Source organism: Geotrypetes seraphini, chromosome 1 (assembly GCF_902459505.1).
Source record: "Geotrypetes seraphini chromosome 1, aGeoSer1.1, whole genome shotgun sequence".
Taxonomy (NCBI): domain Eukaryota; kingdom Metazoa; phylum Chordata; class Amphibia; order Gymnophiona; family Dermophiidae; genus Geotrypetes; species Geotrypetes seraphini.
The window spans coordinates 451,223,804-451,295,892 of NC_047084.1; the positions used below are offsets into that span (position 1 = coordinate 451,223,804).

The window sequence follows — 72,089 nt, forward strand, 5'->3', positions numbered from 1 at the left end:
TTCAATTGGGTCCACTTATATTATGTGCCAATTATCGGCACTGATTAAGCCTATTAACCAATTAAGTTAGGCACCTACATCAGTTAGGTTCACAGATGTAGGTGCCTAACTTTAGGCGTACTTTATAGAATTTAAGAGTAATAATTGTCTTGTTTAATGAACATGGGAGTTATACTGAGGTTTTAAGATTATACATGCAGAAGCACCTGCAAGAGGTGAAAGCTTCTTGCACATATGGCAAAGTCAACCTAATAAAAGCTGAAAAAAAAATTAGAACTAGATTTACTAAAGTACGTCACTTTATTATTGCACATAAATGGAACCTAGGTATGCTGACCTGGTGCCCAGGATTTGTTGAGCCCTGGGTCAATGCATGTTGGTACACAGTAGCCCGTTTTAATAAATTTAGCTCAAAATGCGTTGATTGTGAAGAGTAAGACAGGTCCTACTTGTTACCTAAAATGGGGTAAAAATTAAAAGTGTCTGGTCGACCCACTGATGAAGCCCTTCTACATAAACTGCTGGAAGAGAAGTCCTTTGCATATGAACATCAGCTTCTACGTGCCTGCAGGTATAAAAAAAGATTTTCAAATGGATTTGTAGTGAGGAATATAATAAATGAACCTCTCTTGGAAAAAGAGTTCTGAAAGAAGGATATATAACCTCAACATTATCTCTAGATTGTAAACAATTTTTATTGACTGAAAACAAGTAGAACCATAGAAAAACAGTTGTATAGAAAAGATATCAAACAGAGGCGAGATATCCACTAGAACAAAGCAGAACTTTACAAAGTCGTATGTCATTTAGAGCCACCCACTTACCTCAAAAATCCCAGACCTCTCTCCCTCCCCCACCCCTGCAAACATGGAGAGGGATACAAAGGTATCTCCTGAGCACAAGGGAGGCTGAAGACTCCTGTAACAAGAAAAGCCCAAAAAAGGATCATGCGTGCCAGTCACAGGAACAAAAACAAAAGAACACACATGGTTCCCCCAGGGTCTGGACTCTGATGACCCCAGGGCATTCAGCAGGGCTAGGCACCCCCCTCCAAAAGACAGACACCCCTCACCCCACCATCCAGACCTGACTAGGGTACACCCAACAGTTAGGGTATTGAGTATAAGGCTGCGCCCCCTAGGAGACATGGAGCGCAAATATGGGTCCCACAGAAGCCGAAAATGGTGACATTTAAGAGCTCCCCACCTGCCTTGCCTTCCAAAGAACTAATGCATGGAGGTGAGCTCTCCACTGCCAAAAAGATGGGGGTTCGGAGAGGTACATTGTTGCATTATACATCAAAAGGCCTGACGGTACCAGCACTCCCACAGGGCATGCGAAAAGGTATTTAGGACTTTATCACATTTGATACACAAAGGCGAGGCAATACCTTCAATTTTATGAAGCTGAACCTGCGTGAAATAGCCTCTATATAAGACACAAGCATAGCATTCCTGCAACACGGATTAAACGCAGACCCACAAGATTCCTGGGGATATTCCAGGAGGCCAAATCCATGTGAAGTTCCGTTGCCCAACCCTCCCTAATCTGCTGATAGTCTCGGAGGGAAGCAAGGCCTTATACAAGGCAGACACAGAGGTCTGAAAAAGCTCAACTTGGGCGAAAAGGTCCCGAAGATGAACACCCAATGGCTGGTGGAGGGCCACCTGGGGAAGCGAAAGGATATAATGCTTAGCCTGACAACAGGCAAAACCAACACCCCAAACAATCCTGGAGAGCAGCCAAAGACCACAGCCCCCCCACCCCCTCGGCTAGCAAACGATGTTCCACCCAAAATATACCCAACGCTTTCCAGTGATGAAAACTAGAGTTGTCCATCCCGGGCACAAAACGAGGATTGCCCATAAGGGGCAACAAATTAGTCACCCTCGGATTCCCCCCCAGATGCAGTACCAGCCCCTCCCACGCCACCCTCATAGCAGCCAAAAGCATGGTGCCGTGGACCTCCCGAGGCAGAGCCCCATATGGTAGATGAAGCAAAGGAAGAAGAGAGTATGGGGCATACAGGGCAGCTTCAAGAGAAGTAGGGGTATATTGAAATTCCCCAAACAACCAGTCCTTAAGGTGGCACAAAAGGCTAGCTAAATTGTATAACCCAAAATTTGGAAGGCCGAGACCCCCCTGCTGCCACCCACCCACCAGGAAATCATAACGCATCCTAGGTTTCCGCCCCTGCCAACAAAACCGGGACAATACTTGATTTAAAGCCTGCAAGTCTTTCTTGAGAAAGTGCAATGGAAGAATCTGGAACACATAGAGCCATTGGGGAAAGATGACCATGCAAATCAACACTATCTGACCAAGCAATGTGAGCAGCAAATCTCTCCAGCGGTCCAGTTGTCGGGTTGTACGATCAAGGAGCTCTTGAATATTAATCGAATAAAGTTGACCGGGAGAAGCCGGATCCCAAGATAACAAAAGGAATCAGTCACCCAGTGAAGTGGGAACAAAGCCTCTGATTTGCCCAAATTTAAACAGAAGCCCGCAAAATCCCCATATTCATGTATCATTTCCAGCAAAGCCGCCAAGGAACTGTGCGGATCCATTAGATAAATGAGAAGGTCATCAACAAAAGCCGCTATCTCGAAACAAAAAGCATCTATGGACACCCCGTTCACCTCAGGATTCTGGTAGATGGTATGAAGCAGGGGATCTAGCGACAAGATAAACAGGAATGGAGACAGAGGCATCCCTGCCTCGTTCCATGAAAAATTTCAAACTGCAAAGACCTGCAGCCATTCACCATAAGAAACACTGCCGGGGATGCATATAATGCCCACATGGCTGAGACAAAACGCCCCAAAAACCCATACTTGCTCAAAGTCACACATAAGAAATCCCAGTTTACCCTGTCAAACGCTTTTTCTGCATCAAAGCTGATAAGAAATGAAGATGTACAATGGTGTGCAAAATTCCAAGGAGGCAAGAATCCGCCGAAGATTCTTCTCAACCGAGCGGCCCTTATCAAACCCGACCCGGGCCTCATGGAGGAGCTCGGGGAGAACACCAGGCAAACGATTGGCCAATAACTTCACCTCACAATTAAGTAATGAAATTGGACGATAGGATTCCAGCTTAGTATGGTCACACCCCAGCTTGGGAAGATTTGGGCCAAATTGAGATAGGCCTCCGCATCAACCATCACATTAAACATGGCTGTAAGGGGTGATTCAATTTCCAGTCTCATCAACTTATAAAATTCAGCCTGAAAGCCATCAGGACCTGGTGTCTTCAAGGTAGGGCTTTTACGAATAGCCAAGTCCACCTCCACTTCTGATAACGGGGCATTCAACAATGTCAAATGAGCAGGGGTCAGCCGAGGCAAGTCCAAAGGTGTTCAAATACAGCGCCGCTGGCAGGCCTTCATCGAAGGCTCAACATACATAATAGTCCCAAAATGCCCGACAAATGGCCTCATCAGTGAGAGGCCTTGAATTGCATGAGGTGATAGAAACAATTTTCTGCCTGCTTTCCCGATGAGAAATCAAATGGGCTAAAAGGCGACCACATTTGTTACCATACGCATACAGTTTATAGTAAGCCAAACTTTTTGTCGCACGCTGGTGAAGCCACTCATTCAAAGTGACTTGCACATCTAGCAAGGCCTGGCTAGCTGCAGTGGCAGACACCAGGCGTGATTCCATTTTTTTTAACTGGTTACGGAAGGATGGAGAGGAAGGGATGTGGTCATGCTAAAGAAAGATGGGAGAGAAAAATGGGTCCCTGGATGGAAGGATGGGGGAAAAGAGAAGAAGAATGTGCTAAATGGAAAGGTGAGAGAAAAAGGCAACCGACATACTGGATAGAAAAGGGGCAGAGAGAAGATGGTGAATGGCAGGATAGAGAGAGAATAAGGGCATGTGCTGGATGGAAAAGGCATAGAGAAATGCTGTATTAAAGGATGGGGGGGAGGAAACCTGAGTGAGGGGTGCCATACTGAATGGAAGTGGGAAGAGAGAGAAGGATTTACTGGATGGAAGGGGGTAGAACTTTATTAAGAATGAATGAAGAGAGAAAAATATATTGAGGATCACAAAGAGGGAAAAGTCAATATTAGAGATGGATGTAGTAGTGGAGGAGATGACAGGAGGTGAGAGAAAAATGACAAATGGACACAAAAACCTGGCATGAACATTAAGAGAAGACAAAGAAAAGCAGAGATTGGGACCAACATGATTAGACGACAAAGGTAGAAACAAGAATTATATTGCTGAAGGGTTAGAAGGAAAAGTGTGCCTTTTTGCAGATGATACCAAGATTTGTAACAGAGTAGACACCGAAGAGGGAGTGGAAAATATGAAAAAGGATCTGCAAAAGTTAGAGGAATGGTCTAATGCCTGGCAACTAAAATTCAATGCAAAGAAATGCAGAGTAATGCATTTCTTATTATTATTGGGGATTAATAATAGGAAGGAACCATATATGCTGGGAGGAGAGAAGCTGATATGCACGGACGGGGAGAGGGACCTTGGGGTGATAGTGTCCGAAGATCTAAAGGCGAAAAAACAGTGTGACAAGACAGTGGCTGCTGCCAGAAGGATGCTGGGCTGTATAAAGAGAGGCGTAGTCAGTAGAAGGAAGATGCCCCTGTACAGGTCATTGGTAAGGCCCCACTTGGGGTATTGTGTTCAGTTTTGGAGACCATATCTGGCAAAGGACGTAAGAAGACTTGAGGCGGTCCAGAGGAGGGCGATGAAAATGATAGGAGGCTTGCACCAGAAGATGTATGAGGAGAGACTGGAAGCCCTGAATATGTATACCCTAGAGGAAAGGAGAGACAGGGGAGATATGATTCAGACGTTCAAATACTTGAAGGGTATTAACGTAGAACAAAATCTTTTCCAGAGAAAGGAAAATGGTAAAACCAGAGGACATAATTTGAGGTTGAGGGATGGTAGATTCAGGGGCAATGTTAGGAAATTCTACTTTACGGAGAGGGTAGTGGATGCCTGGAATGCACTCCAGAGAGAGGTGGTGGAGAGTAAAACTGTGACTGAGTTCAAAGAAGCGTGGGATGAACACAGAGGATTTAGAATCAGAAAATAATATTAAATATTGAACCAAGGCCAGTACTGGGCAGACTTGCAAGGTCTGTGTCTGTATATGGCCGTTTGATGGAGGATGGGCTGGGGAGGGCTTCAATGGCTTGGAGGGTGTAGTTGGGCCGGAGTAAGTCTTAACAGAGATTTCAGCAGTTGGAACCCAAGCACAGTACCGGGTAAAGCTTTGGATTCTTGCCCAGAAATAGCTAAGAAGAAAACATTAAAAAATTTAAATTGAATCAGGTTGGGCAGACTGGATGGACCATTCGGGTCTTTATCTGCTGTCATCTACTATGTTACTATGTTTAACTTTGAATAAAGTATAAAACACAACTGAAAGTCCGGTATATCATGGAGGGAAGGGAGGGGGAAGCGCCATGGAGGGTAAGTTGCACAGATCTATAGCTTACTACTGTCCTGACTACATGCAGCTGGGGAGAGGGCCGGGACCCATGTGTCCTCTGTTTTTGTCTTCACAAACATGGTAACCCTATTCCAGAGCGAGAACATACAGTGGGGAAGGGGTAAAACGCAGACCTCTCCATTTATTGACAGCTGAGGTTTCATATTTCATGTGTAGATGTAGAGAATGACACGGGGAAAAAATTTGTCACCGCCCCGTCCCCAGCCGACTATCCTCTGCACCGCCCCGTCACCGCCATTCCCTTCACCGCCCCGTCACCGCCACTGCCATCCCATTCACCGCCCTGTCACCGTCACCGCAGCATGCATAAAAGCCTCAAACAGGTATGATTTTATATACTTATCTTTATTAACGTATAAAGGAAACATACTTTACAACTTAGTTAACTATACAAAAACAAAACACAACCTGTACTTTTAATTGTCCTTATTTTTTAACCCATGGATGAACAACAAATCATCCACAATCTCTGGATTCAATCTAGTTCTCCTTTCTTCCACAGTCCTTCCTGCAATAGAGAATGCCCTCTCTGAAGATGTGCTGGTAGCTGGAATGCACACCCTGACCCCCATCCCCATCATAATAGTAAATAGTACTAATTGTAATGCAATTTCTTCCATTCATTTTTCATGTACACTACTGTATATAATATTAATTCATTATGGTAACCACAAAATTAAAAGAAACACAAAGCACACCGTATGCAGAAAAAATATTAATTAATATTTGTTTCATTTTTCAAAGAGGTCAAGACAGATGACTAAAATATGCAATGTCACTTCAGAAACAACTATAGAAAAATAGACAAATATAATGCAAAATATAGATAACTGATATAAATTCTCAAAACTGACACATTTTGATCACTACATTGAAAATAGTCATTTTTCATACAATTTTTCTATCACTAATCTTCCCCCACCCCATATATATTCCGCAGGTTTTCAAAGAGGTCAAGGCAGATGATTTTATGCAATGTCACCTCAGGAACAACTATACAAAAATAGACAAATATACCCCCTCCCCTTTTACTAAATCGCAATAGCGGTTTTTAGCGCAGGGAGATGCGGTGAATGCCCTGCACTGCTTTCGATGCTCATAGGCTCCCTGTGCTAAAAACCGCTATGGTGATTTAGTAAAAGGGGGCCATCGTGCAAAATATAGACAGCAGATATAAATTCTCAAAACAGACACATTTTGATCACTAAACTGAAAATAAAATCATTTCTCCCACAAGTGGACATGCTTAGTTACGTCAGCTCTATGGCTGCTTTAACGGTAAGGTGCCTGAATCTAAGGCTATATGCTACCATTCTGTAAAGGAACCTGGGAGCCCATTCACTGCTATAGAATAGCGTTCCCTGTACAGTCTCAGGGTGCCTACGAGGAAGAACCCACTTGGAGAATTGCCCCTTATTTTTTTTAAGGATTATAAAAACAGAAGCAATAATGTGAAAAACAAAACCCAGCCTTAAAACAGGCTGAATTAATTTGTGAACCATTATTTAAAGCACAGTTCTTCAACCGCCGGTCCGCGGACTGGTGTCGGTCCGCAAAAAAATCTTGCCGGTCCGCAAAGAATTCAGGACCCCGCGGCAGCTGACGTGCAACTTCCTGTTGCCGTCGCTATGCCGGCACTCCTGCCTTCCACCACCGACTCCTGCCGCGTCTATCTCCTGCTCCAGCCTTTGTCTCTGCACCCCCAGAAAAGCAGCGGCAGGTCTGTGTGTTTTTAACTTCGGCACACAGCTGCCCCTAGGCAGTATTTTAGCGCGGTTTCATGAGGCAGCCTCCATATGCCGGTCCATAGGTGTAAAAAGGTTGAAGAACACTGATTTAAAGGATACTCAGAAAAAATATTGTTTTCCCTTAACTTAAATGAAATAAACATATTCCTATCCATCATTTGACTGTAGCTAAGGGCAAAAGAACCTCATAGAGCTGCAGTGAAATAGAAAAGTGATTTTGTTTTACTGTAATCTCTGCATTAAGTAGATTTGCACACCCCAAGCTCCTTAAATCCTGATGCACTTCTAGCTTTTCCTGTATCAGACTTTGCAAGATTAATAAATGGAGCATTCTTCTGCCTGCCAGTTAAAGGATGAAAAAAAAAAAAAAAGCCTATAAAGTTCAAATCACAGCTTGACTAAACTCGAACTTTTTTGATTTCATTCTTCCTGGCTGACCACAATAAGCACCAAGGTTGGGGAAGGGGTAAAACGCAGACCTGGCGGACCTGGCGGATCTAAACCTGTACCGCCTTAAAAATCTGAGGTCCGTGTCGGTCCGTGTCCGTGGCGAGAGCAAGCAGAATCAGGTCCAATGTCCGTGCGTTTTTTTTTTTCTCAAATTGTATACCACTACACTTGCTGCTTTTACTTGCTTCGGGCCTTCCTCGTTGCTGGGACCTGCCTACTTTCTGTTTCCGCGAAGCCAGGACCCGGCAGTGAGGAAGGCCCGAAGCAAGTAAAAGCAGCAAGTTGTAAGCTTCCCTCCGGGGCTCTATTGTGTGCGTGCTGGCTTCCCTTCTCTTCCCTCCGAAACCAGAAGTAGCGTCCTGGGGGGAAGAGAAGGGAAGCCGGCACGCACACGATAGAGCCCCGGAGGGAAGCTTACAACTTTCTGCTTTTACTTGCTTCGGGCCTTCCTCGCTGCCGGGTCCTGCCTTCGCGGAAACAGAAAGTAGGCAGGTCCCGGCAATGAGGAAGGCCTGAAGCAAGTAAAAGCATGCAAGGCAGGCGTCAAAATTTTCGACGCGAGTCAGCCCGGGAATGAGCAGGATTAGCTGGGCGGTCACCTAAATCAGCCGGGGAGAACACTTACTTGTACCTGATGAAGTTTTCAGGCTTTCAGCTCCTCCCAGTGAAATGAGTGAAAAGTGAATCCAATCGAGCAAAAAGAACTGACCAATGAAGAGACTGTATATTAGGGGGCGGAGTCAATGCGGCAACGTGCAAGTCGGGTAGAGAGTTGGAGGAGACAGACCACATGGCGGAGACAAACATGGCCGCCGGAAAAAAATCTGACACCCGGTCCCGAACCAAAGACACACGGTGAAGACAAGGTAAATAGCGGTACATAGAAGGGGATACATTTGCCTGTGGGGACAAATCTTTTCACCGTTTTTGCTGGCGGTGAAAACTTTTGTCCACGTGTCTGTGGCGATTTGGCTATGGAGTCTCCATAACCCGCAGCCACGCCGCGGTACCCTGCGGGGAATCGCTCCCCGTGTCATTCTCTATGTAGATGTCTGCATTTTAGCCCCTCATTCCACCGCTGCAACTGTTGTTGTTTCTAACCCCACGGATCAGTGCCGACAATCTTTTATTAATAATAATTAATCTGAGGAAACACTTCAGCTAAGGGAGTTCTGCGTTTTACCCCAGATCAAATATATATGGGGAAAACCAAAAAACTGGTACTATACTAAGAAGAGTGATTAAAGGGAACCAAATGCAAGCACTCAGCAAAGCTCTCAAAAAATGGTGGTGTCTCAAAAATTCAAGTTTCAATCATATATATGAGCCTCCTCCACTGATTTCTCCAAGCTTGTATATATGAATGAAACTTGAATTTTTGAGACGCCACCATTTTTTGAGAGCTTTGCAGAGTTCTCTATTTGGTTCCCTGATGCAGGATCGAAACGGTCCCGTGGGAATCTTTGATCAAGCTAAGTGATTGTTCGAAGTATAAGAACTTTTTCTATGCTAATTTGCAATAATTTTGTTTTCCACTGGAATTTACAATATGCAATGATTGGGTGGTGAGGCAATTTTCTCTTGGGGCTGTGGCTCCATGTTGTTGCCTTCATTTCTCTTGTGCATATTTTTGAATTTTAAGTGTGTGTTCTAGAAGTATTAATTTCACTTTTACACCTATTGAGTGATATTTTTTTTGACTTCTGTATTTTACCCTCGATCAGCAGGGCCCAAGACAGCTGCCCTAACCGGCTACTTTGGTAGCTTGTGAAATAGCAAAGTTTTCCCCCTTTTAGTCTCAGCATAGGTTGTGGCTCCATGACACTTTAGCTCTGCCGGACCCTAATGCTTCTCCCTCCTTAGGCTGAGACTAAAAGTGGCACGGACCTTTTGGCAAAAGTTTTAGTCCCCCTCCGGTATCTCTCTCTCAAGCCCAAAGTCCCAGCCTTGGGCCGCAACTTTCCCTCACTCTCCACCTCTCCAGATTCCACCTTCCGAACCAAGAGATCGCCCGCGACACGCCCACGCGTCTTCCTTCTTCCAGTGTCCCGCCCCCTCCCCCTCGGACCCGCCTTTTCTCCCTCGGTCGAGATCGGGCTTTGCCGGAAACAGGAAGTGCGTCAAGGGCGGGGCGCTGGAGAAAGAACTCGGCGGGATTTTGGAAGGTAGGATGGGAGAAGGAGTTTGAGGTTCAGAGAGAGAGAGGTACGCTGGTTTGGGGAAAGTGAAATAGAGGGCAGACCATGAGAGAGAGGACGTGTGAAGAAGAGGGGTGCTCGGCGTGTGACAGCTGTGGTTGCTGCCTTATGCCTTGGATTGGGAAGGGAAGGGGGGGGGGTCTGTTTGTTGAGCTCAAGTGGTATGTGGCAGAGTTGTTACTATTGCAGCTAGAGCAAAGCTCGTGCTATCCAACTTTCTGATCTAGGTAGAGAAGTGCTCTGCCACTAATGTCAAACGGGGAATGAGGTGTAGGGAGAGAGGGAAGAAGTTGGGCGAAGGGAAAACAAATAGAAAAATAACAACTTCGTTGTGTGGCAACTTGGTGTTTTTTTTTTAATGCAAAGAAATGTTATTTTGGAAAATATATGATTTTAGAATTGTTGCAGGGTCAGGTCCACCTTTTCGCCCCAGCTGCTTTATCCTGGTTTAGAACAACATTATCTCCATTAAAGAGTGGTATTAGTCAAAACGTTTCAGCAATTCTGTTTGTTGCCAATGTTTTTGAGCAAATACAGTGGCTGGATAATGCTAATGAAGAAAGACTAACCAAATGTGGTTTTAGTTTCAAATTTGGTTTTTATTGTGTTTTGTGATTGCTTTATTCTGGTATGTTATGGTTTTGTTTTGGATTTTTTTTTATATAAACTGCTTTGACACTGAAATGTATTTAGTGGTATATTATGCAGCCCTCCACTTCAATCTCTTCCATCTCTATGCCTGTTTGCAATTAATATCTTTTCATTTTTATTATCTATTAATATATATTTTTAGTCACTGTGAATTGAGGTTTTCATGTAATAATTTTGTATTTCAGATCTGGTGAAGCCAACTGAAACAGTGCAGAAGTGAAGATGGCAGGCACTCTGAGTTTGGCAATTTCTGTGTACCAAAGGTTAAAGGTTAGCAGCGGTTGCTATGGGAAGAGCTTGTACTAGAATAGGAGGGATGACACTGAATGGCCAATTATACTAAAAAAGAAAAAAAAGAACCCATGAGCTTCTCTCCTCTGTATGAACAGATCTGGCTGTTAGTATGCAGGGAGCTGTGCTGCTTTGGCAGTAGGGGGCTCTGGAACATCATGGGACTCATGGCAGCAACATATTCTGTTCACCCACCAATTCTTAAAAGTTGTTGCATTTCACTATACTTTAGTAATCAGATGTAGTATTGGGAACGGGATATTTTTTATTTTTAAGCCTTCTTTTCAGTTAGTAAGCTCTTCAGTCATATTTGTGTGTATCTCTTTAATAATAACTTTTGTTTAGTGTCTGATTTATGCCAAATGTTTCAGCACAAATTAATTTCCTTTAGTAATTTCAGGGATACTAAGATATAAGGACAAGGTCAGAAAGAAGTTTATAATTAATATAGAACACAACTGACCTCTTTAAAGATAACTAGCCTATAGAGAGTGATCAAAAAATGTGTATAAAAATGCTCAGAGATGTAAAACTCTGAAGGGAAGGTTCAAAAACATTTAGAATTGACTTCACCAACTTTACAGCAGCGATGCGCTTTGCAAGTCACGAAGTTAGATAACATCATCATGATTAACATTCAGGAACTCTTTTGAACACGTACCACTCGGGTCTCCTGAAGCAGGAATCAAAATGGGACCCCATAAATCCTGTCTATGAGCTAAGTGAAAATTTTCATCAACCTTAAAGTGCAGTGACAGTTGCATGATATAAGAAGGAGAAAATATTGAATAACTGAAATGCTTCAAGAATTAGATTGCATTTAATTAATAGCCTTTGAGTATGTGATCAAAGATCTTTTATGAAATGACAATGACTGAAAGGTAAACTCTTCACCCAAGGGAGGTTTTTCAGCCTTCCCTTCAGAGTTTTACATCTCTGAGCATTTTTATACACATTTTTTTTATCACTCTCTATAGGCTAGTTACCTTTAAAGAGGTCAGTTGTGTTCTATATTAAATGTTTCAGCATGTCAGAGAGTCCAGGGGGATTAAATAAATGACTGGGTATATAACAACAATTTGGCTCATGAGGGATCTATGGTAGAGCTGTAAAATGATCATGCAACACATATGCAGCATGATAAATATTCTTTTCAAGTTTCATAATAATGGTACTTTGAAATGTAATGTGAACAAACAAAAATAATTGTGTACACATCCATTTTTAGACTCTCCAATAATCTACATTTTATTATAATTAAGAGCAATCTCTCATGTACCTTTCTGCCTTTAAGTCTATTGTGCTTATCTATTAGTATTTACTTTTAAGCCTGCTATTAGAGCAGTGTTTCTAAACCCAGTCCTTGGGACACACTCGGCAACTGGGTTTTCAGGATACCCACAGTGAATATGTATGAGATAAGGTATGCACGCATTGTCTCCTTGATATGCAAATCTCTCTCATGCATATTCATTTTGAAAATCTGAGAAGTATTATTTTAGGGGACCCATGTTAATCTGTATGCATGGTGAGAGAATTGAAGTGTATTTTGGCCACTGACCTTAACTAAAGTATTTGTGCATTGGCCTCGGAGGGGGAGGGGGTTATACCTCAGCTGCAGTATCTGAGAGGTCCACTCTATAGGGTTAGGGTGGGGTTCACTGTTGCCAACAGGCAGCTTTACAGCCCTTAAACAGCTGTGATGAACTGCACAATGAGGTGGCTGCCACAGAAATAGTTATTAGTTGGAGGTCTTCAGAAGAGAGCAACAAGTCAGAGTAAGGGAGATGTTGTAGATTCAGTTTACATATCAATTGTGCAACTGATGAGAAAAACTCATCCAAACCAAAAAGACCTCAACGACTTGATCACAGTTCTTGGTCTCATCAAATCCAGTGCCAAGCTTTTGACATCTAGGCCCAAACAGTGGAACTTGGATGAAAGTGTTCAAGTCACAGATCAGAGGAAGTGTCACCAAGCTTTTTCCACCTTCTTTACCCATCAAGATGGGCTCTGCTTCTGCCACAACGTGATCAGTCTGAGACAATTGGAATTGCTTGTAACCCAAAAGAGTGGCATCTCTTCATTGACAGCTCATCCAGGAGCATCAATTAAAGTCGTGTTGCTCCATAACAGGAACAAATGCCCATTTTTTCCTCTGGCTCAATCAATGCACCACAAAGAGGATTTCAACAGCATTAAGACTTTACAAAGTGCCTTGAAGTATTACATTACATTCTGACTTATTAGCCAATCGAAGCCCTTACAAGTTCATTGCGGATAACAATATATTTCTATTACTAGAAACAAACCCAGTTAAACGTAACCCAATGACGATATTCAAATAGAATATTAACAGTTGAAGATTATACATTTCAAGATAAAAATTTTTAAACAAGAATGTCTTTAATAGTTTTCTAAAAATAGTATATTGACCTATCGATCTTATTAAAATAAGACTTTGAGGTCATCTGAAACTTCATAATGGTGGCACTTTTACCAAGTTTCCTTGCTATCTCTGCCTTTGGAACAGCAGGGACACAAAGATGCACTACCAAAGGCAGGACTGGCCACAAAGGATCAAGTTCCCTGAAGAGAGAAACAACGTCAAATGTGAACTACTCATGTACCCCCAGAAGGTGCTGATGCCACCATAGCATATCAAATTAAGCTTAATAAAACAATTTGTCAGAGCTCTAGATAAGGAGCAGCCTTCAAGCTGGTATCTTCGTTGGACCACAGATAAAGAAGATCCTAGAGTGCAAAGAATTCACCCAAGAAGATAACTAGGAAGAAGAAAGCAGCTTGGAACAGCTTAGTTGCAGTGGTTCAAGGCTTCCTGGGCAGTCACGAAGTCAAAAACTACAAGGAGTTGGTTGAGAATCTGGTGAAGAATTATAGTAAAATAGGCTGTAGATGTCTCTCAAAGTTCATGTCCTTGATGCTCATCTTGAGACATTCATGGAGAATATGGGAGCAGAACTCAGAGGAGCAAGGTGAGCACTTCCACCAGGATATACTGGATTTTGAACATTGCTACCAAGGATATATGAGAACATGATGGGAGACTGCGCTTTATGAAAGTGACTTACAATATAATTGCAAATCGGGAAAAACTACTCACTTCTAAATTTTCTGTGGTCATCTTTGTATAAAGTCAATATAAATATATGTTAATTGTGATTCATATGTTGCTTTTTATGACTATAAGAATGAAAAGATGAAAATTCAGCATTTTTACATTTAAATAGGTAAATTGCACAATTTTACTATCCTGGTCACAAAAGTAAAATTTTTTATGGAAATAACAGACATTTTCTATACTTTTTAGGAATGAGCAATTAGGAAATTACACTTATTGCCCAGGAACAAACATTGTGTTACATAGAGCTTCTTTTACTAAGGTGCACTAGCATTTTTAGCGCACGCAGGAAATTACTGCGCACTACGCAGCTAGAACTAATACCAGCTCAATGCTGGCTTTAAGGTCTAGCGCACACAGCAATGTAGCGCGCGCTATTCCATGCGTTAAAGCCCTAACGCAGTTTAGTAAAAGGAGCCCATAGTGTAAATACACTAACTTCATATAAAAACAATGATAAGACTAAAAGGCATCCTTTCTCATAAAATGCCATATTATTCCTCCTAATCCTTCCCCCCATACTATAATACTACAGTAGACTCTCCACTATCCAGCACCCATGGGGACTGGTGGATGCTGGATAACTGTAATTTTTGGTTGCTTGAGAATTACTGTAAAAATAGTTTTGTCTTCCCACCTCACTCTATCATCCTCCCCTCCCCCCCACACACACACACTTGTAGGTTCAGCATCTGTTCTTCTTTCTGAGTCACTTTCTCTCCCCCCTCCCTTCTATTCCACTTCCTTTCCCCACTCCCTCCCTTACCCGAAGCAACAGAGCTGGTGCTGACAACCCCCTCCCTCCATTCCCAATTCAGCAGAGCCAGTCCTGACAACCCCCTGTCAGTCAAGCAGTAATCTCACCTGGCAAGCAGAGGAAACACCGGTAAACAGGCAACTTTTGGCCAGCCCCAGCAGGGCCTTTCCTCTGCTGCTGATGCCTCTGGGGAGGGAGGGAGGGAGGGGAGTGTTGGGTCAGGAGCATGACTTCAGACATTGTCTGAGGTGCGCGGGAGACAAATTATTTTTCTGGTTAGTTGAGTGCCAGCTAACTGAGAGTCTACTGTATTTCATATTAGCACCAACCATTGCAAATGCAATAATTGAAGGAACAGACCTTGATGTTGTTATGACACCTCTGACACAGGCTTCCCAGTGATCCATAGAATATTCCTGCTTAATCCTTACACCGAGCCCTTCAACTCATCCCTCTCCCCCATCTGGATTACTAGATGCATTATTCACAATATCCTAGATTTACTGACCGTTGATTTGACCACCAAGCTTCTTGCTCTCAGGAACAATGAATGAACATATGGTTCCCACACTTGTAAAAACTGTGTTTTCTTTCTAGGAATATTTAGCTTCCTGAATCTCCATGAGATTTAACTCATGCACTTTATTTCTCCACTTCCAAAAGGAGGGGGCAGTGTTCTTTTACTATACTTATTTCTATAGTGCTGCTAGGCATACACATCGCTGTACATCGGTGTTCTCTGTCCATGATACCAAGATACATGTGCCTTTGTTCTGACAGATTTAAAAACTATTGAAAATGCAGTTATTTGTATCTGCTTTCATGTAAGGTAATAGATGCAAGTGGGCAAGACTCAGTTTTTTGTAATATGGAAACCATCTAGATTTAGATGATATATAAATTTTTAAAATAAATAATATAATCTCTAGATATAACAGAACTCCAAAATCTATGAACCTTGGTATTCTTTGATCTTTATTTAAACCGCACATTCATATATTTCCCCTGAAGTGCTTTTGTGAAAAGGCTGAAATATGGGCTTCTGTGGTGAAACATTTAGATTCACTGTAGCAGTCGATGATGACGACAACCAAAATGGCTCCCTATAGTTTTACATATCTTGAAAATGTGTTGGCATTTATATGGTTGTCAAAATACTGATACTACCTTTTACTTCTGATATTTTTTCTTTTTTTAAAGGAGCTGAAATGTCCATCCTTGGAAGGCCTCTTTCTGACAGATCCAGAAACCATGCAGGAGCTACTCTGCATTCCTTCCATTCACCGCTTGGACATTTTAGAGTGGATGTGCACTCAGTACGGTCAACTTATTGTACAAATGTTATCAGGTCTCCAAAAGCTTGCTATAAGACGGTCCATTTTGGGGAACATCTGTAATATTTGTCTCTCTTTAAGTTTGCTAAAACAAAAATGGGATGATAGAGCTTTATAATGTGTTTTGAAGGTTAAACCCCAAGGTTCCCTAAAACTAAATTACAACAGACATATTATTCATTTCCAGAGAACTCTGGGAGATTTATAAATCTGTAGAGTTCTTACTGTATAGAATTGATTGTCTTCCTCTATAACTGATTTTTTTTTCTCCTCCTTTACGGTTTCATTTCCTCTTTTATCTGTTTCTTTCTGTCCTTCTTTGCTGCCCATTTCAGTTCCTTTATATGTTTACCAAGCTTTTGTCCAGTACTGTCATGTTTTATCTCTTTACAGGGTATACCCATCCCTTCGAGACCACTTTTCTTCCCTGAGAGAATCCCAGTCAGAAATGAAAGTTAAAGGTGAGAGTTCATCTTTATTCTGCAGTCAGTGTATTTCTGGTCATCTGTCATTAAAAAATGTGCAGAGGTCATCTGCTCCCCCTCCCCCCCCATACTGCTGATTGTGTCACTATTGGACAAAAATAAAATCCACTTTCTTATTTTTACACTTTGGTCTTTACAGCTATGCCAGATCATCTCTTTTTTAAAAAAAATCTTTATTCATTTTCAATCTTACATCAAGTGTACAAACATCAAAACAATAAAATTAAACATATCACTTGACAATCTTTCTACTTTATCTTATAATACATAAAATTACCACCCTCCCCTCCCATCATTCCCTCTATTATTTTCCCAATATGAAAACTAATATATAAAACCTCCCCCTTCTTATCATTATACGGTGTATATTTCATTAGAAAATGGATATATAATTTGCTTATCTATAACATGAGTTCTCTAGCATTCAATGTATTCTTGCCATGCTGCTGCTACCTTGGGAGGCCCGGAGGTATGTCAGATCTCATGGTAGGAGGTTTAGTGGGGTGCTACTGCACAGGGGGATGGGAGGGAGGGATGGAAAGCTGCTAGATATTCAAGCCATAGAACCAGTCTCTCTAGAACAGTGGTTCCCAACCCTGTCCTGGAGGACCAACAGTCCAATCGGGTTTTCAAGCTAGCCCTAATAAATATGCATGAGAGAGATTTGCATATAATGGAAGTGACAGGCATGCAAATCTGCTCCATGCATATTCATTAGGGCTATCCTGAAAACCTGACCTGCCTGTGGCTCTTGAGGACCGGAATTGCCTACCCCTATCCTAGAAGATCTGGGACGCTTTGGTCTTACGGCATGGCTCTTGAGCGTGCAGCACTAGTCCAATAAGCATACTCAGAAGTATTCATTGCTATTTTCCTTAGAGCCAAAAAGCCAACAATTGTTTCAATGGTTGCTTAGGCATGGGAGACGTTTCAGTTCTGGTGCAGCAAAGAAACATTAGAGCCGGGCAATGCCCTCATCTCATTGGTACTAGTGTTCCTCCAAGAGAATCTTGACAAGGGCTTCTGGGGCCAAGAGAGCTTTGCTAGTGGTCCTCCCAGACATAGTCTGGTTACTGAAAGGCACCCTAAGACTACAACCCCCAATTTGAGACCTGTTTCCATTCTGGAACCTTAATATAGTTTTAGAGGGACTCAGCAGAGCCCCATATGAGCCCTTACAAGAGGCCTCCCTCGTGGATCTGACAAAGCAGTCTCCTTGGCGGCAATTACTTCTGCCAGGAATATCTCAAAATTACAGGCCCTGTTGTGTAAAGAGTCGTTCTTCAGGTTCACGGAAGCAGGAGTAACCTTATTTATGGTTCCCTCTTTTCTACCGAAGGTCATTACAGTGTTTCCTGTTAGGTTACCAGTATTTCACCCCCACAGGGTCCAAGAAGAAAGATGAGGCCTTAAAGTTTGACATCAGGAGAGTCCTATTGCATTACCTGGAGGTGATCAATATGTTTTGTCTCGCAGATCTTCTTTTCATGTTAACCAATCAGGCAAGACGAAGCAGACCCACTTCTAAGGCCTCCATCTCTAGATGGATTCATAGAACTATATTTGTATACATTGGTTGCGGCAATCAGCCGCTGTTCTCATTAAAGGAGCATTCAACAAGTGGCATGGCCTCCTCTTAGGCAGAAGCAAGGGCAATTCCTCCTGAGGAGATTTGTAGATCAGTGACCTGGTCCTCCCTTCATACTTTCACAAAATTCTACAGGGTGGACATAGCATAGGAGGAAGATGCTTTTGGGTCCTTGCGGCAACTCGTGGTACTACAGGAAATTCCACGAACAGCTGTGAGAGTTTGCAGCAGCTATTTAGAAGGCAGCTGCAAGGAGCAAGAAGACTGCGCTCCTGCCACAAAGACCCCTGCTGGACTACAAGGTACATCGGTAGGCCCTGAGGGGGGAGGGGGAGGATCGTGGGGTTGGGAAGGAGATTAAAGGGTTGGGCCCTGTAGAGCGATTCAATAGGGCAGCCTCTGGGCCTTTGCTAGGCTGACCCGCCTCCGATGATACAATTTCCTCTGAGGTGGCCGGCCTAGCGAAGGTCCCAAAGCTGCCTGATGGAATTGATAAAGTAACACTAGCGGCAGGTGTGTGGGAAAGTTAAATGCACAGTGAGCTGCTGCTGCTGCAAGTCTGGGAGGGCTGGGGAGAGAAGACGGTGGCAAAATGCGACGGCAGAAGGAGGGTGGGAGACTTACAGCACCGTGCCACATACCTCCTGACAATGTTGTGCGTATCCCCTGGGGTACACATACCACATGTAGAGAACCTCAGCTGTACATCACTAAGCAAATAAAAGAATAGTATAGTCTTCCTGAGAGCATTCTCAAAAAATAGGATAGAAAATGTATCCAGGCAGGAACTGATAATGTAATATGTATTTCCCCACAAGTCTTTACATCAGGATCAAGCTAGGCTGAGAGACTTGAACAGAGGGATTAGTAAGAATTACCAGAATGGGCTCTTTCTCCCAATATGATTTGGATTAGCAATTCTCCACTGCAACTTGAAAGAAAACCCATAACTGAGTATTAAAGCCTAAAATGAATCAACATAATTTGACTTTCTCTGGACTCTATCTTTATTGGCCACCAAGGGGATCTGAATGTCTGCCAGGATCCCCAGACTACAATTGCAGAAAAAAATTTATGAGACTGAACTTTAAAACTTTACAGTTTTTCTTACAACTAATGACTTATTTCTTTGTTTTAAAAGTTGTATCTTTTCACCAGCAACAACTAAGTACTACTTTGTGTGTTACTGAAATTATTACTAAGCCTATGAAATTATGAGACAGTAATAGGTCAATTGAAATAATTTGTGTTTTACTGGATGTAATTCTAGAAAATTGTATGCATTTTCATCCTGTCTGGAATTTATCTGTCCTTTATTTTCGTTCACTTCAAGAGATTCTTTCTTCATATATAGTCCTGACAGTACAGTGAAGAGAATGAAGATACCACCAGCTGATAGGAGATGGGGCTGTGTCTTCTACAACAGATAACATAGAAACATAGAAAAAAGCAGCAGAAAAGGGCTATAGCCCACCAAGTCTGCCCATTCCAAGTATCCCCTCCCTTGAATTTACTCCCTTAAAGATCCCACGTGAGTATCCCATTTTCTCTTAAAATCCGTCACGCTGCTGGCCTTTATCACCTGGAGTGGGAGTCTGTTCCAATGATCCACTACTCTTTCGGTGAAGAAGTACTTCCTGGAGTCGCCATGAAACTTCCCTCCCCTGATTTTCAGCGGATGCCCTCTGGTGGTCAAGGGTCCCATGAGCCAGAAGATATCATCTTCTGACTCGATGCGTCCCGTGATGTACTTATATGTTTCAATCATATCTCCCCGTTCTCTTCTTTCCCCAAGTGAGTACAGCCGCAATTTTTTTAATCTTTCTTCATACGTGAGATCCTTGAGCCCCAAGACCATCCTGGTGGCCGTTCGCTGAACCGACTCGATCCTCAGCACGTCCTTTCGGTAGTGTGGTCTCCAAAACTGAACACAGTACTCCAAGTGAGGCCTCACCATGGCTCTGTACAACGGCATCATAACCTCAGGTCTCCTGCTGACGAAACCTCTGCGGATACACCCCATCATTTGTCTTGCCCTGGAGGAAGCCTTCTCCACTTGATTGGCAACCTTCATGTCCTCACTAATGATCACCCCTAGGTCGCGTTCCGCCGTGATCCTAACCAAGGTCTCACCATTTAGTGCATAAGTTCTACGCGGGTTTCTCTTACCCAGGTGCATTATCTTGCATTTTTTAGCATTGAAGCCTAGCTGCCAAGTAGTTGACCATTGTCCCAGCAACAGTAGGTCATGTGTCATATTATCAGGTAATAAGCTTTTGCCTACTATGTTGCAAAGTTTGGTGTCGTCGGCGAACAATGATACCCTTCCTCTAAGTCCTTGCGTCATATCTCTTATGAATAAGTTAAATAGAATCGGGCCCAGGACCGAGCCCTGCGGCACTCCACTGATCACGTCCGATGCTTCGGATGGGGTACCATTCACCACCACCTTCTGAAGTCTACCGCTCAGCCAATCCCCAACCCATGTAGTTAGAGTGTCTCCTAATCCTATCGATTTCAGCTTGTTCAGTAATCTTCGATGAGGGACGCTATCAAATGCTTTACTGAAGTCCAAATATACCACATCCAGTGACTCTCCGGCGTCCAGTTGTCTAGTAACCCAGTCAAAAAAGCTAATCAGATTAGATTGGCAGGATCTACCCTGGGTGAACCCGTGTTGGTGTGGATCACGCAGTTTTTCTTCATCTAGGATTGTGTCAAGATTCTGTTTGATCAGTGTTTCCATGAGTTTACACACTATAGACGTGAGACTCACTGGTCTGTAGTTTGCTGTCTCTGTCCTGCAGCCCTTTTTGTGGAGTGGGATTACGTTGGCGGTTTTCCAGTCCAAGGGGACCCTTCCTGTGCTTAGGGAAAGATTGAAAAGAACAGATAATGGTTCTGCCAGGACTTCCCCTAACTCCCTGAGCATTCTGGGGTGTAGGTTATCCGGTCCCATGGCTTTGTTTACTTTGAGTCTTGATAGTTCGTCATAGACGCTACTGGGCGTAAATTTGAAATCTTGAAATGGGTCTTTCTGGTTATCTCCCGTCTGCAGCTGTGGACCAGCTCCCGGCGCTTCGTGGGTGAACACTAAACAGAAGTATTTGTTTAGTAGTTCTGCCTTCTCAGAATCTGATTCCGCAAAGTTAGCGTCCGATTGCTTCAGGCGTACTATCCCATCTTTGTTTCTTTTCCTGTCACTAATATAGCTGAAGAAAGATTTATCCCCTTTCTTAATTTTCCGTGCTAGCTCTTCCTCCATTCGGAGTTTGGCTTCTCTGACTGCTGTTTTGACAGCTTTAGATCTGTCTAGATAGGTCTCTTTCGCCCCCTCTCTGCCTAAATGTTTGTAGGTGATAAATGCGTCTTTTTTCTGTTTAACTAGGTCTGAAATTTCTTTACTGAACCATTGGGGTCTTTTGTTTCTCCTGCGTTTACTTATTGTCTTTATGTATCGGTCTGTTGCTTCGTGTAGGATGGACTTCAGAGACAACCACATATCCTCCACATTGTCAGATATTGCTTGTTTATGTAGCTCCTGATGGACAAAATCTCCCATGCGGTTGAAGTCTGTGCCTCTAAAGTTGAGAACCCTTGTTGCTGTGTTTGTCTTAGGGAAACCTTTCTTGAGGTTGAGCCATACCGCCTCATGATCCAGAGAGGGCAATACCGGACATATGAGCACAACTTGAAGATATCCATAGTGATCAAGTCTGTACTGGTCACAGCTGTCTTAGGAGCGCACAGGAACAGTGTTTCTTGAAGTGAAGAATTTTGTTAACTTGTCTTCCTTGGTGCAGTAAGCTCTTGACAGGATGAAACCCTATAGTATCCATAAGTGTACATATGTATAAGAACAGCATTTTAGGATGTCTGAATAAGGAATTGCTTCACTTGTAGTGATGGAATCAAATATTGTAGGGTAATGAAATGTCTTTATTGTGAAATTTTATTGCCAACTATAGTCCCCTAACTCTGATGACCCATAGCACAGATGTGTTTATATTCTTAGGTAATGAAAACCCTTTACTGTACTGTTCCACATATGGAGTCCTTTTCCCAAAAACTGAAACTTTCCTTTCCCTCTCTAAAAGGCGTTTCACTTGTAGGAAAACTAGGTTCTTCCCTCCCTTTCAGAATCACTCAGCTCTGGAACAACATTACCTCCCCTCTTAGGAATCTGAGCTCCCTCCAACTCTTCCGTAAACATCTGAAAACCTGGTTAATGTCAAAAATGTAACTCCTCCTCCCTCTCTGGTTATTCTAGTCCTCTAAATTTTCTCTTCATTTTGCCTCTTCCCTCCACTGGAGTTCCTTTCTACCCTAACTCTTGTTAACCGTGTCGAGCTTTACGAATGTAGAGATGATGCGGTATACAAACCTAAGGTTTAAATTAGATTAGATTCTTATTATTCAGCTAGTCAAGATTTATTATACCTTGTTTATCTTAACCATGTTACGTCCTGTTATACTTGGTGAGTTATCCTGACACGCCATGATCTTGCGCAGTTACCAGAAGAAACCCCAGCTACTCTGCTGACCTTTGTTATTCTCCCTCTACTATATACCATGATCTGTAAGTCGGGGAACAAAACTAACTAGCCAGTATGGTATATGCAAATCTTTCAGCTTTGAGAGGGGAATGTTGAGGTTATGTGAAAATCATGGGTATGCCTAGCTGTTACTAATAATTAAAACTGCTTTATTTAAATTTGCAGAACGGGACCCTTTGCCCAATCATACCGAGAGAGGGAGCCCATTGTGGTAATTCTTTCTGTTCAAGTCTCTCAGCCTGGCTTGAACAGTCTGGATGGTTGGAACACACTAAAAGTGTACTTGAATGGTGGGGAAGCAATGCTACCCAAGTTAACCTTCTGTCCAGTGGATGTGTCTAAGGATGCCCATTTATCCAGGAAGGAGCTCTGAGCTCCTTCCTGCAGCATTTCTCTTTTGGCTCTTCTGTTTCTTTTACAAACCATGCATCTATGGCTCTGCTGGAGTGCATGTCTAGGTCTACAGTCTTTGGATGCTTGTGCATTGCTTTTTAGGTTTCCAAGATTTAGCATCTGTGCTACCTGGAAATTGAAGGGTTTGATATCGGTAAAAAGCTGATCTGAAAACACAGACCATCTCCAGGTTCGCTAAGATCAGCACAGACTCGTATTTCGTTTTTAATTTTTCCTTTATGATAAGAAAAAGAAGCCTTTTTGCTTTTCTTATGTAAATTATTATTATAGACTATTGTTATTTCAGTGTTGGAACTGGTATTGTATTATTTCTTTTTTTTTTTTTTTTAATTCTTTATTCATTTTTAAACTTTCATCAAATGTACAAAAATTCATAATAAACACAATTAATTTAACCAAAAGTATGTCAAAAGTATAAAATGAAAATAAAGATTTAAAAAAAAAAAAAAGATCAACACAGACTCTGGAGATGGGTAACACTATTTATGCCTTGATATTTTCCTCTGAGGGTGATGCATACCTTCTTGGAGCACTTTACATTTGCTTGTATGAATCTGCATGCTCTTTGGGATGTTCTTGGGTGTATATTTTATAAAGGGGCAAGAATCCTATTTTGCCTTTATAATTGACACTTTATTAGACATAAACATATGCACTCTGTCTAAAATTTCTCCCCATGTCATCATCTTACCAACTTTGTGAACAATTCTTCTACAGTTCACTCACATAAAATCCAAGCTAACCCTGTACACCCCCACCCGACCCCTCCAATCAGAAATGGAGAAACGCCTATGCATCCCCCCAGGAAGGTCCCTCCTGTCAGAAACTGCCCGCAAACCTACAGCCACTTCATCCCCCAACTCTGGAACCAACTCCCCCCACAAATCAGATTACAGAACTCATTGATGACCTTCCGGAAAACAGTAAAGACCCTCCTCTTCAACTAAAATTCATCCACAGTCTACGCCTCCCCCCTTAAACTCCCCCCTCCCCTCTACTCTCTCTTCTCCTTTCTAAACTTCTACTTAAATTGCTGTACAGTCCATTTTTCACCTGTACTAAAATTGCCGTATAGTCCTTGTATTTAAACTACTGTATAGTCTTTGTATTGTGCGCTCCCGAGAGAGGTGATGGAGAGTAAAACTGTGACTGAGTTCAAAGAAGCGTGGGATGAACACAGAAGATTTAGAATCAGAAAATAATATTAAATATTGAACTAGGCCAGTTACTGGGCAGACTTACGGTCTGTGTCTGTGTATGGCCGTTTGGAGGAGGATGGGCAGGGGAGGGCTTCAATGGCTGGGAGGGTGTAGATGGGCTGGAGTAAGTCTTAACAGAGATTTCGGCAGTTGGAACCCAAGCACAGTACCGGGTAAAGCTTTGGATTCTTGCCCAGAAATAGCTAAGAAGAAAAATTACAAAAAATAAAATAAAAAAAAATTTAAATTGAATCAGGTTGGGCAGACTGGATGGACCATTCGGGTCTTTATCTGCCGTCATCTACTATGTTACTATGTCACTGTTTGCTTGTAAGCCGTTCTGAGCTACTGGGAGGACGGGATAAAAATCTAAATAAATAAATGTGGAGCTGGACAGAAAAAATATCTAAAAAAACAGACAAACAGGTTATCTCAAATAAACAGATGACTTGTCACAAGCTGGGAAGAGCAAACCAGCAACCCAATAACCAATTTAAATGGAACCACATTCTCCATATGAGAAATGCTTTCACTTCTCTGTCTTTCAGCTTCAAAAGAAAGTCAAATTAAACCATAAGAAAATGTCTGTGGCTTTGGCTCAGATTTCTCATCTATCTTTATACCCATTTGTAAACCAGTGGTACAGATCATTGTCAAGTTAGAGATGTCTGAACACCCATTGCAAGGGGTGCTATGCATCATCTCCTTTAGTGGGCACAGTTTTCAGTCATCCAGACAGTGCCAGAATGTTATCTATAATGAGAAGGAACTGTAGTGCTGGTTGACTTGACAGAGGGAGTAGAGAATGACACATGGAAAAAAATTTGTCCCCGTCTCCGCTACCATTGTCCCTGCCCCGTCTCTACGACTAATGTCCACGCAGCATCCATACAAGCCTCAGTACTACAGTATTTAGCTTATTCCTTCCTTATAAATCAGAGTTCTGGCTGCTGAGCTAGAGAAAGAGATGTTTAGTTGGCAGGGCTTTGTTTATAAATTTTTAGCAACACAACTACTATACTACTTTATCCTAAAGCAAAAAAAAATAAAATAAATATAAATTTTTTTCTACCTTTGTTGTCTGGTTTCTGCTTTCCTCATCTTCTCATTCAATTCCTTCCATCCACTGTCTGTCTTCTCTCTGTGTATTCCATTTGCTCTGTTACTGTGCCTCTCCTTCACCCCCCCCTCCTCCGCAATTGGTCTGGCACCCTTCTTTCCTCCGCTCCCCCCATAGTCCGGCATCTCTTCTTCTTCCCTTCCAGCGTCTTCTCCCCACTCTCTGTTCCCCATTTTCCTTCAGCGTCTTCTCACCACTCTGTCTTCCACATTTCTCTTCAGCATCTGTTCCTCTCCACCCCCCTTCAGGAATGTTCCATTCTACCGCCCTTCAGCACCCTTCGCGCAGTCCAACCATCTCCCTCCCTCCCTCTTACATTCGTGGCGCGTTACAATGTAATTTGTGCAAGCCGCCGGAGCATGCGAACTTGGTCCCCGTTTCGCTTCTGTATTCCTATTTTCCCCATTTCTAATATCTCCCCTCTTATCTTGCATTGCCCCCCCACCCGTTTGCCATCTCCATGTATGTTCCCTTTATGTCTCTGTCCCTATGCCCCCATGCACATAATTTCCCCTCTGTTTCTGTTACCTTCCTGTGTCAAGATTTCCCCTCTTTTCCATACCAATGTGTCTCTTCTCTCCAACCCCCATCTAGCTTCTTTTCCTCTTTCTCCCCCCCCCTGCTTCCAGCATCTGGCTCCCCTTTCTTTCCTGCCTATGGATTTAATATTTCTCTCCCTCTTCATCCCCTTGGCCCACCATCTCTTTTCCTTTTTACTCCCTCTTCCTAGTGTGAGGGAACACGCACGATCCAGCAGCCCCCTCCTGATCGCCGCGTCCTGCCATCTCCCTCCTTCCACCTCACCTTAGGTGCTGACTTGAATTCTTCTTCTCCAAGCGGCACGCTTTCAATAAGCTGCGCATGCACAGCTGCTTGAATTGTTGAATCTTCTCCTCTGACACAACCGGAAACAGGAAGTTGCATCAAAGGAGAAGATTCAACAACTCAAGCAGCCGTGTGCGTGGCTTATTGAAAGCATGCGGCTGGGAGAAGAAGAATTAAAGTCAACACCTAAGGTGAGGTGGAGGGAGGGAGATGGCGGGACGCAGCGATCAGGTGGGGATGCTGGACCGTGCTGGCTTTTCACTGCGGAGACAAGACCATTCACCGCTCTACGGGATGGTGAATGGCCTTGTCCCTGTCCTCGCAGCAACCACTATTTTCCACGGCTAGCCATGGGTAACAACCATCGTGTCATTCTCTAAGACGGAGCATCCATTCTGTGATAGCACGGTGCTGAAGTCTTTCTAACCTCAATAACTGCTAGTCTTTTATAGAACCTTCTTAAAGTTCTCTGGATGACTCTCATTTTTCAAACTCCTGCTTTTATCCATAGAGTCTTAATTCCATATTCCACTATTAGAACATTGAGATCACAGGACCAACATTTATTAACCATTCCTTCTTTAAAAATCATCAATACTAGACGTCTTACTATCTTCTCGGTGACAGCTCCTCAATCCTGGAATGATCTTCCAACATATATAAGAGAAGAAAAGAATCTAGATAAATTTAAGAGTAAGCTTAAAAGTTTCCTTTTTAATGATGCTTTTAGCGATTAACGATCTTTTATTATCATATTTTTAGTAATTTTCCCCCCCCCCCCCTATGTTATTACCTATTTTTTTTTTTTTTTTTTAATATGCATTGTAACCATTAATGAACTTTCCTTTTGTTTCTAAACAATGTCCAATAATCTATGTTTATTTTAATATTGTGATTTGTGTTTGTAACAGTATTTATTTATATAATATTTTACCCATGTTTTATAACTACGTGTTTTATTTTGTACATCGCCTTGAATTTTGATATGGCGATTAATCAAACTATTTAATAAACTTGGAAACTTGGAAACTGGCATTGTATGTGTGTCCTGAAACTAATTATTCTAATAGTGTGTTTTGTTTCTCTTTATTGACCAGCAGAGATGGCAAGGCTAGGCTTTGAGCTCATGTTATGTCACCAGGACGATCTGGATCTCATTAAGGTAAAGAATTGGCTTAGCATCCATTGTGAGAATGAGCTTTGGTACTATGACAAAATGTTTTTTGTCGTTCTGTGTGTCTTTTTCACATTTAATATAGAGCGCTTATAAGTACCTTTCATGCAGGGTCTTTCCAGCCCTCAGCAGCAGCTGACCTTTTTGGACCAGCTAGTGGATGTCATTGCAAGTTCTAGTGGCAGCTGGCAGAGATTTGGAACTGGAGACTGTACCTCTTCCAGGTAAAAATATTCTTTTTCTTCGTCTTCTGGAGTGTGTTCAAAGGAATATAAAGGCTTTTTCCATCAACATTATTCTCCCTTACCATCTGGTCAGGTGTCCTATTACTAAAAAAAAGAGAAGTAAAAAGATCTCTGTCCTTCCCTCTGACTGAATATTTTGCCTAATCTATGTAGTGCAGAGGAGAGCTTCCAGAAATATATCCGGATGGAGGAGGAATTCCTGAGAGAACTCTTTGCTAGTCCTCACTTCCAGGCAGTGTTGAACCCAGAGTGTAACCCTTGGCCCTCAGACATCAAGCCTCTGCTTTTGGCAGGAGAGGGGGCCCTGCAGAGAAGGTGAGCTTGCACTTACCCTCAGCTCATCCCTGGTGTTGGTCTGTCTGTTGCTTCTTCTCAAACACACTGCTTGTGTGTGTCCAGATGCTCGTAATAGGAAATAATGCAGCGTTTGTCATGATCCGGTAGCAGATGAGTAATTTGTTCTTTTTTTCCTGTCAGAACACAGGCTCCAGGGAAATCCCATGACAATGAACTGGGAAAAGTTTTGAAGGTTCTGACAAATACTGCTTCCACCTTGGAGGATCTGAAACAGGAGGTGAGAGGGGATTCTTTTGGAGAGGTAGCAGTGTGCCGCATAATGAAAGCAATAGTAATGCTTACCAGACCCCAGAGGTCACTGAGGGAAGCAATGTTTAAAGGCAGATTAAATGGCCACTTTGCTCAGAAATCAGGAGATGACCCTTAAGAATAACTGCCTTTACCAATAGGGGCATCTTTGGTAAATTAGCTACTCCCATATCTATGACATCACTACTGTTCATCTGGTATTAATGGCAATAGGCCAAGTAATTGTAGGATAATTATTCCTGTGGTAGCTAAACAAAGACTTGGAGTGAGCAGAAGTCAACAACCATGGTCACTTTACTGGGAAGACTGGCTGGAACACACTGGTTTTTATTTATCATCATTTACTGTGTAGCACAGTGATCCTCTAACTTCTCACATGAAAGGCCACCTGGGACATTTTAAATTTTAGAGAGGGCTGGACAGGGTTTATGGTGGGTGGAACCCCTCTTGGGATTAAAAGGGGATGCAAGGGAACAATAACTTTTGAAATGCTGAGGGAAGAGGCGAGGCAGACCAGTAAATATTTCCTAAAATCTGACAACCCTGGCTGCCCACCATCATCAACAACAACTGTCTGGCCTAGGAACAGAGAGAGCATATTTTGCCTGTTGCCATCCACTCAGACAGTGGCTGTACCCACCACTGTGAACATGTTGAAAACTCAGGAGATGGCACTTTCAGCAGGGAGGAAACGCCAATCCACAAGTTCTGAATAGCTGGTGGGTAGTGACGTAGGGCTGAATGAAATTTGACTGAGGGAACCCCTGATCTAGTGACTGCAAACCTGCAGTGCAGATGACAAAACTGTAACCATGTGCTTAAAGTTATGGTTGTGGGCTGCTTCCAAGGGATTAGTGAGAGGTTGATAAGCACAGACGGAGAGAGACCTTGGTGTGATTGTGTCTGAGGATCTAAAGGCATCTAACACTTTGATAAGGCGGTGGCTGTAACCAGAAGGATGCTAGGCTGTATAGAAAGAGGAATAACCAGCAGAAGAAGGGGGGTATTGATGCCCCTATATAGGTCATTGGTGAGGCAACACTTGGAGTATTGTGCTCAGTTTTGGAGGCTGTATCTAGTGAAGGATATAAAAAGACTTTAAGTGGTCCAGAGAAAGGTGATGAAAATGGTAAGGGGTTTGAACTAAAAGAAGTATGAGAAGTATGTATACTCTAGAGCAGTGTTCTTCAACCGCCGGTCCACAAAAATTTCCTGCCGGTCTGCAAAGGATTCGGGTCCCCTCCATAAACTGCACACTGGGCAGGAAGAGAGGCTCTATTGCCGGCGTTAGTTTACTTGCAACTTCCTGTTGTTGTCACCCATACCGGGACTCCTGCCGCGTATGCCTTCTGCCTTTGCTGGGATTCCTGCTGCTTATGCCTCCTGCCTTCGCTGCATATGTCGGGCCTCCTGCCTTTATCTTGTCTCCCCACTCCTGGACCAGCAGCGGCAGCTCTGTGTGCTTTTAACTTCACACAGCTACCGCTTACAGTAGTTTAGCCATGATTTCATGAGGCAACCTTGGGGCCCTTGCTAGGTCAGTCCGCCTCGCATCATCGAAGCGGGCCGGCCTAGCAAAGGCCCCGAGGCTGCCTGATGAAACTGCATCTAAATTACTGCTAGCGGAAGCTCTGTGGCGAAGTTAAAAGTACACAGAGCTGCTGCTAAGCTAGGGAGAGGAAAAATTTGCTGTAGAAGGAAGGAGGGAAGGGAGAAGGGGTACTGCTGGACAGGAGAGGAGGGAAAGGGTAGGGAAGAGAGTTACTGTTGGATAAGTGGGTGGAGGGAAGGGATAGTGCTGGACAGGGGAGGAAAGAAAATAGGAAGGAAACAGCTGGCAGGGAGATTAGAGGAGGGGAAGGGATCAGGGTGGAATGGAGAGATCAGTTGAGGGAAAGGGGAGAGATAGAGGAATGAGAAAGTAGAGAGAGATTGATGCTGGAAAGGGGGTCAGCAGAGAAGTGAGAGAGGGACAAAGATGCTAGATCTGGTGTAGGAGAGATAAGAGCAGTGAAGCTGGAATGAAACATGTAAAAAGGAGAGGGGGCACAGGCTGGATGGAAAGGGGAGAGAGGCATAGAAAGATGGCAGATACCATATGGAAGGGGGAGATGCTGGATTGAAGAGACAGGGTAGACGCTGGAAGGAAGAAAATGAAAAGACGATGAAAGCAGAAACCAGAGACGACAAAAGGTAGAAAAAAATAATTTTATTTCTATTTTGTGATTTAGAATTTATCAGATTTGAAATATGCATCCTGCTAGAGCTGGTGTTTGACATAACTGAGGACTGCAAAAGCCCAAGCAGTGCTTCTTTAGCTTCCAGCTAGCTTAGGGCTCTTTCTGACCAGGGGGCAGTTGCCCTAGTTGCACTCCCCTAACACTATTTCTGTCATGTGTGACTGCGGTATTCTGTTAGCATGATATTTCTGTGTACCATTCTGTAATAATTTTCAGTTTTCTTGATAGATATATGTGAATGGGAGGGGAGACAGGGGTTTTGTTGATTCTTGATCTGTATTATTTGTATTTATAAAATGACAATTGTGCAGAATATTGTTTCTTTTTATACTTTAATAAAATACGTTCACTATAAAATCATAACTATTTGTGAGGCTTATGCGGATGGGATCGGATGAATTGCGGGGACCGTGGGAAAGGGGTGGAGATGGGTTTTTTTTAATTTCAGTCTTAATAGTTTGCCGGTCCACAAAATAATTCTTTTATTTCCGCCAGTCCATTGGTGTAAAAAGGTTGAAGAATACTGCTCTAGAGGAGGGACAAGGAAGATATGATACAGACATTTAAATATTTTAAAGGAACCAAAGCTTTTCCAAAGAAGGGGTCATGGTAAAACTAGAGGGCATAACTTAAGATTGCAGGGAGGATGACTTGGGAGTAATGTTAGGAAATTATTTTTCATGGAGAGGGTAGTGGATGCCTGGAATGCCCTTTTGAAGGAAGTGGTGGAGAGGAAAATGGTGATGGAACTCAAAAAAACATGGGATAAACACAGAGGATCTCTAATTAGAACTAAGGCTGGTATTGGACAGACTTCTACAGTTTGTGTCCCTTATATGATGATTCAGTATAGGATGGGCTGGAGAGGGCATCAGTGGGATCTCCACCAACTTGGAACATGAGGACGTTACTGGCTAGACTTTACGGTAGATATCCTGCAAACAACAGGATGGTTGGATAGGCTGGAGTGAGCTTAAATGGCAACTTCAGCAGTTGGAACCTAGGACAATACCAGGTGGACTTTAGTCTATGACCCAGAAATATCAAAGAAAAGACAAGTTAATTTAATAATGTATTTTTAATGAGAATAACTAATGGACAGACCGGATGGTCTGAATATTGGCCCCTTGGTATTTTGACTAAGGAAAGGAAGTTATCAATGTGGACTACCATTAAGATGTGTTATTTTACTGTTAACCATTAATTGTAACTAGGCCTCATTGCATAAAATGCCTTAATGGTAGCCCAAGTTGATAATTTATACTCCTCATATTCTTCTTTTACCCTGGGGGTCATCTTGATTTCTCCTGATGCCCTGACCTAATTTTTAATGTTGACATGTGGCTATTCAAGAGAACTGGGAAATCTGTGCTGTGTTACCCTGACTGAAATCTGTCACTGGAGCCAGACATGGCCTAAGATTTCACTTTGTAACTGGATGGCCTTATGCCCTTCAATCCACGGACGGCTGTGGAATCGGTACACCAAACCTTTGACTCAGACAACTGTTTTTTCTACTATCCAACTCGGACTCGGACTCAGACTGATATTAGGCTTTACGTTTTTTGATGTGGATCTAAAGTACTGGTAAATATAACATACTTTAGATTCATACTTGTATGTAATTATAAAATGATTAATTTACCACATATTATATTGTAAGGTTTTATTTTGAAGCTGGGGTTGGAGTCAGTACATTTTTACCTACTTGGACTCCACAGCCCTGGTTCGTGGTTTCACTGATTTTTTTTGGCGATATTTCTGCTTGTATCCGCTTTCTGAACAATTGCTGTGTTTTATATCCTGTCTTTATATTTTGTGCAGTGCTCCTTCTTAGTTGGCAACACCTCCACCAGTGAAACCACAGTGCAAACATTGAAACTTGCCATATCTGACTTCCACCAGCTCATCTCTGCCTTCTCCCAGGTGTATGAGAATGAGTTCCAAGAGCACTGCAGCAGGATGGCTCCTTCCATCAGCGCCTGTGGTCCTCTCTTCCAGGCTGTATTTCAGTCTTTAAGCCTCTGCAGCAAGGTAAAAGCCCGGTGGGGGGGAAACCATGATGCTTGGCATTTCCTCCTCCCAACAGTGGCTGTGACTTATGTATTTCAGTCTTGCTCTCTTTAACCAGGTAAGATCCCAAGATTTCCAGTCATGCCTTCACCTGAGGGCAACATGTGTTTGCTGATTACATCCTAAGTAACTTTGGGTCTGAACTAATCAGATTTCGTGCCGAGCTCTCTCCTTTGGTATGTCTTTATGAACGTCTTTCCCGTTGTTAGGACAAGAGCATAGGGAGCTCATCTAACCACTACCTATGTTTCTTTTGCTTCTAGGAGCTGCAAGCTATTGGTCAGTTAGTGGAAACTTCAGAGAAGATTGTGCAAACAGTAGAGAAGCGGCAACAGGGAGCAGAGACTTGGGGTGGCAGCAACAGGAGCACCTTGCGTAAGTAACCTTCAGCTTTCTGTAGAGCCTCTCCTGCCTCTGGGGGATGTTATACCATGTTCTGAAAGCAATAGTGGAACTGGAGAAGTTACCCAGAAACCAAAGGCTAAAAATAATCCTCCCCATCTGTGGGGAAAAGTAGCTGTGTCACAAAGGGGCCAGATTGGGAGCAGTGAACTGTTGCACGCATAATGGTACCAACTTTGCTCTTGGAAAGTCTGCAGCTCTGAAAGGCTCTCCAGCATGGCTTCTAGTCCCCAAATTTGTGTGGCATTTCCCTTTGAAAATTTGCCTATAGGCCTGTGGTAACAAGTCTCTGCAAGCCCCCTGTACTGCTGCACAGAGTGATCCACCTGGTTAGTGTCCATACCCTGGCCAGCACGTGTCCTATGTAAGAAAAAGGGGAGGTAAAGGAAGAGAACTAAGTTTAATGACATCGGCACACCTCAGCATTGTATTCCCCAAATTCAGATGAGAGCAGTATTGAAGAATCTAAATAGAGAAAACGTTCAGCATAACACTCTTGAATTTTCCTTTTATTCTCTAGCCGAGAAGATCAGTGAGCTGAGGCGCCACTACAGGCAGTTCCAGAACTCCTTTCAGGGCTAAGATGACTACGCTAAGGAGTAATGTTACTCGTGCACACAAGTCTGATGGATAGGAACTCCTCTGCTCCTAGACTGTGCAAGCTCAAACCTAGCTCCTGGAGGCAAGAAAGTTTACGGTTCACATTGAACTGCAGAAGCACCTCATGCACAGTAAAAGAAGAGGATCATGTGTTCTTTTTTTACTCCTCCCCCCCCCAGCTTTAGAGCTTCAGAGCTGTGAGTGTTGGTGGTGCCGCTTACAGTGGTACCTAGATTTCCTCTATAAAGACACAAAAATTTAAGTTTCTTTAGTAACTCTCCAGCTTGGCATAGACATCTTACAAACGGGTTATATCTCATCATGACCAGCAGGTGGAGACTGAAACAAAACTCTGGAATAGTACATAATAGGTGTCTCCTTTGCAATTTCCAACAGCATTCAGGTATATTAGTTGTTATTCCTGTTCGGAGTCTTGTTTATTTCTGTTTCAAGTTCTTGGTTCTGCTTGGCTGTTCAGCAGACTGATAGGAGGAATAGGGAGAGACACCTATTGTGTACTATTCCAGAGTTTTGTTTGTCTCCACCTGCTGGTCATGATGAGAAATAATCCACTTGTAAGATGCCTATGCCGGTCTGGAGAGGCTAAAATAAAGTAAATTAGTAGGTTAGAACCTAATTTCTCCATCGAGATACTGACGTTGGCAGGAAGCACTTATGAAACATTTTATGGATGGATGGGCAGAGATTGGTTTGCTCTCAGAGACTGGTTGGAGAAATCGGGTCCACAACTCCACCTTGAGGGAGAGGCTGGTGAGATGCAACAGGAATGCTGATGCAGTCTGGGATTTGATACATATGTGCTTTTGCTGAGTTGGTGGCTATCCCCACTAGATTGAGGGAAGATTCTGTATCTACTAGCCAGGAAGAAACCCAGTAGAGATCTTCATCACTGGGAGCATTCCACACAAACCTCAACCTGAATCCTGTCATAAACACTGAAGCTTCTCTGCTTGAAATATAATTGTCCTGATAATATGGTAATAGATGGAGGATGCTTTGAGGTCATTTTGCTTCTTGTAGGGACTGAGTTTGAAAATTTTTCTCCAGTATTCATACTCTCCTGGTTCATGCCTGTTCTCCTTGTGAGTGCCTGCTGGGGGTTAAGCTTCTACCAAATGGCATCCCTTTTCTCCATTTCCAAAAAGATAATACTAGAATATTTCCCCCACCTATATCTGAAAACCCCATGCTAAAACAGTATAATTATGATGTTGGTGTATATATTTTGAAGTGAAAGTATTTACATAAAAATGGAGCAGTTGCTGGATGAGAACTATTTGCTTGCTTTGATATAGTTACTGTGTCCCCTGTCAACAACTTAGCTTGGACATTATGATGATGACAAAAGTTGCTTTCCCAGGTCATTCCTGCTGCTTTTAATTATGTAATCTGTAGGCTATCAATTCCATCTGATAAACATCCTGGCAATATTTCTTCCCTTCTGCCTGACTAAGTTGGAGCCATACTGACAGCAATGTCTAAGGATAAGCTGCAGCCCTCAAAGGCTTGGGTTTTACTAAGAGGGATAGACACTGACCCCCACCCTCCTCCTATAAACTTGCACCCACAATTGAATGCTTGGCAAGCAAAGTTGCACATGCAATTTTAATAGAATAATTAGTTGCTAATTGGCATTAACAATTAGCTATAATTGGTGTTAATGGTGCTAATTATCACTAAGCAGTTGTGTGTAACTGCCCTTGGGATTCTACAAATTATATGAACAAAATCTATTGTGTGACTTAACATTTTTGTACAGGTACTAGAATAGTATCAGTTACACATCCAACTGACACCAGTTAGGTATGAGTAATTACACCAGCCACTGAACTAGCATAGATGTTTGGGCCAGAAGTTACCGTATTTTTTTTGCTCCATAAGACGCACCCAAAAATTAGAGAAGGAAAACAAGAAAAAAACACTCTGAACCAAATTCTCCCTGCCAGGCTGTGTACCCTGTCCCACCTCTGGTGGTCTAGTGATAGGCCGGGACAGGGCAGGCAGGCCTAGTGACAAGGCAGTCAGGCAGGAAGGGCCCCCACCCCCCGACAGGGTCCCCACCCAGAGGCAGGCAGGCAGGATCCCCCCTTACCTTAACTCCCCCGGCGGTCCAGCGCTATAGGGCAGGAGCTTTCAGCCTCCTGCCCTTCCATCCAACTCTGCTGCTGCCTGGGGAGAAAGCCAGATGGAAGGGCAGGAGCTCCTGTCCTACAGCGCTGGACCGCCCATACCGCCAGAGAAATGAAGGTAGGAGAGGGGGGATTAGTTAGTATTCACTGCATAAGATGCACCCTTATTTCCACCCACTTTTTGGGGGGAAAAAGTGCGTCTTATAGAGCGAAAAATACGATAGGTGCAGAACTGAACTTATGCTAATTTTCTTTAACAGCAATTACGCACATAATTGTCATTATAGAATTCACACTTAGGCACCAGGATGATATGTACCATCTTTAGGCAACCATTTGAGAATTATTCCCTAAAAGGGCAATTACTCCATCAGAAATTACAAAGACTATAGAACGCTTGATGAAGTTACAGGGAAATACTTTTAAAACCAATAGGAAGAAATATTTTTTCACTCAGAATAGTTAAGCTCTGGAGCGCGTTGCCAGAGGATGTGGTAAGAGTGGTTAACATAGCTGGTTGTTAAAAATGTTTGGACACGTTTTGCTATTGAGACAGACATGGGGGAAGCCACTGCTTGCCCTGGATCGGTAGCATGGAATGTTGCTACTATTTGGGATTGACCACTGTTGGAAACAGGATACTGGGCTAGATGGACCATTGGTCTGACCCAGTAAGGCTATTCTTATGTACTATAATAGGGTGCCTGTTAGCCTATCCTATAATGGAACATAAGATGCCTGCTTTCCTTTAAAATACTGGTATAATCATATATAAAAGTTAGGCACAAGCACTTATGCTAGCAGTAAAGTTGGTGTGAATACATCTACAGTATCTAGATACATAACTTGTAGTATTCTGTAAGGCACATGTGAAGTCTGCGACCCACCCAGACAAATACATACTGTACTATGCAGGATATTCACATATTGACATACACATGTGTACATATATGCTGGTATTTTGGTTGATCTTTTTTATTGAAATAAAATTTACATAACATAAGCTTTAATAACGTTACCGTGGACAATTTTATTAACATGTTGAACATACATATACCATACCAAAAAAAAAAAAACCCTCGCAAGGCTTGAACTCAATAAAAGAAGCATCACAGCTTATTCAAAACTGAAGCAGAAGGTCTTGTTTCTTATAGCAGGACAAGCAGACAGCATATTCTCACATGTCGGTGACGTCATCCACGGAGTCCCTGTATGGGCACTTTAAAAGTGCATTGCCACTTTAAGAAATTTAGAAAGTTTGCGATAGCCTGCACCATGCATGCATGAGTGCCTTACCACCCGACATAGGCGCGGCTCCTCAGTTCTATGTTTTCCACGGAGCTAAGAAGTTGCGTTTTCTTAACGTTCTTTTTGCCTTGTCTTCCCACTCACGTGTATTTTATTTTCTTCTTTCACTCCTTTTTTTCTTCTTAAAAAATACCAGAAAAAAAAATGACGAGTCTTTTACTTTTCTTCACCTCATTTTCCTTCGTGGACGCAGCCTTTTGACATTATCTCAGCCTCGGATTCAATTTTGGCTGAGACTTTGTTTCAGGATCTTCATAAGTGTGGCAGATGCAGTGGCATTTTTTTTTTTCATGTTTCAGACATGCATTAAAACATGTCTCCAGTCATAATTAAATGAAAATGTCATCGACAGCAGCATCAAACACGTCAGCATCGACATCAGTGTCAGAGGACGGTGTCGCAAGTCGTTATGGCAGTGAGTCAATTCATGCAGACCTTTCAGCAACCATTCTGGTGGCTCGCCTATTCTTCAGAGAGGGTTGCATCTTATTCATAGCCCTCTTTTTCAGGTAAGCTGCAACACTAATGGTATTGACAGTGAATCCTACGGTACAGGTGTCTTCCAAGAGCCACCAGTTTTTATTTAAGCCGGTATCGCAGGTCTTTATGGCATCGAGTCCATTCATGCCGACCAAGCAAGCTTTCCAGCTCCAGGCACCTATGGTACCGGACAAATAAAGGTACCAATTTGGTTTTTTTCCTCATGGAATGAGTCTCTGTGCACCGATGGTATGGACTAAATAGCCAAAGGTAACAGTAATTTTTTTTTCTTTTCAGGAAACATAGAATATGATGGCAGAAAAGGGCCATAGCCCATCAAGTCTGCCCACCCCAATGATCCACCCCCCTGACTTTACTCCCCTAGAGTTCCCACGTGAATATCCCATTTTCTCTTAAAATCTGACACGCTATTTGCCTCAATCACCTGCAGAGGTAGACTGTTCCAATGATCAACCACTCTTTCTGTGAAAAAGTACTTCCTGGAATCACCATGAAACTTCCCTCCCCTGATTTTCAGCGGATGCCCTCTGGTGGTTGAGGGTCCTATAGGACAGAAGATATCATCTTCCACCTTGATACGGCCCGTAACATACTTAAACGTTTCAATCATGTCTCCCCTCTCTCTTCGTTCCTCAAGTGAGTACAGCTGCAATTTATTTAGCCTTTCTTCATACGTGAGATCCCTGAGCCCCGAGACCATCGTGGTGGCCATTCGCTGAACCGATTCAATTCACAGCACATCTTTCCGGTAGTGTGGTCTCCAGAATTGAACATAATACTCCAAATGAGGTCTCACCATTAATCTGTACAGCGGCATTATCACTTCAGGTCTCCTACTGACAAAACTCCTACGGATACAACCCATCATTTGCCTTGCCTTGGAGGAGGCCTTCACTTGATTGGCAGCCTACATGTCATCGCTAATGATCACCCCTAAATCACGTTCCGCCGTGGTCCTAGCCAAGGTCTCACCATTTAGTGTGTAAGTTCTGCATGGATTTTTCCTATCCAGGTGCATAACTTTACACTTTTTAGCATTGAAGCTGAGCTGCCAAGTCGATGACCACTGTTCCAGTAGTAGTAGGTCCTGCGTCATACTATCAATTAAAATGCATTTGCCTACTATGTTGCATAGTTTGGTGTCGTCGGCAAACAAAGATACTTTTCCTCTAAACCCTTGGGTCATATCACCTATGAATAAGTTAGATAGAATCGGGCCCAAGACCAAACCCTGTGGCACTCCACTGGTCACGTCTGACGTTTAGGAGGGGGTACCGTTTACCACTACCTTTTGAAGTCTACCGCTTAGCCAATCTCTAACCCATGTAGTTAGTGTGTCCCCTAATCCCAGCGATTTCAGCTTGTTCAATAACCTGCGGTGCGGGACGCTATCAAAAGCTTTGCTGAAGTCCAAATATATTACGTCCAGAGACTCCCCGGCATCCAGTTTTCTAGTTACCCAATCAAAGAAGCCAATCAGATTAGATTGGCAGGATCTGCCCTTGGTAAATCTGTGTTGGTGGGGATCACGTAGATTTTCTTCATCCAGGAATATGTCAAGTTTCTGTTTGATCAGTGTTTCCATGAGCTTGCTCACTATGGATGTGAGACTCACTGGTCTGTAGTTTGCTGTCTCTGTCCTGCAGCCTTTTTTGTGAAGTGGAATAACGTTAGCTGTTTTCCAGTCCAAGGGGACTCTTCCGGTGCGTAGGGAAAGATTGAAGAGTACAGCTAAAGGTTCCACCAGGACTTCGCTCAACTCTTTGAGCACCCTGTGGTGTAGGTTATCTGGTCCCATGGCTTTGTTTACTTGGAGTCTTGAAAGTTCGCAGTAGATGCTGCTGGGTGTGAACACGAAATCTTGAAACGGGTCATTCTGGTTGTCTCTCGTCCGTAACTGTGGACCCGGCGCTTCACAGGTGAAGACTGAGCAGAAGTATTCGTTTAGTAGTTCTGCCTTGGTAGAATCTGATTCTGCATAGTTTCCGTCCGATGTTCTATCCCATCTTTGTTTCTTTTCCTGTCACTAATATACCTGAAGAAGGATTTATCCCCTTTCTTAATGTTCCGTGCTAGATCTTCTTCCGTTCGGAGTTTGGCCTCTCTGACTGTCTTTTTGACTGCTCTAGATCTGACCAGATAGTCTTCTTTCGCCTCCCGCTTTCCGAAATGTTTGTAGGCAATAAATGCTTCTTTTTTCTCTTTAATGAGGTTTGAAATTTCGTTGCTGAACCACTGGGGTCTTTTATTTCTCCGGCGCTTGCTAACTGTTTTTATGTAGCGCTTTGTAGCTTCGTGCAGGGTGGATTTCAGAGTTGACCACATAGTCTCCACATTGTCAGTTTCTGCTCGGTTGTGCAGCTCCCGATGGACAAAATCACCCATGCAGTCGAAGTCTGTGTCTCTAAAGTTGAGGACCCTCGTCGCTGTGTTTGATCTAAAGAAACCTTTCTTGAGCTTGAGCCATACCATGTTATGGTCGCTGGAGGCCAGCGTGTCTCCTACTGAAACCTCCGAGACGCTGTCTCTGTTGGTGAATACCAGGTCCAGTATTGCCTGGTTCCTGGTGGGCTTCAATATTTTATTTTCCTGATGCCTGTGACTCGGTACCGGACAGGTTTAGTCATGATACGACTTTCCGGTACCACTGATTCTTCATCGATGCACCCATCATAGTCCCCGGTGCCGGTTTCCTTGACTTTCCAGTTGTGCATCATAGCATTTTTCCTCCTGACACCATTTTTAAATTTGTCAAAGCAATTTTTCTTTTCCAGGTCCTGATGCAAGATCCCTACAAAGCTTTTTCGCCTTTATCAGTGGGCTGACACCTTTTCAAGCAACAATCTACTGAGAAGACTTCTTTTACAATATCTTCTACAGCGGCTGGCTATTTTCGATTTATGAACAAGGACTCTATGCAACTTTGCAGTTTTTGCTCCTGTTGCTGTTCTCATGGATTTTATAGTCTTTCTGTTCTGCTCAGACTTCATCTAAAACTGGTCTTCTTCAAGAACGTCTTCACTGGGAGACCTTCCTTTTCTCCTAAGCAATTGGACCTTATATTCTTTAATAACAAGGCCTATTCAGTGTCATCGAAGGAGGGGGACATTCCATGGAAGACTTTGACCACCGCCTATGTTGCTATTCCTATGGGCGTATACGGTCATTAGTTGGTTCAGCTGTTTTTTCCTACAGTTTCATTACTATTACTGTATCAAATAATGGGCTATAATTGCTGAGACTGATGAAAAGGATTTAGGTCCCAATTCCTGCCCCATACTTTCTCTGTCTCTGTCATTTGGAAGTCAGGTACCTGGGGACATATCTTAAAGACCAGAAATCATCTTCCAAAACATGTCCAAATTTTATTATGAGTTTCACATCTTTATATGAATCAGGTTTGTCAGCATGTGACGTAAACACAAACCATATATGGACACAGGTCACATGAAACTTTAAACACATCAGCATTTTTTCTATCTGGAGATTGAAGTCCACAGAGGGTCAGAAAAAGCCTTAACCAGCAGAGCTTCTAATCTAAATCTGTCTGTAAATACGGCTTAACAAAACAATTGAATTCACTTCACAACATCTCTGTTTAAACATACATGTCCTTGTATTCTCTTCAAGGAAGGAAAGACAAACAGGGCCTGCCTTTACATCTTTAAACAACATAAGAACATAAGAACTGCCTTCTCCGGATCAGACCTTCGGTCCATCAAGTCCGGCGATCCGCACACGCGGAGGCCCTGCCAGGTGTACACCTGGCTTAATTTATAGTCCACCATATCCTTATATGCCTCTCTTAAGGAGATATGCATCTAGTTTGCTCTTGAAGCCTAGGACGGTCGATTCCGTCATAATCTCTTCTGGGAGGGCATTCCAGGTGTCAACCACTCTCTGAGTGAAGCAGAACTTCCTGACATTAGTCCTGAACCTGTCCCCCCTTAGCTTCATTACATGTCCTCTAGTCCGTGTCAAATTGGACAATGTAAATAATCTTCTCTGCTCTATTTTGTCGATTCCTTTCAGTATTTTGAAGGTCTCGATCATATCCCCACGCAGTCTCCTTTTCTCAAGGGAGAACAATCCTAGTGTTATAAGTCTGTCCTCGTATTCCAGTTTCTCCATACCCTTCACCAGTTTTGTTGCTCGTCTCTGCACCCTCTCCAGCAGTTTTATATCCTTCTTTAGGTAGGGAGACCAATGTTGGACGCAGTATTCCAAGTGTGGTCTGACCATTGCCCTATAAAGCGGCATTATAACTTTCTCCGATCTACTCGAGATTCCTTTCTTTATCATGCCCAACATTCTATTTGCCTTCTTTGCCGCTGCCGCGCATTGTGCCGACGGCTTCAGGGTCCTATCTATCAGTACACCCAGGTCCTTTTCTTGTTCACTCTTCCCCAGAGTTGCACCTGACATTGTATACTCGTATTCCTTATTTTTATTGCCTAAATGCATTACCTTGCATTTCTCCACATTGAACTTCATCTGCCATTTCTCCGCCCATGTTTCTAACCGACACAAGTCGCTCTGGAGTTTCTCTCTATCATCCTGCGATCTGATCGCCCGGCATAGTTTTGTATCGTCTGCAAACTTGATGATCTCACTGGATGTTCCTTCCTCCAGGTCATTGATATAAATATTAAAAAGGATCGGCCCAAGTACCGAGCCCTGGGGTACACCACTAGTCACTTTCTCCCAGTCGGAGAACTTCCCATTTATGCCCACTCTCTGCTTTCGGTTTTCCAGCCATTTGCCTATCCACCTTTGTATATCCCCCTCTATGCCATGGCTTTGTAGTTTCCTGAGAAGTCTTTCGTGTGGAACTTTGTCGAACGCTTTCTGGAAGTCCAAGTATATTATGTCCACCGGCTTCCCACTATCAATTTGCTCGTTCACGGTCTCAAAAAATTGGAGTAAATTCGTCAAACATGATTTCCCTTTCCTGAATCCATGTTGACTGGGTTTCATCAATTCATGTGCGTCCAAGTGCCGGACTATGCTATCCTTGATCAGTGCTTCAACCATCTTGCCAGGGACAGACGTAAGACTCACAGGTCTATAGTTGCCCGGTTCCCCTCTCGATCCTTTTTTGAAAATTGGGGTGACGTTCGCTATCCTCCAGTCGTCCGGTATCTGTCCAGTTCTGATTGTCAGGTTTGCAAGTTTTTGCAATAACTCTCCGATTTCAACCTTCAATTCCTTTAAGACTCTCGGATGAATCCCATCTGGTCCAGGGGATTTGTCACTTTTAAGTTTGTCGATCTGATAGTATATCTGGTCTAAGTCCACTTCAACTGTGGTGAGGCTGTCTTCTATTTCTCCTGCAAACACTTTCTCCGCTTCAGGTATTGTTGAGGTGTCCTCCTTCGTAAAGACGGACGCAAAGAAGGAATTTAGTTTGTTTGCGATTTGTTTATCTTCCTTGATGTACCCTTTTCTTCCCTGGTCGTCCAGGGGTCCCACTGCCTCTTTTGCAGGTTTTTTCCCTTTCACGTATCTAAAGAAGGGCTTGAAGTTTTTGGCCTCCTGGGCTATTTTTTCCTCATATTCCTGTTTTGCATCCCTCACCGCCTTGTGACATTTCTTCTGATCATCTTTATGTTTGTTCCAGGCTTCGGTTGTCTTTATGCATTTCCATTTTTTGAAAGAGTCCTTCTTTTCTTTTATGGCTTCCTTCACCTGTATGGTAAGCCATGCCGGTTCTCTTTTGCTCTTTGTTCTCTGATCTTTGGAAATCCTCGGAATGTAGAGATCTTGTGCTTCTGTGATAGTATTTTTCAGTAGGGTCCATGCCTGATCAACCGTTTCAAATTTGTCCACCATCTTCTCGAGTCGTTTTTCTACCATGGCTCTCATGCTATCGTATTTACCCTTTTTAAAGTTCAAGGTGGTGGTTAAGGTTTTGGCATGTTTCCCTTTCCCGATGTCAAGTTTAAAGTTGATTACATTGTGATCACTCGTTCCCAGTGGAACCATGACTTCCACTTCTGTTATCGGTCCCGTGAGGCCATTTAGGACCAAGTCCAAGGTGGCGTTGCCTCTTGTCGGCTCTTTTACCATTTGTTCCAGGAAGCAATCCCCTAGCACCTCCAGGAACTTGGCTTCCTTGCCGCAGTCGGAGGTTGCTAGTTTCCAGTCTATCCCTGGGAAATTGAAGTCTCCCAATATAATTACATTGCCTGTCTTGCATTCTTGTTTGATTTCCTCCATCATTTCTGAGTCAGTTTCCTCCGCCTGTCCTGGTGGACGATAGTAAAGGCCAATTTTCGTATCTGCGCCATATTGACCAGGAATTTTGATCCAGAGTGACTCAAGCTTCTCTTTCATTTCTGTTGTAACCATTTCAACAGAATCTATTCCCTCTTTAACATATAGAGCAATACCTCCACCTTTCTGCCCTACTCGATCTCTTCTATACAGTTTGTATCCCTGTAGTACTGTGTCCCATTTGTTTTCTTCATTCCACCATGTTTCTGTTATGCCAATGATATCCAATATGTCATGTCTTGCTATTGTCTCTAGTTCCCTCATTTTGTTACCCAGACTTCTAGCATTCGTATACATACATCTAAGTTCCCTTCGTGTTACCTTTTTGGACCTTCTACTCTTGGCTGTCCCTGTAGTTTCAATTACGGTATCATTTACTGCTCCTGTGTTATCACCCTTGTTTGCTGTGTGGTCGTCCCCTCCTGTGTCTGAGTTGTCCCTTCCTGCTTTTTCTCCCTTATTGGCTGTGAGGTCGTCTTCTCTTGTGTAGGTGTAGTTGTCCTTGGCTTCTTCGTCGGGGCATCCTGCTATCCGTACCATCGACCGGTGGTCGACTGTCGGCTTTCCCCTATCTTTCAGTTTAAAGCCTTCTCGATTGCCTTCTTCATGTTGCCTGCCAAAACTCTTGCTCCTTCCTTGTTGAGGTGTAGTCCGTCCCTTCTGTAGTACTTGCTTTTTCCCCAGAACGCCGTCCAGTTGCGCACGAAGTCGAAGCCGCCTTCTTCGCACCATCGTCTCATCCAGGCGTTGATTACTTGCAATTCCCCTTGTCTCTTTCCATCCACTCTTGGTACTGGGAGGATCTCAGAGAAGGCCACCTTCACCTCCCTGATCTTCAGTTGTCTTCCGAGTGAGCGGAGCTGGCCCTTCAGCTCTTCCCTATCATACTTCCGCCCGCTCACATCATTTGTTCCCACGTGGATAAGTACAGCGGTGTCCTCTCCCCCTGCTCCATCTATGATCTTGGAGATCCTGTTGGTCACATCCTTCACTCTTGCTCCAGGCAGACAGGTGACAACTCTGTCCTCTCTTCCTCCTGCGGTGTGGCTGTCCACATGTCGTATGATGGAGTCGCCTACGATGATCCCCATCTTCTTTATTCGGGAGTTCCTTGGGGGGGCGTAGGTCCACGTCCTTGGAGTAGGGCCAGTCTTCTTCCTCCAATGATACTCTTGAAATTGTTTCCTGTTCTTTGGGTGGGGCGATGTCTTCCTGTGCTCTCACTATTCCTCCTGGTGTGCGGTTGTCTCCTACCTCGTCTTCAGTTTCTTCTGTGTTTGCATGGGTGTCTTCTCTCCTCACATCGGTTTCCTGAGTACAGTTTTCCAGCCCTGGGATCTCTACGTGGTGCTGATGAGCTTCCTCTATGAACATTTCTAGTTCCTTGACCTCGTCGTTTGGGCTGTACTCCACTAGAATCTTCTCCTGTGCTCGGATTCTGTCTTCGAGTTCCATCACTGTTCCTTCCAGTAGTCTTACCTGGTATTTCAAGTTATCCATCTCCATGCATCGATTGCAAATGTATGCCTGGATCCCCGAAGGGAGGTAGTCATACATATTGCAGCCGATACAGAAGACTGGAAAGCTCACCTTCTGACTTCCTTGGGCTTCCATTTCTTGCTTCCCTCGTGTGTGCTTGTGTCCCTTGCCTGCTGCTTCCTTATGTTGCTTGCCTTGTTGTCTCTTTTGTGTGTGCTGTCTCCGCTCTACTTCACCTTGATTGTATGTGTGGGTTTGTTCCTTTGGCGTCTGTCTCTTCCTTACCTTCTGTGTTTGTCGCTTCCTTACCGTTCAGTCCTCCTCGGTGTTCTTGATAGTAGATACTCGTCCCTTGCAAGTCCCTTCGCAAAGGCGCTCTCGCTAAGGCGAGCGCCTTTACCGCTCGCCTTCGCCGCGCGCCGAACGGCTGGGCGCCGTTGGCTCCGCCCCTTTTAAGGGGACGCTACTCGGATGACGTCGGGGGTGGGCGGAGCTAACTCTCGCCGCTGCCCCAGTCGATCCTTCCTCCTCTGCTCCTGCTTTCTCCTCCGGTTTTGTTTGTTTTCCTCCCCTGTTCTTCTCCTCTCGCTTCTCTGCCTCCTCTCTGCCTTCTACAGAGCCGAACGGCTGGGCGCCGTTGGCTCCGCCCCTTTTAAGGGGACGCTACTCGGATGACGTCGGGGGTGGGCGGAGCTAACTCTCGCCGCTGCCCCAGTCGATCCTTCCTCCTCTGCTCCTGCTTTCTCCTCCGGTTTTGTTTGTTTTCCTCCCCTGTTCTTCTCCTCTCGCTTCTCTGCCTCCTCTCTGCCTAAGGAAAATTACCAAAGTTCTGATACGTGTCCCTTCAATCCCCTCTTACGTTATGAAAATGACATCATAAATACACAGCATGAGCTGGAAGGGAGTGATACTCTAGATATGTCTCTCGAGGAAGGGTTTTTTAGGAGCTGTAATACGAATAACACAGTACATGAGCAGTCAAGACAAGAGTGCAAATAATAATAGATTATAACAATAAAAAGGTCTTTTACCCAACCCTGCATTCAACTAAAGTGCTGATCCCAAGAATTAGATAAATCAGAGTTACATTTGAACTCAGCAAAGAGGTCTGCTAATTTCTGAATGTCCATAGTAGGACCTATATTGCCAGAAAGAAAAGTACAACAGCTTAAAGTACTGGGAAGAATTTTCCAGCTAGAATCCTAGCTAGGGCCTTACGATTTTGAAAACCATCTGAGAAGTGGAGCCTAATTGATCAGTAATACCTTGCAAGGCGTCCCTAGAATAGTTCACAAAGCGTTACTGATTATAATAATTTTAACTAATCCGATCAACATTCTTATTAATAGTAATAAAGGGAATAAGGAACTCAAACCCAGCCTTAACCTGAGCTCGGCCCTTAAATTCATCTGGGACCCCTATAGCATCTATGTATACATGCGATCAGAAGTATATCGAGACAAATAAAAGGAAAAACCATGTGAATAGGAAGGATGCCTTTCAGAAAAATATGCAGGAGCACTGGCCTATCCACTGGCTGGGTAGCTTAACAGGGAGCCAAAAGTCTCCATAAAGCCAGTAAATATCAAATCTGATGCAGCAACAATGGGGCATACCTATGAGCCAAGACAGAACAATAACCTGGGGGTAAATTACCTACAAAACTACCCTGTGTCAGATTAGAAACATGACATGTGTAATTGCCCTTATAGATGGTAACGGCAATATTAGAGAATGACACGGTGAAAAAATTGGTCCCCGTCACCGCCCCGTCCCCGTCTCACCATCCCCGTCACCGCCCCGTCCCCGTCTCACCATCCTCTTCACCGCCCCGTCACCGCCACTGCCACCCCATTCACCGCCCCGTCACCGCCACTGCAATCCCATTCACTTTTCTTTATTTACGTATAAAGGAAACATTCTTTAAAACTTTAAAACTTAGTTAAATATTAGTTAATAACTATACAAAAACAAAACACGCAGAGAAAAAATTAATTAATATAAATTCTCAAAACTGACACATTTTGATCACTAAATTTAAAATAGTTATTTTTCATACAGTTTTTCAATCACTAATCTTCCACCACCCCTGGGGCTAGCAATGCAAAAACAAACACGACATGTACTTTAAATGCTTACAATGTTAGCCTATATGGTAATTAGACGCGGCCGCTGTACCTAATCACGGCAAAGATCTCCCTGCCGTGATTAGCATAGTGACCGCGGCTACGGCTGCAAGTCTCCCCTCCCCCCAGCGATCACGGCAGGAGGGCACCCAACCCCTCCTGTAGACCCCCCCAACGGCCCTCCCGACAATCGCAGCAGAAGGGTACCCAACCCCTCCTGCCGGTCCTCCCAATGGCCTCCCCTAAGATCGCCGGCAGGAGGGTACCCAACCCCTCCTGCTGGACCCCCCCCCCCCAACAAGCCCTCCCACCCCGGAACCCCCTTAGTCTTACTTTCCAAGTTGGACCGGACGGCTCCTCACACGTATGGCCAGCAGGCTTGCCTCCGTCCAAATGAGGCGGGCCCGCCCCTACCCTGCCCAACCCACAGGATCCTAGGGCCTGATTGGTCTAGGCACCTAAAGCCACTCCCGCTATAGGAGGGGCCTTAGGTGCTTGGGCCAATCAGGCCCTAGGATCCTGTGGGTTAGGCAGGGGAGGGGAGGGGCGGGCCCGCCTCATTTGGACGGAGGCAAGCCTGCTGGCCATACGTGTGAGGAGCCGTCCGGTCCAACTTGGAAAGTAAGACTAAGGGGGTTCCGGGGTGGGAGGGTTCGTTGGGGGGGGGTCCAGCAGGAGGGGTTGGGTACCCTCCTGCCGGCGATCTTAGGGGAGGCCATTGGGAGGACCGGCAGGAGGGGTTGGGTACCCTTCTGCTGCGATTGGCAGGAAGGGTTGATCTGACAAATGAGCACGGTGAAACACAGGTAAATAGCGGTTCCTAGAAGGGGGTACATTGGCCCGCGGGGACAAACCTGTTCACCATTTCTGCGGTCGGTGAATGGCCTTGTCCCCGTCACCGCAGCGACTGCTAGTTTTCTTCCCCGTTTTCGGCGGTGACCCGCGGCTTAAATGCGGTGGCCGCGGGTAAACCGTCACCGTGTCATTCTCTAGGCAATATCAAGCTTTTGCTGTCCTGGCAACAAAGGGTATTTAGAACACTGCAGTGCACAAAGGGGATAGGTAAAATTAGAGGAGATATTGGTAAATAACCCAAAAAAGCATGGTTGGATACCAGGAGGGAGGTCCAGAGGTACGGTTCCTAGATGGGGTCTAGCTTGAGCACATATGTAACAATTACTCTTATTATGTTGATCAGCAGTGAATTTCATCCATTCTAACCAAAGGTTACGTTCTGAAAACCCTACCTCAACAGCCACAATATCTTCAAAAGTGGGATTGGCAATAGCCATCATGTCAGTAAGTTTATTGAATGTAGGGGCCAGTGGGTTAGTATTTTTTGGGGCCCACACAAAATGGCGGGAGAGGATGAGTGGAGGTAGATAGATCCCGTAAGAAAACTGATGGGTCGGATAGCTAGACCCACCCTTAAACCACATGTCCATAATATACATACCTTCATCAGTAGGTCTAGGGTTGTCAATAGTAAGAGAAAGCTTAATAATTTGTGCAGGAACACTTTTCCTATAACAGTTTCCAACCTTATGAAGGGTCATACAAGTAAGCAGTGATTTACCATTTTGGTCCACTGTTTTTCAGAGTATTTTCTAGTTTATAAACCCAGTCAGTATCAATATTCCACCATACCACTCCCCAGAATGCACACTTATCCCCCCAACGTGAGTCAGTAACATATATATATATATGTCTTTAGTTGATGAACAGTCCACAACGTCACAATACTCAAAGGAGAAGGTGGCAACTTGCACACTGCTGGAATTATACCAAAGGGTAGCATACTATCGGTCTTTTCTGGATTCCAATTGAAGGATAGCCTTTGCGAGGGAGTAGTCCAGCTTAACGTGTGTTCGCAAAGAGATGCCGGGGGTGCTGTTTACAGCAGGAGTGTCATTTACAGATGGGTATGGGCAGAAAGTGTCATGGACCCAGAACACATCATCCCTGTAGACCCAGTTAGAAATGATCCATACAGGGAGAAAATCTAGCAGCAACGTTGCCAGTAAGAGAATGATAAAGTTGGTAGAATGCTGCAATGAGATCATCATGTTGTTCCACTGGAGGAGGTGAAATCTGCGCAGGGAAGACTTGCTTCCGGGGTTTTAGGTTAACCCTCTTCAAGCGACTTGCATGGATCCAAACAGGAAACTCCTCAGTGAGTGCAGCGGGCCTGGTCACAGCGATCACAGTAGTGGGAAGGCCAAAGGGGAAATCTGTCTGCTTCCGATCCTTGGAAAGCTGCTGGATAATCACCAGGCTGGAAAAAATGGGTAGGAATCTGTGGAGAGAAAGGAGAAGTGCAAGACACGTTTCTTTGAACAAGCCCTAATATTTCAATTAGCTTTTAGACGTATTCCTCCTGTATCAAGGGAAAATCTACCCATGGGGCGGGGAAAGGTCATCCCGTGAGAATCTCAAAGGGAGAGCAGCCAGATGTCTGTGCATACAGAAAGAGATACTTGAAAAGAGATGCTTGGAAAGCATTCCAAATATCATTCAGCAGCTGTACTCCAATGTGATCCAAATAAGAAATAGAAAACAAGAGAAACCATGTTGCCTGTACTGAATGTGGCAACATGTAACAATACCAATTCATTTACTTAGCATAGCTATGGCAAAAGAGAGACAATACTCAGTTACTTAAGGTTCTTAATTGAACAATCCAAAAGGATATGTTTTTGCGTGCTGCATATAACTATTATGCACCTCAGAGAGACCATACTGATGTACTGAATGTATTCAGAAATGTATACTGAATGGATCATATGTAGGGAACACCACGAAATAAACGCTGTATAAAGTAAAACTTTTTCTTAAACATATAACCCTTAACTAAACTATATTCAGAATATAAAAGCTATAAGTAAAAGAACATTGCGCAGTTAGGCTAGTAAGAAGTGGAAAAAGAGCTCTAGAAGTGGCCAATATTATGTATCCTGGGGTACCCACTAAACTAAAACAAGTAGACATGACACAGACAAAACATAAAGTTTTTAAGCGTGGAGCTATTACTCCATCTGTCAAGTGTGCAGGGCTGAATTTAACTCTGCAAATAAACACATTGATATAAAAAAACCAAAACTACAAATAATGTATATCATAACCATCTCATATTTGAAAAAAGGCATAAAGCTAATGTCTCTTTGGAGCGTCTCTATCTCTGCAGTGATAAAGAGGACCCGTGGAAAACATTAGAAATATCTGTGCCAAAACGGATCTGGGATGGCTATGTATAAATCCGGAAAAAACATTTTAAATTAGCAACATCCTAATTTCAGCTAAAACAATAGAAAGGAATTGTATTTTCCAATTTATTTTCAATTCACAACCGTGCCATATATATCGAACTATATATCTCTGTATCAAGGAGCAAAAGGTCAAGAATGAAAATATCACTAGCAAGAAGTTAAAATGTCGAGCGAGCACTACGATAACCAATACCATGATATTGGACAATGAATAAGGGAGAGCTAGCAGCTGGTATCCAGGGTTTCCCCTCTTTGCACCAAAGTCCGTCCAAAAGGGCGGCTTTGGGCACCTGCCAAACGCCAGGCATCAAATTCAGAGGAGGGGTGGTAACAAAGGACTAGAAGGGAAGAAAATCCTGTTCACCCGTGAGACCCAGAAGCCCATTTAAAAGAAGGGCTTGTACATCGTGAAAAGTGTGAAGGGTAATGGGGTGACCAAGGGTCAGAGGAGTAACCATCTCTACCACCATAGCACATGCAGCCAGGGAACTTGAACAGGAGTGACGATAGAAAAAAAGGCAACATAGCGTAACTTACCGCCATGTTCTCCCTTCATGGTGTTACAATAGTCCCAAACAAAGAGATAAAACATGTGGGCATAAGCAGGAAAACCCAGACTTGAGCTAGAAACCAAAGCACATCTTAAATGTCCAACATTTCATAAGTCCATCTGATAAGAGCAGTCATTTCAGAAACCAAGGTCTGTCTCAAAATCTGGTCATAGAAGGAACAAGCAGAGATCCATTGGCAGCAGTGACCAATCATAGCAAGAAAAGTAAGCATGTCTTTCTTGGTAGCTGGGCGGGGCAGACCCAGAACAGCAGCAATGCAGAAAGTGCAGATTTTCCTCTGACCATGAGACAGGACAAAACCCAGGTATTTCACTTCAGATGTACACCAGTGCAGTTTATTTCATGACACCTTGTGACCACACACAGACAACCATTATAAAAGGTGCAAACTATCAGCCTGACAGGTCTCCTGAATTATGGAACGCAAAAAGTTGCACAAAATGAGAATAGGACCATGAGGGGCAGTGCATGACTTGTAGAATAGGCCGAAGGACATTCCACACTAGGTATACTGTTGCTTAAAGGTGAAGGCAAAAAAAAGAGAGCTGAAAAGCCTCACCAACAGGGACTAAAATAAAACATTCCTTAGGACAATGACAGAAAAAAAATCATTGGCTGCCGGTGGAATGGTGGAAGAAACATAAGTGCAATGAGAATTACCAAAACATTAACAGCCCTAAAATCTAGGATGAAATGGGGAATGCCATAAGCTTTGACAACAAGAGCGATGGGCGTATTATAAGAAGAGATGGTGGTTTTGATAATGCCGGAGAAAAGTCAAGAAACAAACAGTGTAATCTCACCTTACTGCTTGATAAAAACAAGAATGAATAACTTCAACGAAACACTATAGGGGGTCAGTGGAAGCCCAAACAGAGAAGTCTGGGGGAAGGAGCAAAAGCATTCATACACGGATCCTGATAATGAAAGCTGCTTGTATACAAGCTGCGAAGGAAAGATCTTAGACTGATTCAAACAGCGCTTTCACTTCATTCCACATAACAGCACGTCCTACCTCAGTATTAAACATTGGTGACACAGAAAGATGTGAGCTGAAGGAAAAATGTCATACATACACAGCCGTACAAGTCTCATTTGTCTAGGAGTATCCTAAGTACCTTATGACTCATTACAAAACCAATATAACAATGCAAAAATATTCGCTTATCTTACCTTATAAGCGAGGTACAGTAATAAGAGACAATAAAATCTTATACTCTATAAAAGTTTTAACTTTACAAATGACAGAGTGGGCAGGGGGGTTCTATAAATAATTTAATTCTTCCCGAAAGAATGGCAGCTGCTTATATTCACGAGGGGCGCTTACCGAAAGTACCCCGAGATTTTTCCCAAAAAAACTCCATAATAGAACCCAAAGCTTGAACTTAAAATAAAGGGTGGGTACAGGTCACCACTACCTAGTGAGTATTAAAGAACAGAAAAAATTCAGAAATACTCACAAAATATTGGTGATATCATCTGCCCATCGCGGACGTGCCCCCAACTGAAAAGGATTTAGGTCCCAATTCCTGCCCCATACTTTCTCTGTCTCTGTCATTTGGAAGTCAGGTACCTGGGGACATATCTTAAAGACCAGAAATCATCTTCCAAAACATGTCCAAATTTTATTATGAGTTTCACATCTTTATATGAATCAGGTTTGTCAGCATGTGTCAGCATGTGACGTAAACACAAACCATATATGGACACAGGTCACATGAAACTTTAAACACATCAGCATTTTTTCTATCTGGAGATTGAAGTCCACAGAGGGTCAGAAAAAGCCTTAACCAGCAGAGCTTCTAATCTAAATCTGTCTGTAAATACGGCTTAACAAAACAATTGAATTCACTTCACAACATCTCTGTTTAAACATACATGTCCTTGTATTCTCTTCAAGGAAGGAAAGACAAACAGGGCCTGCCTTTACATCTTTAAACAACATATGCCTAAGGAAAATTACCAAAGTTCTGATACGTGTCCCTTCAACTGATTTTCACCTAACTTGGACAAAAAATAAAAACAAACAGCATGCAAGCATAACAGAATACAAGTATAAAATCTTTATCAAATTGTTCAGCCTCTTTCTTAGAAATGGAATGTTAGATACGGGCTGGTAGCTTTTGAGCTTGTCCTGGTCAGGGTTGTTCTTCAGCAGAGGACGCACTACTGCCCTTTTTAATGCTGTTAGTAGTTGCCCATTAGAGAGGAGTGCATAATTTTTGTGGCCTCTGCTTGCCTGCTGCATAGCTTTGATGGACAAGGGGTCAAGGGAGCAGGTGGTTGGTCAAAGGCCTCAGGATTTTGTTAAGGCCCTCCTCTGTTAATGTACATGTAAGGCAGGGATGTCAAACTCAGGCCAAATCTGGCCTGCAGTGTAATTAGATTTGGCCTGTGAGAAAATACCCTTTCTGGTCCTTCCCTGCCTCCAGCCCATTGTCCACCATCTCTCCCCTTTCTAGCACCCTCCGTCTTCCAGGTCTCGTCTTCAATGATAATTATGGCAGCCTGCAGAGGATATCCGGTGCTGTAGCAATCCTAGCAGGCTGCAGAGGCTGAAGGCAACCTGCTAGGATTGCTACAGCACCGGATATCCTCTGCAGGCTACCGTAATTATCTTTGAAGATGAGTTGGGGAAGCTGGAAGATGGTAGAATGAAAGGGGAAAACATGCAGGCCTTTGGGGAGGGCCCTGGTGTGGAAGTACACAGAGGAAGGGAAAGGGGGAGTGTCCATAGAGATGTGCATATGCTGGACTGAGGTGGGAAGGGGGGGGTAAAGGAAATAAATAATGGGTTTAAAAACAGTTGAGGGAGAGAGATGGTGAACAATGGGATGGAGGGAGGGAAGGAACAGAAAGGGAGATAAGTTGGACACAAGGGATGGTATGGAGAGATACTAGATAGGAGGATAGTTGGGAAGAGATAGTGGACCTGGGGTGGTGGCGAAGGCGAGAGAGATGCTGGATGAAAGGGTAGTTAAGAAAAGGCGAGATGGTGAATCTGGGGATAGTGGGGTCTATCGCTGCAGCTGCGGTGATGGAGATGAAAAAAGGGAAGGGAAACGGAAGGGGAGGACAGCGATGGATGGTTAGCACCGAGAAAGAAGAAAATGACAAATGAACATGAGACCCTGGCAAACGAGTTATTGTTTATTCAGATTGTTTATTATTTATTCAGATTTTTGATTAAACGCTTTTTCGAAAATACAAAGCGTTGAACAAGATTTAAAATAACATTTAAACAAAAATTTAACAATTAAAACATACATTTCTATTAAAAAAAACTACAAGACTGACAGCAATTACATACTAGGTAAATACGGACCAAAAGGCCCCTAAACACGAATAGGAAGAGGGGGAGAAATACAATTGATATAGAAAATGTGAGAAACATTTAAGGTAAACACAGAAGGGACTGGGAAAATAAATGTAAAAAACAAGAATAGGTTAATCAGAAGACTAGGTTATCAGAAGACCAGTGGCGTACCTAGGGTATGTGGCACCCGGGGCCCATCAATTTTTGACACCCCCCCCCCCCATGTAAAAAAATATTTTTTGTAATGACCATGAAATGGAATAAATGGTCAGAATAGAAACAGGCAGTGAAAATTTTCTTATATTCCAAACATAACATAACATAAATTATGTCTGAATTGTCATGACATCAGAAGTACATATGGAGTAGTTGCAGGTGATGCTTGGGACAGTTCTGATTGTGTTAGTTCGGTTTTATGTGTTTTTTGAATAGAAGGGTTTTTATTTCTTTTTGAAGGTTTTGCAGTCTGTGGTCGATGTCAATTGGTTGTAGAGTTGGGGGTCGAGTGTTGCAGCTCGAATGGCTAGGAGGTTGTCGAACAGTTTTTTTCTTTTGACGTTTTTGGTTGGAGGGTGTGTGAATGGTGCGTGAGTTCTCCTATGTCTGGTTGAGGTGGATTGAATTATTTAGCTGAAGAAATTAGTTACCCCCTCATCCCAAACACATTAATTCTCTTCCATTTTTATTCCCATTATAAAAAACACTGATAAGTTCCCAGAAAAAAAATACATTAAAATAAGAAGTGAAAACAAAGGCCCCTACAGATGAGAACATAACATAAGAATAGCCTAACTGGGTCAGACCAATGGTCCATCATGCCCAGTAGCCCATTCTCATGGTAGCCAATCCAGGACACTAATACCTGGTCAAAACCCAAAGAGTAGCAACATTCCATGCTACCGATCCAGGGCAAGCAGACACTTCCCCCATGTCTTAATAACAGATTATGGACTTTTCCTCCAGGAATTTGTCCAAATCTTTCTTAAAACCAGCTACACTATCTGCTTTTACCATAACTTCTGGCCACTTCATTTTTAAGTTTAGATCTTTCCTTTCAAACAGAAACCTTGCTAGATGTCAAATACAGTACAAGGTAACTTCACATGGACTTAGCTGTGCAGGAAATGTGAATCTCCTCATACACCCACCATATAGTGCAAAAATGTGCAAAGGTCTGTTTTTTTCTTTCGATCACTACATAGCCTAATGCCACACAAGCAGCGCTGTTACAAACATATTCTGTAGGTCAATGCTAAGGATAACAAAGTTTCCTTCCTTGGACCAGAAGGAGATACTGATAAACCACTGGAAGAGATCCCAACACAACACCCAAAGACCCACTCAGTGTGTGAACCAATTGAGTGGAGTGGACTAACTGGGGGGTGGAAATGGGCCCGGAGTTTGCTCAGCAGAATTTCCCAGACCACCTCTTCCTCTCAACACATTGACACGCTGCCACCACCACCACTAGAAACACCTCACTGGGTAGGCCAGCTATGCTATAAACTTTATAAAACACATTATTATATTTTCTTATAAAGCACATATTTTAACTGAACTCTCTGACATCCTCAGCCTTTCCATTCACAAAAATAGAAGGAAGAAAAGTTCCCATTTCCTGCTGTTTCATGTCCCCGGCCTATACAATATTTTTTTTCTGCAGACCCTTCAAAAGTCTGACCAAATCCTCGTTTCACTTGTATTATAAAGTACTGAGGATGCCATCTCTCCCCAATCCCAAGTCCTAAAGTCTAAGACAGTAGCGCAAACTAATGCTGCCAGATTCAGGAAAAAAAATTTCGATTCGATTCAGCCTATTGAATTGGTTTTTCAATTCGATTTTCCTGCCCAGTTGGGTGATTTTTTTCAAAACTCCTGGTGGGTTTTATAGCTTTTTCACCCCCTTTGGCTTCTCCTAACCACACTGGCGCTGTGGTGTAAATAAAATAAAGAAACAAAAAGGACTTTTCCTCTCTCTGTTAAATCCTAGCTCACGTTTGCAGTCCAACACCAGCTCTGTCAGGATACACATTTCAAATCTGACATATTATAATCACAAAACAGAAAATAAAATTAATTTTTCTACCTTTTGTTGTCTGGTTATATTTCAAATCTTGTTGGTCCAAGGCTCTGGTTTTCTTCTGATAACTTGCTTGCCAGGGTCTCCATCTTTCTTCTTTCTGCGTGCTAACCATCCATCTGCCAACTCTGTCCTCCCTTTCCATTTCCCTTCCCTCCCCAGGAAGTCTGGTATCTTTCCTTTTTTTCATCTCCCTCCACAGATCCACCTTTTCTTAACTACCCTTTCATCCGGCATCTCTCCCTCCTTCCCCACCATCCCAGAGTCCACCATCTCTTCCTTTCTTTTCCCAATTACCCTCCTATCCAGTATCTCTATCCCTCCTCCACACCATCCCTTGTGTCCAATTTCTCTCCCTTTCAGTTCCTTCCCTCCCTAAATCTCATGGTCCATCATTTCTCTCCCTCTCCTCTATTTTCAGACCCATTATTTCTTCATCCCCCCCCCCAAAGTTTGGCATATGCACGTCTCTTTGAACACCCCCTTCCCTCCATGTACTTCTAAACCAGGGTCCCCCCCAAAGGCCTGTCCCCCTTAAAGGTCTGCCTGTACCCCCCTTGAAGGCCTGTCCCACCCCCTTGTAGGCCTGTCCCCCCCTTGAAGGCCTGTCCCTCCCCCTTGTAGGCCTGTCCCCCCACCTTGAAGACCTGCCTGCCTGTCCCCCCCCTTGAAGGCCTGTCCCCCCCTTGAAGGTCTGCTCCCCCCCAAAGGCCTGCACCCCCCTGAAGGCCTGTCCCCCCCTTGAAGGCCTGTCCCACCCCCTTGTAGGCCTGTCCCCCCCCCTTGTAGGCCTGCCTGCCTGTCCCCCCCTTGAAGGCCTGTCCCCCCCTTGAAGGCCTGCACCCCCCTGAAGGCCTGCACCCCCCCTGAAGGCCTGCCCACCCCCTTGTAGACCTGTCCCCCCTTGTAGACCTGTCCCCCCTTGAAGGCCTGTCCCTTCCCCTTGAAGGTCTGCACACACCCCCGAAGGCCTGTCCCCCCCCCTTGAATGCCTGCCTGCCTGCCCACCCGCCCCACCCTGAAGGACCGCACCACCTATGAAGCAGCACTACCTATGCTCCCGGCCTTGCCGTTCAGTCCCCACCACCCCTGAAGGACCGCTCGCCCCACTGACCTTCCTGCACCACCTATGAAGCAGCCGCAGCAGGATCGCGACGTCAGCTATCCCTGCGCTGCTTAGGCACTGCTTCCTGCGCCGCGTACCCGCCCCTCCTCTGACGTCAGGGAAGGGGCGGGACCGCGGCGCAGGAAGCAGCGCCCAAGCAGCTCAGGGATAGCTGACCTCGTGATCCTGCTGCTTGCTGCTTCACAGGTGGTGCAGGAAGGTCAGTGGGGCGAGCGGTCCTTCGGGGGTGTGGGGGGACTGAACGGCAAGGCCGGGAGCACCCCTTCAGGGCTGGCACCCGGGGCGGACCGCCCCTCCCGCCTCCCCCCTTGGTACGCCACTGCAGAAGACAAACAGAAACCAGAGCTTGGGACCAATATAATTTTAATAATGATCAGGCAACAAAAGGTAGAAAAATAATTTTATTTTCTATTTTGTGACCTGTTCCCCGATTGCGGCGATGGCAGCCTGTTCCCCAATGGTGGCTCGGGGGAAGGCAGGGAGAAATAAAGCAAGGACAGGGAGACAGAAAGAAAGAAGGGAGACGGGACACAGACAGAAGGGGGCATGGAGAGAGAGAAAGAAAGAAGGGGGCAGGGTGAAATAAATAAAAAGTTGGGGGAGGGAAGGAGACAGATGCCAGACCAGGGGAAAGGAAGGAGGGAGGAAGAGAAAGAAAAGAAAGATGTCAGATCATGGAAATAGGGACGGAAGGAGAGAGAGATAGAAGGGAAGGTAAGACATGGAAACGTAGATTTTGAAAAGAAAACAGAAAAATTGAATATTAAGTTAATGCCAAAGATGGATGCAATAGAAATAAACTGACTATAATGTATATGCACCAAATTCAAGAGAGTGAGTCTACTTTACAGTACACTCAGAGAAGTGAAACTCTGAAGAGAGAGCAACCCCCACTTGGAGCAAGAGTTTACCATCCAGTCACTGTGTATTTGGTTTGTGTTGGTCACTCTCTATGAAATGGTAAACACTGTTCCTAATAATCCTATAGGGACCCTATAGGATTATTAAGATAAGTGCATCGTATCAATGTCCTAGTGATACATATGAAACCAAGTTACAGCATAAGAAATAAACATTGATTAAGAGAATTTTGAAAATTATAAATAAGAACAGTGTTTACCATTTCATAGAGAGTGACCTACACAAATCAAATACGCAGTGACTGGATGGTAAACTCTTGCTCCAAGAGGGGGTTGCTCTCTCTTCAGAGTTTCACTTCTCTGAGCGTACTGTAAAGTAGACTCACTCTCTTGAATTTGGTGTATATACATTATAGTCAGTTTCTTTCTATTATAATAATAAGACTTTACTGACGCTTCTTAAAAGTAGTTTATCCCTGATTGTGGTAGAAACAAAGATGGATGCAAGGCAGAAAGTGAAGACAGAGAGAAAAACAGTCAAAGGACAAGAAGGCCCTGGAAACATAGTTAAAAGCACAGAAAAATAAAGTCACCAGCCAACAAAGGTAGGGAAAATGATTTTATTTTCAATATAGTGATTGAAATGTGTCAGTTTTGAGAAAGGTAAGATATTAAACTTTAAATGTGAGGACTGCAGAAAAAATAGTTAATGACAAGTTTGCATAAGGTAAAACTCTTTATAGTTTATAAATCTTTCCTTTAACTGTTAAAGAAAAGATTTATAAACTATAAAGAGTTTTCCCTCATGCAAAGTTGTCATTTCTTTAATAAGACATTAACTATTTTTTCTGCGGCCCTCCAAGTACCTACAAATCCAAAATGTGGCCCCACTAAGGGTTTGAGTTTGAGACCACTGTTCTAACTTTACTGCATGCACCCTCCTGCTCTCCCCTTCCAAGCCCTGCTCTTGCCGTCCAGACTCTCCTGCTCTGCCGCCTTCCCTGCAGTGTGAGCCCGTGGGTTTTAAGCGGGGCTGTACTGCGGCATGCAACAATGTTTTAAACCCGCGGGCTCGCACTGCAGGGAAGGCAGCAGAGAGAGTCACAATTTCTCTTCCTGCACCCTGAAACTTTTCGGTTGTTGGAGCTCAGGGCAGAAAGCAGAGCAGGGACAGGAGCCGCATGTTTTTATTCCCCTGATGCTGCAAACCTCTTCCTACAGATCGGGGCAGAGAGCAGGGCTGGAAGATTGGGGCGAGCAGGCAGGATACATGGGGCAGAGCAGGGCGACCAGGCAGGAGACAAGAGATCTGGGCAGAGCAGGGCAGAGATTCGGGGCAGAGCAGGCAGAAGAGATTGCAGAGAGCAGGACTTCCAGAGTCGGAAAGACGTTTTCGACTGGTCCCAAGCAGTCGCTTCTTCAGTTTATCGGCCAGACCAGTCGGATGTGAAATTTTGTGTTGTGAATCGCGTCCCTGCCTACTTTGCATGCATTTCATCTCATTTGCATGCACGGATTCAAAGCGGATCGCAGGAGAGGTTAGTGAATAGTGCAGGAGGGAAATCTGGTTGCAAAGGGGTCACAAACCGATCGGTACACGATCAGTTTGCTTTGTGAAGCTAGCCCTAAGTGCAAGCTTCTGCAATTCTTGAAACGTCAGAGTTCCGCCTTTTAAAAAAAGAAACGAGGAATGGAGAAAGAGGAACTTTTTGTAGAGCTGACAGTCTGAAAACTAAAACTTGTACAGCAGCTCTGAAAACTCATATTCCACTTTCTGTTCCTCTGGTGAATTGTTTTCAGCCCGTCAACTGAATGCCTGTCACTGACTGTATGAGATCTGAGTTGTCTCTTCTGGGATAGCCACACCTCTCCAGGGGATGGGTTCAGAACTTGCCCTAACATGTTAATGTTCAAATGCACTCACCAGCCACAGAGACTTCAGGCTGGAGCTTCAGCATCACCTGTCCTGGTACCTGCTCCCAGGTAAGCGCTGCACTGGCTGTGTTAAGGGACAGAGAAGGGAAACACTCTTCAGCAATAAAAATATCTATGTAAGCTGGAGAGTCGTAGCTCTGAGAGATTTAAAAAGAAACCACACATAGGCTCCTATCTTCTCGTTCCCATTTCTCCAGACTTTGCCTTGATTTTCTCGGTGATAATAACAACTTTATTTTATATACTGCAAATACCACAAGCAGTTCAGAGCGGTTTACAGGTGAAGAGACTACATATACAGCGATGTTACAGAAAAATATTGTCAAGTACATTGGTAACAAATATCAATTACATGGAGTGCCGAGAGAGGGTTGGTAAAAACGGAAAAAGAAAGATGTAGCATGATAAGAAATGCAGCCACCTCTGGGGTACTCGCAGAGTGTGTCTGCTCTCAAGAACCAGTTAGAAACTGTGTGTCTCGGTCAGGACTATGGTACAGGCATGATAGCTGTAGCTTAGGGAAATGTACAAGCTTGTTCTGGGACTACTGAGGTAGAACCAAATTTAAACTCCGCACATGCATCTTTGACTTTTTAGTTCACCCTGATATATGACTGAATAGCTCCTGGTAGATGCAGATAACTGAGTCAGTAGTGTAGTGAGAATGAGAGGTGCCCAGGGAGGTGGTGACCCTCCCTTGCCCTCTTCTCCACCCCCACTCCTTCCCTGCCCCCCTCCCGCCACACGCATGCACCCACCCTTCCCCTGTACCTTTTTAATTTTCCTGGCGCGAGCAGCAACTCCACTAACTTGGTGTCAGCTTTCCCTCTGATGTCCTTTCCTTGGCGCAGGACCCAGAAGTGATGTCAGAGGGAGAGCTGGCGCAAGAAGCCGGTTGGAGTTGCTGCTTGCAACCAGCGAAGAGCTAGAGGCGTGGGGGAGAAGGAGTGGGAGGCGGAGAGGATTCCCTTCCCCCTTGCCCCCGCTCTATGCTACTGAACACCAACAGGTTCCACAGAATGCCAAGGGAAAGCCAAAAACAAATACAAAACTGTGGATTTGAGGTACTTGATGTCAGTTTATTGTAATGATTCTTTACAAATCATTCAGCTGGTGCAGGTAAGAAAGTATCACTATACAACACACATGAATGAACTGTGGTGCAGACCCAACACGGTTTTGACTCTGAACGCCTTCTTCAGGGGTCCTAAGGAAATATGTGTATATATAAATACGTAAACTGAGTGAAAAAGGTAGAATGTGAATAAAAATGAGAGATGAAACCAGCGGCACAATGCGCAGCGGCCTCAAAAAAGGCAAACAGAATGTTGGGCATTATCAAACACTACCAGAACCAAGGTATAGGACCAGAACCCGCTGTATAGGACCCCATCTGGAGTACTCGTTCAATACTGGTCGCCGTACCTTAAAAAGGATATGGTGACACTTGAGAGGGTCCAGAGAAGAGCAACAAAAATGATAAAGGGCATGGAGAACCTTCCTTATGCTGAGAGGCTGGAGAAGCTGGGGCTCTTTTCCCTGGAAAAGCGGAGACTTAGAGGGGATATGATAGAAACTTACAAGATTATGACGGGTATAGAGAAGGAAGAGAGGGATAGATTCTTCAGACTGGTGGGGGAAACAAAAACTAGAAGGCACTCAAAAAAATTGAAGGGACAAATGCTAGGAAGTTCTTCTTCACTCAGAGGGTGGTGGACACCTGAATTGTGCTTCCAGAAGAGGTGGTAGAGCAGAGTATGATTTGGGGTTTCAAAATGGGATTGGGCAAGTTCCTGAAGGAAAAGGAGATTGAAGGGTACAATTAGAGGGTTACCATACAGTACAAAATGCTTTGGAGCATTAGATCACTTACAGGTCATTGACCTGGGGGGCCGCCGTAGGAGCGGACTGCTGGGCATGATGGACCAGTGGTCTGTCTCGGCAGTAGCGTCGAATATGCAAAGCTAAGTACTTTTAGCATATATTAAAAATAATTCTTATATAAAAAATTATTTAAAATAATTAAAAAACGTTTATGTGGTCCGATGACGAGTGGGAGCGTAAAGCCCCGCACAATGAGATGGTTTGAGAGTGTGGTGGCCCGCTGAGGACCTGAAGAAGTTGTTGTTAAGCCAGATAGAATGAAGTTTGGCAAATCGGTAAGATAACATCTTGCTGAGGCAGACTGACAAAGGAAACACAAACACTCAGGCTTAGAGTCGAGAGGAGGCGCTCCAAATGAATGGTCTCTCCCTCTTTTTATTGAGAATCATATCTCCATTAATTACTTAGTTAATGCTCTACAAGGTTATAATTTCATAATGCATTTACAGTGAGGATTAAACCATTGTTTATCTATATCATGTGTGTCATAAAGTTACTATCTCACGTGACATATGAATACATAATAACAGTTACACTAAAGCGATTCCCAATGTGTACCTTTCTGATATGTCTCAAATCTTACTATGGCATGTGACAGTCCAAAGGTTATAATGCATGCTTCTTAAGCTCTCTTGATTAGCCTTGCTCAGGTAAAGTCTGATTGTTGCCCATATAAGGGATGCTTAAACAAGATAAGAGAAAAAGGATAAATGTATGTCTGTTAATATGTGGCAAGAGAGGGGGGGATGCCTTAGCCTTCTGCTCAAGGTGCAACCCTTGTCCTTGCTTAGAATGTATACGTGGCAGGAGGGAGAGGGAGAGGAAATGAGAAACAGGGCCTCAGAACCAAACCCAGGCCTCGATCCGCACACAGGGCCTAAGTCGGTGTGCTGACCTGGCCTGCGCTCAGAACCGCCTGCGTGTGGACCCCGCCAGTGTTCTGATGCCCTGGATCAGAACTTATCAGATCTCCATCCCTACATGGGGGTGGAGAGGAGGAGAGGCACTGGTGCCCCCTGTGAAGAACACACCAAGGGCAGTTCCCCTCCCCCTTACTATGCCACAGAGGTGAGTGCATTTCCTGCATAGCAGAGGCTAGTGGAGGCAAAGTGAGTGACTCAGTCAGGGCTGGCTTAATCATTCAGCAGACTAGGCAGCGGCTTCTGCAATGGGGGGTGCAATGGTAAAGAGCAGCTGCACTCAAGGCAAAACACTAGATCCTAACAGTCAGACCAACTCAAAAAACCTGCAAGTATGTATTTTTACCTAAAGAACATAAGAATTGCCATAGTAACATAGTAGATGACGGCAGATAAAGACCCAAATGGTCCATCCAGTCTGCCCAACCTGATTCAATTTAAATTATTTTTTTAATTTTTTCTTCTTAAGATTATACGATTGGTATTATTGCTGTATATTAAGTGATATTCTCAATGTGCAAATGTGTTTATGTATTATCACACTTATTGTACGTATAAAAATGAATAAATATTTACAAAAAATAAATAAATAAATAAATAATTTTTTTCTTTTTAGCTATTTCTGGGCAAGAACCCAAAGCTCTACCCGGTACTGTGCTTGGGTTCCAACTGCCAAAATCTCCGTCAAAACCTACTCCAGCCCATCTACACTCTCCCAGCCATTGAAGCCCTCTCCAGCCCATCCTCCCCCAAACGGCCATATACAGACACAGACCGTGCAAGTCTGCTCACTACTGGCCTTAGTTCAATATTTAATATTTTCTTATTCTAGATCCTCTGTGTTCATCCCACGCTTCTTTGAACTCAGTCACCATTTTCCTCTCCACCACCTCTCTCAGGAGCGCATTCTAAGCATCCACCTTCCTCTCCGTAAAGTAGAATTTCCTAACATTGCTCTTGAATCTACCACCCCTCAACCTCAAATTATGTCCTCTGGTTTTACCATTTTCCTTTCTCTGGAAAAGACTTTGTTCTACGTTAATACCCTTCAAGTATTTGAATGTGAATCGTATCTCCTCTGTCCCTCCTTTCCTCTAGGGTATACTTATTCAGGGCTTCCAGTCTCTCCTCATACGTCTTCTTGCACAAGCCTCCTATCATTTTCGTCGCCCTCCTCTGGACCGCTTCAAGTCTTCTTACGTCCTTCGCCAGATACGGTCTCCAAAACTGAACACAATACTCCAAGTGGGGCCTTACCAATGACCTGTACAGGGGCAAAACACTTTCTTCCTTCTACTGGCTACGCCTCTCTTTATACAGCCCAGCATCCTTCTGGCAGAAGCCACCACCTTGTCACAGTGTTTTTTCGCCTTTAGATCTTCGGACACTATCACCCCAAGGTCCCTCTCCCCGTCCGTGCATATCAGCTTCTCAACTCCCAGCATATACGGTTCCTTCCGATTATTAATCCCCAAATGCATTACTCTGCATTTCTTTGCATTGAATTTTAGTTGCCAGGCATTAGACCATTCCTCTAACTCTTGCAGATCCTTTTTCATATTTTCCACTCCCTCTTCGGTGTCTACTTTGTTACAAATCTTGGTATCATCTGCAAAAAGGCACACTTTTCCTTTTAACCCTTCAGCAATGTCATTCACAAACATATTGAACAGGATCGGCCCCAGCACTGAACCCTGAGGGACTCCACTAGTCACCTTTCCTTCCTTCGAGCGACTTCCATTAACCACCACCCTCTGGCGTCTGTCCGACAGCCAGTTTCTGACCCAGTTCACCACTTTGGGTCCTAACTTCAGCCCAGGAATTCTATGAGCATCAGAGCTAATAGTCTTTGAAAGCTTACCTTTTTCTAGAGGCTTTTAGTAATATCTGAGAAGACGTGAGGGTTGATAAACTGTGCATTGTAGTTTATTTTAATTTTTGAAAAGTATATTGGAATTTTTTAGTTTAATTTTGTACTGTCTGATGTTGGTATGTGTTTGTTTATTAATTTATTTGTATGTATATTGTAACCCGCATAGATTGCTGTGATATGCGGGATATCAGCTTTTTAAATAAATACAATTCTAATCTAATCTAATCTTCAGTTTATATACTGGGTCATCTCCCAACGGAGCTCGACTCGGTTCACATATAATTAAGACTAGAGTACATAAGGGGTCTTGTGCTAATCATGTCTCTCATAAAAAAGACTCTCCTACATAATAATTTTCAATTGATGTGAAAAGGAATCATAATAATTTGATGAATGTGCAGGTACTCGTCGACTTACGACCGTAATTGGTTCCGACTGACAGGTCGTAAGTTGATCGGGACGTAAGTCGACCTATGTTAGACTAAATTAAGAATACTGTATTAGACTGGGTAATGATATTGTAATCATCTTAAAGTAATAGTTTATCAAGATTTTCTTACTTTCTAAGTCAAGTACAACACAATCCCATTGTGGTGAACATTCGTTGTGGCGCCGCCTCCTCTTTATATTATTACTGCTGCGTAGCGAGACTTGGGAGTGCGGGAGACTGGGGCTGCTAACAGCTGGCGGGAGAAACTGTAGTAAACGCGTCGTAAAGTCGAACAGTCGTAACTTGAATAGGTCGTAAGTCGACAAGTACCTGTATTAACAAAGAACATTACAGAACCATGATATTCCAGAAAGACAACACTCGGCTTATTCCTCCCGACAGGAACTGCCTCCATTTCACTTAATCATCAGTAGCTTCATCAGGAGTAAATTGTCTCAAATGACCCTTTTGTTAAAGAAATTAATTGGTCTGTCTGTCAGAATGCCATTCATGCTGTTTGCAGACTAAGTCAAAAAGAAATGCAGGGGTAACTTGTTCAAATGAAAATAACTATCGAGTGACTAAAGAGGTCAATAGAACAAAAAATAAAGTCACCACTGATTCATCAATACACTTAGAAAACTTATTTTATGTTTAGAACTCTGCTCAGAGACATGAAGGCTGATTACTCGGCCTCACCTACCAATCATTGCAGTGTTCAAAAAAAAGATTATTAATTTAAAGTACTTATTAATGCGCTAGCCAAAAAGCTATGCTGAACATATAAATGCTTTCATGAGGTTTATAATGATGAAAGAAAACTTAACTTTGAATAGTCACTATTCAAAGTTAAGTTTTCTTTCATCATTATAAACCTCATGAAAGCATTTATATGTTCAGCATAGCTTTTTGGCTAGCGCATTAATAAGTACTTTAAATTAATAATCTTTTTTTTGAACACTGCAATGATTGGTAGGTGAGGCCGAGTAATCAGCCTTCATGTCTCTGAGCAGAGTTCTAAACATAAAATAAGTTTTCTAACTTTATTTTTTGTTCTATTCATGCTGTTTGAGCTTTGATTTTTGCACTTTCATCACTGGGTCATACTTTTATTTCAGTTTCAAATTCCTGGAGAAAGAGTTCATAAATCAGTGGCTCTCAAACCTGGCCTTGGAGGCACCCCAGTCAGGGAGAGGTGCTCAAAGCTGCACTTTCTTCCCATGTATGTAAAAAGCCTGCACTTAACTTTCCAAATGTGTAACAGCGGTCAATCCAAATGAGAAACGCATAAAGTCTACATGTAGCTCGGTACAGCAGCACCTAGCACAAGCACAGAACAATCTTGCAGTAACAGTCAATGTTCTGCACATGCTCCCCCAGAAAACCAGAACAATTACAACTGCATCTGCTGTAAAGTAAACTTTTTTGTATTCATCACAAACAGACGTCATATTTGCATCCATCAAAGACGGTCATCGTATGTGTATGTCGACCGGCATTATATGTGCTAATGAGGATGTATCATTCCTATTCCACTACTTTACGGTTACTCCACCACACTCGTACAGATATATTGTGCACTTCCAAATTCTATATTTTTTTTTTAAAGCAAGCACACAGCTTTTGTGCTACACAAGCACACACACTGATGGCATATTTATCAAACACATTGACATATGACCAGAAAATGACTGTAGGCTGCTCTGTCGAGAAGTCGCCCTTATGCAACGACAGCTCAGATCTGCTGGGGAATTTTCAATGTTACAGGTAGGCACTCCTTTCTGAGCTCATGTAAACAGAATCTGCATAGCATTTTCATCCACTGAACATAAGCAATGCCTCTGCTGGGTCAGACCTGAGGTCCATCATGCCCAGCAGTCCGCTCACACGGCGGCCCAACAGGTCCAGGACCTGTGCAGCAATCCTCTATCTATACCCTTCTATCCCCTTTTCCAGCAGGAAATTGTCCAATCCTTTCTTGAACCCCCAGTACCGTACTCTGCCCTATTACGCTCTCTGGAAGCGCATTCCAGGTGTCCACCACACCACACTGCTTTCGTGAATGGGAAAAGCTGTGCCAAGGCCCTTTGTGCAGTGGGCACACAACAACGCGGCTGTTAAACTGGTTAAAAACAGTCGTTCTGGGGCGTTGAAAGTCCGGTTTGCTGTGAGCATCTCCCGTGTCAGGCTTTCAGGACATCCACAAAGAATATTCATGAGAGAGATTTTGCATGCAGTCAGTGGTGTAACAAGGGAGGGAGGAGCCTGGGGCGGTGGCACCTGGCATCGCCGTGCTGTGTGCCTCCTACTGTTTCCCGCCGCTTAAACACTCCTAGGTACCTCTTGAAATGTTTACCGGCACAAGCAACATCTTCCACCTGCTGGTCCCGCTGGCCTCAAATTTCTTTTGACAACTTATTCTTATTTTACATTTAGGGATCCCTTTATCAAGCTTCGGTAGGGGTTTAATGCGTGTTAAACCGCCTGTCGCGCTAGCCGCTAACGCCTGCATTGAGCAGGCATTTGTTGTTTAGCTGGCTGCGGGGGTTAGCATGTGATGAAATGTCCGTGCTAACCCCGTTAGCGTGGCTTGATAAAAGGACCATTAGAAAATCATTAAAAACAAATTTATTTGATAAGCTAGAATGATGATTTTAATTCTGATGTGTTTTATTATTTTTTCCTTGACAATTTTAATCTTTTTAGATTGTGTTTCAATTAGAGTTGATCCAGTTTTTAGAGGAATTAGCTGCAGGCTGTTAATATACTATGCATCTTTTTCATTAGATTTTAGGATTTTAAATTGAATATTACACTGCTGTATTGATTGTTATGATGTATTATTATTGTGGAACTGTATAATTTTCACTGAACTGCTCAGTTTTCTTCTTGTTGTGAACTGCCCAGAACTGTTGGTGGGGCAGTATATAAGAAAATAAATTATTATTATTATTATTATCACATCCTGGTCCTGTGACCAGGAAGTGACATCGGAAGAGAGCCGAGGCCGATGCGAACAGGAGATAGAAGATGTTGCTTGCGCCAGCAAACATTTTTAGAGGTACAAGGGGGGGGGGGTTAGGGTTAGGATAGTTTGCATCCTCCACCCTCCCATTACTACCCCACTGCAGGCAATGGAGGTAGTGTTTGCAAATCTCTCTGATGAAAACGCAATGGACAGATTCAAAATAAACTTAAAGACCTTCCTCTTCAAAGACGCCTATGATAAGTAGACGTCTGATCTCATTAGAAGGAAGAGCATATCCCTTTCCCTGTGTATTGACCTTCTATGAACATAAGAACATAAGAATTGCTGCTGTTGGGTCAGACCAGTGGTCCATCGTGCCCAGCAGTCCGCTCGCGCGGCGGCCCTCTGGTCAAAGAACAGTGCCCTAATTGAGATTGGCCCTACCTACGTACGTTCCGGTTCAGCAGAAACTTGCTAAACTTCGTCTTATCCCAGGACAAGCAGGCAGCATATTCTTAACACATGGGTGACGTCACCGACGGAGCCCTCGGTACGGACCTTTTTAACTAGAAGTTTCTAGTTGGCCGCACCGCGCGTGCGCGAGTGCCTTCCCGCCCGACGGAGGAATGCGTGGTCCCCAGTTTCTTCGTTTCCGCGGAGCGAAGAAGACGCGTGTATTTTTTCAACGGCCGTTGAAATCACTTTTTGCCTTCCCGCTCGCGCTTTTGTTCTCAATTTTTTCTCCTTCTACCTTCGGGTTTCCTTTTTATTTGAATTGCAAAAAAAAAAAAAAAAAAAAAAAAAAAAAAAAAACTTTGATTTTTCCTTTTTCTTTCGTTTTTGCCCCGGCGGGGCCTGTTGCCATTATACAGGCCTCGGACTTCGATTTTGCGGAGGCTATCTTCCCCTTCATGCCCCCGCAGGTCGGTTTTAAGAAGTGCCAGCGGTGTGCACGCCCGATCTCCGTATCTGACCCACATAATTGGTGTTTGCAGTGCCTGGGTCCGGAGCATCGGGCGGACTCCTGCACCCGCTGTGCCACTTTGCAAAAACGAACTCTTAAAAACCGAAGAATCCAGCAAACCCTTCTCTTCGGCACCGAGTCGGCGATGGATTCCTCACCTTCAACGGCGGTACCGCAAAAATCGGCACCGTCAAGCTCGACACCGACCGACCCCGCATCGGCGCCGCTGGCGCCAGGTAAGCCGGCTAAGAAGCCTTCCTCTTCCCTCGAGCGCCCTCCTGCTACGGTGGCGACACCGTCTCTACCGGCATCGCACCGGTCCCGTAAACGCTCCGCCCCGATATCGGTGAGTGCCTCGTCATCGGCCTCCTCATCGCCGGGGCGTGGAGCGGCATCCAAGGAACCGAAGAAAAAGAAAGCGGTTCCGATGCCACCCCTAGATGACCGTATCTCGGCCATTCTACAAACTCAGCTTCAGGAGCAGTTGAAGAAACAACTTGAACAACTGCTACCCTCTATCCTGGCACCGCTCCTTCCGGTACCAGACCGGCCCGAGCCCCGCACCGAGCCCCCGGTGTCCACTCCTTCGGTACCGGTAAACACCTCTATGCCGATCCTTTCAGCCCAACAACTTCATGATGATCCAGTGGTTCATTCTCAACCCACAGTGGATCCTCCTCGGCACCAGGCGGTACGGCACTCTTCTCGGGACCGAGAACGACGCCGATCGTCCTCCCCCGGTACCGTTTCGGTGCGCTCTGGTAAATCTTTGTCCAAGACTCGCCACACCGCACCCTCCACCCCGGTGTCCCGACATGCACCAGAGGTCAGGGACCCTGATTTATGGGAGGAGACTCCCCTCGGTACCGAGGAGGATCCCTCCTCATCTGATGAGGAACCATCGGCACCTGATGCCACCTCTAAACCTGAACAGTCCTCTTTTTCTAAATTTCTGAGGGAAATGTCTGCTGCTCTGTCCCTTCCCCTGGAATCTGACTCCAAAAAGTCCCAAGCCTTTTTAGAAGCCTTAGACTTTGAGCAACCTCCTAAGGAGTTCCTCAAGCTTCCCGTGCATGACATCCTACGGGAGACTTTCTACAAAAACTTGGAAAATCCCCTCACGGTACCGGGTGCTCCCCGTAAACTGGACAACCTTTACCGTGTCATCCCTATTCCTGGATTCGACAAATCTCAATTGCCCCATGAGTCCCTTCTGGTGGAATCCACCTTGAAAAAGACTCAGGGCTCCAGTGTCTATGCCTCTACCCCTCCTGGCAGAGAAGGTAAGACCATGGACAAGTTTGGCAAGAGGCTTTACCAAAATGCCATGCTTGCCAACAGGGCAAACAACTATTCCTTCCATTTTTCCTTCTATCTCAAACACTTGGTCCAACAGCTGTCTGCCCTCCAGAAGTACCTACCTGAGCGCAAGGTCCCGCTATTCCAACAGCACATCTCTGGCCTTCTCCAAATGCGCAAGTATATGGTCCGCTCAATATACGACTCCTTCGAGCTCACCTCTCGGGCCTCTGCCATGGCTGTAGCCATGCGTCGCTTGGCCTGGCTCAGAGTCTCCGACCTGGACATCAACCACCAGGACCGTCTGGCCAACGCCCCCTGTCTCGGGGATGAGCTTTTTGGAGAGTCACTGGATTCCACCACCCAGAAACTCTCTGCCCATGAGACCAGGTGGGACACCCTGATCAAGCCGAAAAAGAAGGCACCGCCTACCCGACCTTATCGGCCACAAACATCTTATCAACGGAGGTTCTCAGCCAGGCCACTCAATCCGCCTCCCCAGCAATCTAGGCGGCCCCGTCAACAGCAACATCACGCTCAGGCTCGATCTCAGGCCTCTCAACCCTCTAAGCCTCCTCAGCCTACTAAACAAACTCAGCCCTTTTGACTCTTCTCTCCAGGGCATAGCCAGTCATCCACCCTTGCTACCTCTTCCACAACCCATCGGAGGTCGTCTCACCATTTTCTCCAGCCGTTGGGAAATCATTACATCGGACCAGTGGGTCCTCAACATCATCCGCCACGGCTACTCTCTCAACTTCCAGACTCTACCTCCGGACAACCTTCCCGTAGAGTCTGCTTCAAACTCATCTCAAACCCCCCTCCTCCTGAGGGAGGTTCAATCCCTCCTCCTTCTCAATGCCATCGAAGAAGTGCCTCCAGATCAAAGGGGGCAGGGATTCTACTCCCGCTACTTCCTGGTACCCAAAAAGACGGGAGACCTCCGTCCCATTCTCGATCTCAGGGACCTCAACAAGTGTCTGGTCAAGGAGAAGTTCAGAATGCTCTCCCTTGCCACGCTCTACCCTCTGCTTTCTCAACACGACTGGCTATGTTCCCTGGACCTCAAAGAGGCCTACACTCACATCTCCATCAATCAAAATTCTCGCCGCTACCTGCGGTTCCAGGTACTGCACCATCACTATCAGTACAAGGTGCTACCGTTCGGCCT

General features: G+C 44.0%; 2 protein-coding genes across 4 annotated transcripts in view; both read left to right on the forward strand.

Annotated features, from left to right (window-relative positions):
• Positions 1-9,720: 9,720 nt before the first annotated feature.
• Positions 9,721-34,879, forward strand: HAUS7 (HAUS augmin like complex subunit 7). Of its 3 annotated transcripts, none has more exons than XM_033921180.1 (11): positions 9,721-9,850; positions 10,720-10,804; positions 15,925-16,040; positions 16,452-16,519; positions 27,343-27,407; positions 27,531-27,643; positions 27,818-27,979; positions 28,142-28,238; positions 32,335-32,544; positions 32,847-32,958; positions 33,506-34,879. In XM_033921180.1, the coding sequence occupies exons 2-11, from the start codon at positions 10,757-10,759 to the stop codon at positions 33,565-33,567; spliced, it is 1,053 nt and encodes a 350-aa protein (XP_033777071.1). In that variant the 5' UTR covers positions 9,721-9,850; positions 10,720-10,756; the 3' UTR covers positions 33,568-34,879. The 3 variants fall into 3 exon arrangements, with proteins under 3 accessions (XP_033777071.1, XP_033777088.1, XP_033777079.1); XM_033921197.1 differs by having other exon boundaries at positions 9,723-9,850; positions 27,346-27,407; XM_033921188.1 differs by having other exon boundaries at positions 9,839-9,890.
• Positions 34,880-60,511: 25,632 nt separating this feature from the next.
• The window catches only part of TREX2 (three prime repair exonuclease 2), an 18,448-nt gene continuing 6,870 nt past the window's right edge, over positions 60,512-72,089 (forward strand). Inside the window, exon 1 of the mRNA XM_033921210.1 lies at positions 60,512-60,628. Within this exon, the coding sequence (XP_033777101.1) occupies positions 60,546-60,628 (83 nt within the window). The 5' untranslated portion in view covers positions 60,512-60,545. The remainder of the gene's footprint in view (positions 60,629-72,089) is intronic.

What these genes read in the sequence shown, in the direction of transcription:
- HAUS7 (XM_033921180.1), top strand. Translation starts at nt 10,757, where the DNA reads ATGGCAGGCACTCTGAGTTTGGCAATTTCTGTGTACCAAAGGTTAAAG. An exon ending in GTCAGAAATGAAAGTTAAAG is followed by an intron (nt 16,520 to 27,342) that starts GTGAGAGTTCAT and finishes TTTATTGACCAG; the next exon opens with CAGAGATGGCAAGGCTAGGC. An exon ending in ACGATCTGGATCTCATTAAG is followed by an intron (nt 27,408 to 27,530) that starts GTAAAGAATTGG and finishes CCTTTCATGCAG; the next exon opens with GGTCTTTCCAGCCCTCAGCA.